Source organism: Telopea speciosissima, chromosome 8, assembly GCF_018873765.1.
Source record: "Telopea speciosissima isolate NSW1024214 ecotype Mountain lineage chromosome 8, Tspe_v1, whole genome shotgun sequence".
Lineage (NCBI taxonomy): Eukaryota > Viridiplantae > Streptophyta > Magnoliopsida > Proteales > Proteaceae > Telopea > Telopea speciosissima.
In genome coordinates, this window is record NC_057923.1 from 15,112,633 (window position 1) to 15,173,580 (window position 60,948).

The 60,948-nt window shown below is 39.4% G+C and overlaps 4 protein-coding genes across 4 annotated transcripts; 1 reads left to right on the forward strand and 3 right to left on the reverse strand.

The window, feature by feature from the left end:
- Positions 1-30,978: 30,978 nt before the first annotated feature.
- On the reverse strand, positions 30,979-39,413 carry LOC122670770 (pectinesterase 31). The gene is made up of 6 exons (XM_043867749.1): positions 39,143-39,413; positions 38,974-39,078; positions 38,736-38,813; positions 38,350-38,537; positions 37,234-37,407; positions 30,979-31,431 (listed from the first exon to the last, which is right to left on the reverse strand). Exons 1-6 carry the CDS (start codon positions 39,383-39,385, stop codon positions 31,269-31,271), a joined length of 951 nt encoding a protein of 316 aa, XP_043723684.1. The 5' UTR covers positions 39,386-39,413; the 3' UTR covers positions 30,979-31,268.
- Positions 39,414-44,629: 5,216 nt separating this feature from the next.
- On the reverse strand, positions 44,630-46,509 carry LOC122670769 (pentatricopeptide repeat-containing protein At1g74630-like). The gene has a single exon (XM_043867748.1). It carries the CDS (start codon positions 46,441-46,443, stop codon positions 44,947-44,949), a length of 1,497 nt encoding a protein of 498 aa, XP_043723683.1. The 5' UTR covers positions 46,444-46,509; the 3' UTR covers positions 44,630-44,946.
- A 272-nt stretch (positions 46,510-46,781) lies between these two features.
- Positions 46,782-48,923, forward strand: LOC122670767 (pentatricopeptide repeat-containing protein At5g61400). Its single transcript, XM_043867747.1, has one exon. The coding sequence runs from the start codon at positions 46,852-46,854 to the stop codon at positions 48,862-48,864; it is 2,013 nt and encodes a 670-aa protein (XP_043723682.1). The 5' UTR covers positions 46,782-46,851; the 3' UTR covers positions 48,865-48,923.
- A 1,415-nt stretch (positions 48,924-50,338) lies between these two features.
- Positions 50,339-55,469, reverse strand: LOC122670771 (transmembrane emp24 domain-containing protein p24delta9-like). The gene is made up of 4 exons (XM_043867750.1): positions 55,178-55,469; positions 54,828-55,037; positions 50,826-50,902; positions 50,339-50,708 (listed from the first exon to the last, which is right to left on the reverse strand). The coding sequence occupies exons 1-4, from the start codon at positions 55,376-55,378 to the stop codon at positions 50,564-50,566; spliced, it is 633 nt and encodes a 210-aa protein (XP_043723685.1). The 5' UTR covers positions 55,379-55,469; the 3' UTR covers positions 50,339-50,563.
- Positions 55,470-60,948: the final 5,479 nt, after the last annotated feature.

Genomic DNA, 60,948 nt, shown 5'->3' on the forward strand with positions numbered 1-60,948 from the left:
GTTTGACAAATGTCATCACTTATTTAATTACTTATATCCTTGCTTGGATAATCAGTTTTTCTGGTATCCTTAATAGTTGATTAATCAGTTTTTGGATGAAAACTTCTTGAAACCCAGAATGTCAAAAGGAATGGAAAACTTGTTGCGCCCCCCCCCCCCCCCACCCCACCCAATTACGATATAAATTTAACCTTTCAGCCCCAAACTTTCAGCTTCATGTGCAAGCCTTAGTTAAATATATAGAATTACATATTAGTTCAAAAAAAAAAAGATTTGACTAATTTAGTATGGTACGATTATCTAATGATTTATTTATTTATTTATACCTTGATAATAATTTTGCCCATTTATCACCCTTTTTTTTTTTTTTTTTTTTTTTTTCTCTGAGCCTTTATCCTTTGTATCTTACCTTGATTCCACTACTCGGTCGTCTATAAAAAAAAATCTTGAACCTCAACTTTTATTTTGGATTTCTTTAGCATTGCTTTTTAATAAAATAATTTCTGATTTTAGACTAATATTATTTTCTTTTTCATTTTAATAATTTTTGTAATGATAAGCTATGTTACTTATCACATTTTTAAGATAAGGGCTTTTTTGTAATAGCCCCACAACTTTTCTTCCTCTCCCCTCCTTCGCCGGCTATGGCTAGCTCCCGCTTCCTCCATTCCTCTCTCCTCAGTCCTCTCCCTATGGCCCGCTGCCCCCAACCCTGTCACTCATCTCCAGCACCCGTTCCTGCTAGCAACTCCCCGTTGCCATCCTGCCTTCCCGCTTTCCCTAAAACACATAACCCGCCCCACCAATCTACGGTTCTCTGCCCCTGTCACCGCTACACACCCTTTGCAATTCCCCTGCCCCCTAAACTGTGCATCACCCATCTCCTGTCGTGCAAGTCAATGCAACACTACATGTCACTGGAATTTCTTTTTGAAAGGTTTCATTAAAGAAGAAAGAAGGAAACTGAAAAATCAGAATATAGAAAATCGAGCTTTGAAATTGGAACAATATTTTTTTTTCTTCTTAATTTCTTCAGTAAGTTGAAGATTAAATTAACAACTTCAGAGGCTGAGAATCAAGCCAGATGATCAGTTCGTTATTCCTTCCCGCTCCCACCCCCCACTAAAATCCCCACCCTCTAGACTTACAACTCCAACCTCAACGACCCTTCTGCAACCTTTGCCCCCACTCCCTTTTCATACTCCGAATTACCTTGGAATCCTCCAGAATCACCCTAATTGAGCCGACCCCAATGTTTCCTTACAATTGAGAATTGGCATCATGTCCTACCCTCAAATCAAATCCATCCGAACCCGATTTACAATCATCTTTATATCTATGATTCCATCACACTGGAGCAAACCCTTTTCCCAATCGTCATCTCTCAAGTTGATAATGTCAGGAGTGATGACAAATACTGCTTCTTTGGCCGGAGCGATAGCAATAATTAACCCAGATCCCGCAAGACACTCAATGAGAATAGAATCTAAGCAACCCTAGGCATCAACAAGCCATATTGGAGCTTTTCCACCAAATCCAAGTGGGAGAAGCTCGAAGTTGAATCAACGCTTGTCGCGGACTAACGCCTGGTCAAGATGTAATTGCCATTGATGACCTCAACCGCTATGTAATTCTCTATTCTCGGTCAGAGGAGGGAGAAGAAAGGAAAGGTAAATTTTATTTATATTGAGAAATTACGTAATTGGACACTCTATTATTGTAACACGTCATTGCACAAGAGGTAAAAATATCCGGTTACAATTTCTGTTTGTAACCTTCTCAGACGCACCCTAAATTCATATCTTGTCTTCCTTTTTTTTGTTGTTTTTTGGTAAACATGCATTCCTACCTTGTTCTTTTTTACTTTTTGGTAAACATACATTCATACCTTGTCTTGTTAAGTTATTCTATGGTTTTAACTCATTGGATTCACTTTCATTTTAGGTTATTTAAAGTGATATTTAAAATCGTATTTATTACTAGGTTTCTAGCTAATTAACTCTCTCCTGATACCCTTATTTAAAAGTTGGATAAATTCATGCAATATTGTAGAAATTAGTGTAATTTAATATTAGTCCACACATTACTCTAACTAGTGGTTGATAAAGTTCTTAAAACATACACCCATTTTAGGTTAGTTTATTAAACCTTTTGAAGGGTTTATATATTCTAGTGAGGTGAGGAACCCTATTGTTTACTTCCATGAAAATAGGCCCTTCTTTAATCTATGTGTTAATCTATAGTTGTTTTAGCTTTGACCCGTTCTTTGTTCCAAAAGATTCCTTCAATGAACCCGTTCTTTGTTCCAAAAGACTCCTTCAATGACTCATTCTTTTCCTCAACTAGGTTTCAATTAAATCTTCGATCTCTCATTTTTCTTATGGTAGATGTAAATCCCAACCTTCTAAATTATAATTGCAGAGTTCAATGTATGCAGATAGAAGAATTTATAAAAAAATTAGAGGAGGAAAAGGAAGACGATGATGATGATGAAGAAGGAAATGAGGAGGAAAAGGAAAACGAAGACGATGATGAAGAAGAAGACAAAGACGAAGAAGGGTTAACTTCATCTTGAGTGTTAGGACTCTTCATATCCTCATCCAATGATGGTTTTTGTTTTTTTTGGTTACTAAAGTTCATTATTTGTTCTACTCATTCTGTGTTTCTAAATTTAAATAGTTAATGATACGGTGTCATGGATATGATGGAGAAGAATAATCCTTTCATTATACTTACAATATATCTTTCTTTCATTATAATTGTTTATTGAAGCTAGCTTTCTTTACACGTGCATACCCAATATAGGGTTATATATTTCTATACAATCATGCAAGAAGTAACAAGGCTTGTTCTGGGTAGGGGTGGCATGGGGTGGCCGAACCTGCCAAAGCCCTTCTAGAACAGACCGTATTTGAGTGGACCTTGGCTTGGGAACTTTGGTGTAGGCCCAAGCCCTAGAGTCAGCCTCCCCTCCTTTCTAGCATCTGTGTTTGGACATAGAATGCTACTGAGATCTCTTCTCCTAATCTCTCGTTTGGGTGGTTTTGTGTGGGATAAGAATAAGGTAATCAAATTCTTTATTTTGGGTGGTTTTGTCATTCATTATATCTGCTTCTGAGCCATAAAATTTCATGATATTATTGCAGGGCCATGATCGAAGGAATCAAGTTAGGTAAAAATTCTTTATTTTGTAGATGTATACACGACAACATATTCTTACATTTGTCCTTTGTTCTATCCCTACAAGAAATAGAGAAAAAGAATGTTGTCTGGTCGGGTAGATCCTGCACACAAACACAAGAGCACATAAAATTACCATCCCACCCTCTGTAAAACCAAAAATCTCATCTATGTTGATACCCTTTTTTTCCACTCTCATTTCCTTCCCACCCCCTACACCCCCCTCCCAAAAAAAACAAAATAAAAACTTACTTTTATGTTGGTTATTAATCAGCACTGTACGTATATCTTTTTTAATGGCTTTTCTTCTTTGCAGTTTGTGATCCCAAGAGGCTCCTTTTCTTGTACAAGATGCAACTGGACTTTAGTAGTGCACTCTTTGGGAAGGATTATCTTGTGGGTGTGGTAAATCATTTGCTGCGGAGATGTAAAGTCATATATTTATAAACAAAATTCTATTCTACAATAATTATACTTCTGTAAATTAATTAGATTTGGTGATACTACCTTGCTTCATATCTGGAATTACTAGAAAGATGAGACTGATGGGAAGTTGGATTTGAACAGATTCACAATCTCCTCTTTTAAACTTGCAGTGTTTCAAGAGCTCCATAACTACTCAATTATTGTTTTACCTCTATTACTCATGCTTATAACATGAAAGGATGTTTAGTTGTGATCCCTTTCTCAAGGCAATACATCTTTAACCCTTTTTTATTTTTTCCTTCTTGACTTGAACCTGTCTAATTCTAGTGTGATTCTAATTGGTGAAAAAATAGAATCTTAAAGGAAATAATAATTAATTATTTATTTTTTATTCAATGGTTAATTAATATAATAGCACCACATCCGTTAAATTAAATAAATAAACTAATTAATTAACAAATCCCAAAAATACTCTCACATAATTATGTACTAACCCTCCACTAATTAACATCGTCAAACTCCATTCCATAGTACATTTCCATATCAGAGCGTCTATGTATATGATCGGAATCCACAAAACGTGATCAAATATTTTTAATCAAAACATATATATAACTGTCATGTTATGTGAAAATAAGTTTTGCAAAACCATTTTCAAAACGGTACAGGATCCTAATTCTCATCCAACCATTCACAGACAACCTCTCACTTGATGTTCTCCAATCGGGTAGTGGAGACCATGTTGAGTGACTCTTTCGCTCACAAAATGTTCGCTCATTCCCAGATTACCGGCTTTGGTTCTTAGAACCTCAGTCATTGATAAACCAAAGAATGTGTTCACATTTTGCAGTGACAAGATTTTCTTAGGTACTGGATCTCAATGATACATGTCTATCTCTTACATCCAATAGTAACACATGAGGAAATCGTCATAAATAGATTCTTCGTCAATACACAACACTATGTGTACTCGCATTCGTACCTTGACATCAATATGCTTAGGTGTACCCAATGTGACAACCATATGATAAGGGTGTCCAGCCCAAATCCTAGTCATGACCTCTATTAGCAAAAACGCGTTTAAAACTCCATTTTAAACACGTTCTCGTTTTTTATTGTTTTAAACACATTTTGACGTATGTTTAGGAAACATACAGGAAAAATGGCAAATGATAAGCATTCCTATTTTAAATGCACGTTTATGCTTTTTGGCTTTTTATAAGACCTTGGACTTGTTGAACAATGACTTACTTAACTGACCATATTTCTCTCTCTCGAACTTTGATCGGTCTGATTCTTTTACAGATGTAAAGATGATTCGAAGGGCTACATTTTTCATGATATCACCTTCAACTCAAGGTCAATGCACAAACACCGAAATTAGAAGCATGTATTTCAAATAAAAATTTCTCAATTTATATGAGAATAGTGCCATTTTTTTAAAAATATAAACGTTTAAAACCCGTACCGTCTGTTTTTCATTTTTTACCGTTCTCTATTTTTTGACCGTCCATTTGTAATTTTTTGCCGTTTAAAACCCGTACTGTAAGACTCCATTTTTTTATTGTTCCCTAACTATAGTCGTGACTACCATTTCAAGTGTAAACTTAAGGGCACATAATGCTCAAAAATTTCATATCGCACGTGTTAATATTAAACTAGAATGTGATCTCTTGCTTCGACTGCAAGAGGACTTGTGGATTTGAGACATACTTAGGGGAAGAGTATCTGTCACAATAATATTGTAAGTTTCTCATTCTGTTAACATCTTTCTTTATCAATCTTTAGTTGGAAAACTTTTATTCGATTTTATCTCTTATTTCTCCTTGATAAAGTCTTACTGTCTGTGGTAATGGAGAGTTTTTCTTATATGTTGTTTTTGGATATGCTAGCAATGCTTTCTTTATTTGACGTTACACTCTTTTCTTATTGATGTCCGAGGTGAATCTAATGGTCTCTGCCTTCTAAGACTCCTTCTCTAGCACGCAAAGTCCATCGCCATGGATAACCTTGATGAAGGTGAAATCTCCTTTGGGTTTGGTGAGATATGAGGGGAATTTAGCTGAGAGGTAGAGAGGGAAGAAGGGAGAGAACGAACGCTGTAGGAGCAACAAGAAAGAGAAAACAAATTACATAACTAACCTTCTTTCGAATATAGAATGTAAATTGACTTTTGAAAGTGGTCCCAAACTTCAAGTCCAATTACAAAATTGTCCCTATCTTAAAACATTGTATTGTTTTGTGGGCAAGGGCAAAAATAAGTGGTTACAAAGTCTGTTATATATATATATAGGAAACTTAAAAGTTTTCTGCTCTGATACCAGTGAAAAATTGAATCCATTCATCCTCCCTATAGCGTTACCCCTCCTTTTTCTGATACCAGGGAGAATATCCTCCATAAAAATAAAAAGGAGGGGTAACAATATTTAGTTATTTTGATTCCAATACCAAAATAAAAATAAAATAGTTTTCACTGGTACATATATATATATATATATATTGTTAAACTCTCTAGTTTATTTTTCATAGAGTTTTTCTTTAGCCACGATCATTCATACGATCAGTATGCATAAAAAATAACGCAACAATAGAAAGATAGTATCGACCATTCATAAATAAGAGGATGGGTTTTCATTCACGAACGATCATGGAAAACTTTTTTTTTTTTTTTTAATTACATATTATCCTTTTTCCTCGGTATTTTTGCATTCTAAAAGGTTAGTTCACTTGATTCTGCATAACATAAAAGACGTCACTGTTTTATTTTTATTTTGGTATTGGAATCATTATCCCCTTTATTTTACTTTTGTCTAGCTGAATGGAAATTCACTGTTTGCTTTTGAATCGGTGTTGGAACCACATTTCCTTTATTTTACTTTTGTCTAGCTGAATGGAATTGGTATTCGAACCACATTCCCTTTATTTTACTGTTTGCTTTTGAATTGGTGTTGGAACCACATTCCCTTTATTTTACTTTTGTCTAGCTCAAGGGAAATTCACTGTTTGCTTTTGAATCCGTGTTGGAATCAGATTCCCTTATTTTTATTTTTGTAGAGTAGAATGAAAATCTTGTGGGATTTTTATCCGTTCTTAGAGGCGCTGCTATACGCATCGTGCGGCGTAGTAATGGTCATGTGTGCAAAGTGGGGCCTGTTGTGCATACATGTCCACTGCTGCGTCACCCGATGGCACAACAGTGTTGTAGTGCACAACAACGGATAAAAATCCAATATTGTGTAAGATAGGGCACAGGTAGGACGTAGGAGAGGAGTGGGATACGGTGAAAAGGTGCCTTGATATGTATGGCATAAATGTGAATAAGAGAGTTAAGCCCTTGACCTCTTAAGAGGCATGCACTTCAACTGGCAAGCCATCAACCAAACAACCAAACTACTCAATAAAAGGTTAATTCAATTAGTTATGCAGAACATAAAAAATGTAACTTTGTATCCTACCGACTACATTAATGTTTAAGAAGACAATTTTGTTTTTCCTTCTAATCCAAATAAAATCACAGATTTTTTAAAAAAATTAAAGCTTCTTAATTTAAATAATCAAACAATTATAATTAGTTGTTGGTATTTGAGGTAATAATTAATCATGATTAAAAATGTTATCTCGGTTTTTCATAAAAACATATGTCACATCATCTACAAAGTACAGAGTCCAAGAGTAATTGAGTTGTTACTTGGAGCCAATTATTGGGACAAATAATCCATTCTGAATGAGAATTAATGGAAATTTACAACAGCAATTAAATATATGTAAATAAATAACACACTCAAACAAATCAACCTAGCTAAACTATAAAAGTACATACTAATTTTTTGGATTTGAGAATTAATGGAAATTTGCAACAATAACTAAATATATGTAAAGAAATAACACACTCAAATTTTCGGATTTGGATCCTCTACGGTCTAGGGTCGAGCGGCCATCAACTCACAAGTCGCCATGTGGATTTTATGCCAATCCAATGATTGGAAGATAAGCTCAATTCAAAATTACCACTCAAAATTCAAAAATGTCAGGCCACGTCATCTACCAACCATTAGATTGGCAAAAAATCCATGTGGCGGCTTGTGAATTGAGCGCAACATAATGACCTCTCAACCTTAGACCGTAGAAGATCCAAATCCCTAATTTCCTCATCAAGACAAAACTTCTATTACACAATAAATAATGAGATTACAAAATCTTCTCTCTCGGTAATACTAGAAATTACTAGAAACTACCAAAACATCAATATCACCAAATTAACTCACCAAATAAACGTGCATTCACAAAACATAATATTTTCTCATAAAAAACTATCTTGACAAATACAAAAGGAGAAAGTTTTCATACACGATCGTGTAAATCGTGTATGTGAGAGGGTAGGAGTTTCAAGGCAATAATTAATGAGTAGGTATTTATGCATTTTCCAACTTTTTATGAGAGACTCTCTCCTTACACGATCGTGTACAAAACCTTTCCCCAATACAAAAAGCATCAATAACTTCCTTCATCTCACTAAATCTTTGTTGTATATGTTCTAAAATCTATCGTGAAAATACGAAAAACATCATACCTTCCTTTATGTCACTAAATCTTGGTTGCATATATCTAAAAGCAATCATGACAAATACGAAAAGCATCAATACCTTCCTTATCTCACTAAATCTTCGTTGTATATATTATAAAACCAATCATACATACTTCCTCCCTCACACTTTTTCCCTTTATAAAGAAACACAAAAAAGGATTGAGGCAACATGGGGTATCAAATAATGCGTACCAATTGCGAGACTTGGTTACCTTTTTCTAACACAAACCTCTAGAATTCATTCAATTGGTACACAATTGAATTTCTCAAAATTGAAGAGGGATTCATCAGTTCATGTTGTTTCCTTGTATATGTATTCCAACAATTGATATTGCAACACTCTAAGTTCTTCTTGTTTACCTCCTGCAATCTCTCTCTCTCTCTCTCTCTCTCGCTGCATTAGGAGTATGGATTTCATAAACCCAATACTAGGATGGATTTCCCCATATGTGATTGATCCTATCAGAGCAAAGTTTCGTGTCTTGCGGAACCTTAGGGGGAACATTGAAGAATTAGAAAAGTCAGCAGAGAAGCTGGATGCGAGGAGAAATGACGAACGAGAAAAAGTAGAAGAATCAAAGATCGTTCCTCCTCTCCCACCATTGCCCAAGAAACTATTATTGCTAATATCAACCATTCACATGCTGCCCGAAACCCTAACTCTAACCCTAAATTCCAACCCACATTCACTACTTGGCAGCAATATATCGGCTTTTGCCCACGAAAGCCGACGCCGGTTCAGAAACCGGTATGGCCGAGTGGTGAAACATATAACCTCCAGCAATTTGAAGTCAAAGCGAAGCATTTTGAGAAGACCCACTTGAAGAAAATTGGGAAAAAAAGGTTGTCGGCGCTGGAAATTGAAACCTTCTTTTGGAAAGCTAGTGTGGATAAACCCTTCTCGTTCGAGTATGCAGATGACATGCTTGGGTCGGCCTTTGTGCCGATTAATGGGAAGAAGTGGCGTGAAGCAGCTACTGTTGGGGAGTCTGCATAGAATATGAGAGGAGTTTCCAGGACGAAAGGCTCCTTGTTGAAGTTCATGAAGGAGGAAATACCGGGTGTGACTTCACCCATGGTTTACATAGCGATGATATTTAGTTGGTTTGCTTGGCATGTAGAGGATCACGATTTGCATAGTTTGAACTATTTACATATGGGGCGGGGAAGACATGGTATGGCGTTCCCAAGGAAGTGGCAATTGCATTCGAGGGAAGAAGGTGGATTTTCAGTTTCAGACCCTAACGATTTGGGGAAGGAGAGCAATTTGGTGACTTTACTCTTTAATTTTGGTGTGTTTTTGTAATAAGGATACTTTGATCATTAGATTTATTGAAACTAACGTCTAATGTCCCAGACTAACAGACTAACGGATTGGACGCGAATGCTAAATAATTTGGAAAATAAAAGTGTATTTGGAATTAATGAAAATTTAAAGATGCATTTATACGTATAGACAATTTGAAGGGGGCATTTGGATAAAAACCTACTTTTTTTGTGTTTTTCTAAACTTTTGTCTAGCTGAGTGGAAGTCCACTGTTTGCTTTTGAGTTGGTATTGGAGTCGTTATTATTTTTTTGGTCGAATGGAAATCTTGTGTCTATCCAACCAAAAAAATCTTGTACCTACGAAACATAAATGGCATCTCTAGTTTCGTTTATAAAGGGTTAATATTATTAGGGAGAAAGTTTTCTGTCCGGGAGTGTGGTCTATGCCAGTACTACCATGAGTCTATCTCTCTCTTTTCCATTTGAAAAGACACTTCTGCCCTTTTATTTTGAGGAGGAGAGAGATAGATACATGGGAGTGCTGGCGTAGGCCACACTCCTGGACAAAAAACTACTTCCCATATTATTATTAGGGTTTTTGTCAAATGCCCCCTTCAAAAATGCTTATTTGTCTAAATGCCCCCTTACAACTTTTCTAATTGTAAACTCCCCCTTATTTTCAACAAATTGTAGCATTTTGGTCCTGGCCGTTATTTTGAGACGTTAAATGATAGTTTTAGGGTATGTAATGATCAAAATGCCCTTGTGACAAAAATCAACAAAAATTAAAATGTAAAGTGATCTAATTGCCCTCATCTTCCCCAAATGGTTTAGGGTTTGAATTTCAAACCCTAAACCATTTGGGGAAGATGAACCCTAAAATCAAACCTCCAAAATTGAAATTGCAGTGAAGAAAGTTTCCCATGAATCAAGACAAGGGATGAGGGAATTTGTTGCTGAGATCCAGTTTCACCCGATAAGGTCGATCGGGTCTGCTCTGGGACTACAGATTTCGCAACATTGATTGGCGGCGCCACCGCTGTTCTTATTGCCATCGTTGTTGTCAGTGTTGCAGTAGAGGGAATTGAAGTTTTCGAAGAGGAAGTGAACGATGTCGGTGAGAGTTGCAGCATTATCATCATCACCATTTTTATGGGTGTTGGATTGGTTTTGATCCACGGAGAAGGAAGAGGTCTTAGGGTGTCTGCAACCTGATAAGATCCAATTTGAAGGGGTGTTTATGGTATTTGGATGGATTGGAAGCTGGGTTGGGATGGGTTTTTTGAGCTTAGAGAGGTTTTTTGCCCTCATCTCCACCTCAATTTTTGTTGTTTGATTAGGATTATGTGCCTGTGCAGGATGGAATAGTAGCAAAAGCGCGGTGGGAGGTTGAGCAGGTGGGTTTAATGTGCCCCTGAAGGCTGAAGTTGCTCTCTAGTTAGAGACAATTGCAGGAAAAAAAGAGAGCTTGGGAAGAAATTGGTCTTTTAACATTTTATCTTTGTGCTCTATATATCCTTTTGAGATTTTCTTTTTCTTTTTCTTCTTCTTCTTCTTCTTCTTTTTTGTTTGGTAAAGCATTGTATAAGATTTGATACTGAAATCGGGCTAACAAAGTAAAGAAGAAAGGGAAAAAGAAATTGAAACTCTTTTTGTGTTCTTCTGGAGATTTTTTTTGGATCTAAAGGGCACAAAAAAACAAACAAGAAGGAAAAACAAATACAGCAGCAGAAGCTTTAACTTTCTCGAGAGCAAATTGATGGGTTTTCTGAGCTTAGAGAGGTATATTTGCCGAGATTTCTGAAATTAGGATGGTTACTACATCTCTACAAACGATCTCAGCAATAAATTCCCTTGTCCCTTGTCTTGATTCATGAGAAACTTTCTTCACTGCAACCTCAATTTTGGAGGTTTGATTTTAGGGTTCATCTTCCCCAAATGGTTTAGGGTTTGGTTTTCAGTTTCAAACCCTAAACCATTTGGGGAAGATGAGGGCAATTTGGTCATTTTACATTTTAATTTTTGTTGGTTTTTGTCACAAGGGCATTTTGGTCATTACATACCCTAAAACTAACGTTTAACGTCCCAAATTAACGGACAGGACCAAAATGCTACAATATGTTGAAAATAGGGGGAGTTTACAATTAGAAAAGTTGTAAGGGGGCATTTGACAAAAAAAAAAAAAAACTTACTTTTGTGTTGGTTATTAATCAGCACTGTATATCTTTCTTAGTGGCTTTTCTTCTTTGCAGTTTGGGATCCCAAGAGGCTCCTTTTCTTGTACGAGATGCAACTGGACTTTAGTAGTGCACTCTTTGGGGAAGGATTATCCTGTGGATGTGGTAAATCACTTGCTGCGCTGCGGAGATGTAAAGTCATATATTTATAAACAAAATTCTATTCTAGAATAATTATACTTCTGTAAATTAGATTTGGTGATACGTTAGCGTAGGCGATTTTTAGGTCACTCTACAGGTGCACGTTAGCGTAGTATTGGTAGGGTTTGATGGAGGGGCCTCCCAGCTTTGGGGGGGCTCTACCGCCTGCGGTTACTCTGCCAAGGACATCCCAGGCTCCGTCTTTCGCGTCGGTGGTGTCTCGTGGTGCGCCAGAACCTCCACCAATTGCAATCAAGAAACCGGCAGTGCACAAAGGTTCGCCTGCAATTTTCTTCTCTGAAGACGAGATTACTAAGTCTGAAGAACCGTTCGCAATGGCACTGGTGGCGAAGTGCTCTTACGGCAGACCCTCCCTGTTCGAGGTGAAGCGCGCAATGCAGGTGAGGTTTCATCTGGTGGCGGATGTGAACGGGGCGTGTAAGGGTAACCCGGGTACAGGAGGGGGAGGAGGTTGATCAGAAATAAGGAGGGTGTGGTGATTGCAGCGTTTGCAAAATTTTATGGAGATTGTACAAACACCAGTGTGGAATTAAGAGCACTGGGAGACAGACTGAAACTATGTCAAGAATTAGGATACAAGGAATTCCAGGTTGAATCTGATTCAAAGACAACTGTGTTGAATATTATGAAGAAAACACATGGCAGTTGGGAATGTTGGTATTGGTTCCAGGATGTTTTGGGATTAGTAAGCTTACTCGACCCAATCATTTCTTTCACCTTCCGCAAAGGTAATAGGGTTGCAGATTACTTGGCAAAACTAGCCTGCGAAAGAAAAATGGATCTGGTGTTCCATGGAGAAGCACAATTGCCTCATGAGCTTAGGAGAATTGCGCGCGAAGATGCAACTGAAATGGCGGTGATTAGGTACTAGAGATCAGTGTACTGGGTGGGAGTGAGCTTTAATGAGCACTAGAGTGTCAGATGAGATGTATTTTGATTTGGGAAAGGGGTAAGGCGGGCATGTCCCCCCCTCTTGTATTCTGAGTTCTATTTATTTGCATTAATAAAAGTCTAAGGGCCGGCCCGGGTCCTAGAAAATATTCGGGTTAAAAAAAAAACAAAAAAAGATTTGGTGATACTACCTTGCTTCATATCTGGAATTACTAGAAAGATGAGACTGATGGGAAGTTGGATTTGAACAGATTCACATTCTCCTCTTTCAAACTTGGAGTGGTTTCCAGAGCTCCATAACTACTCAATTATTGTTTTACCTCTATTACTCATGCTTATAACATGAAAGGATGTTGAGTTGTGATCCCTTTCTCAAGGCAATACATCTTTAACCCTTTTTTCGTTTTTTCTGCTTTTGATTACAAAACTCAATTAACTGTTTGTTTCAATATTTATGTTTCAACTTTCAATGCAAGTTGTAAAGCATCATAACATTTATAATAGAATTGTAGTGCAAGGAATCCTATAAACATTTTCTGTTGAAATTTTCAAATTAATGGTGTGGGACTTTAGTCCCACATCGGTTGTGAAGAAAGATGTCATATGGGTTGTATGTGATAGTGGTCAACTATCATGTATTATATTTAGAAAAAGTCTACAAAGCACTTGCGAGAATGGTGCACCGTCCGAGCGTGTATGCATGCGTGGACTGTGAGGTGCAATCCCATATATATAGTCCGCGAAATCAGTCATTTGAAGACAACAAAAACTGTTTTCCTCTCATCATTTCAAGTAGATTTTTCTTGCAAACCAGTGATCAAATCAAGCCTGATTTATCTTGGGAGGCATATTTGTTGTAACCCGTTGTAGTAATAAGTGATCTTTATCCTCTCAATTACATTGTCTGTACTTGAAGGAGGCAAAAATGGCTATCCTACCCCCTGCCCGAACATACTGCCCGAGGTGGGGATCCACGTGGGGTCCATCTCCCTCTATTAGATGTACTTGACGTCAAGTATGGACAGTGTAATTGAGAGGATAAAAATTCAGTAATAAGGGTGCAAATCCTGTCTTAAGGACAGAACGTGCTCATTCGACTCAGACAATCTGATGCAGCAACGGCCGTAGAAGAGCAGCATGAGGCACGCCAAAGCCACCCTAAGCAGCTTCGACGCTCCAAGAGGATCCAAGAGAGGCTGGCCAAGCGTTGAATTGGAATTGAAACTCCAGCTCGGCAGCCTTGGTTTCCCATTTTAATTATCACTTAAATATTGCAAGTTATGTAGGAAGACATAATTATATCTCCATTATCTAGTTTCCCTAATTGTTATTATTATATTTCCATTATCTAGTTTTCTAATTGAGAGGGTTGTAATCCGTGGATTGAAGGCTATGTAATATGTCTATCTTGAAAGGAATGGGACATAGAATATTGATATTGAATTTGATTGACTTTGTGTCTTGGAGAATTGACTCCATTGTTGAACCTTGAAGAGTTCATTGTCGAGCCTTGAAGAGCATCCTTGTCCTTAATCAATGATTTCGAGCGTCTGCATTTTATCACACAGAGCTTCTTCACCGATGGCAAAGTTGTACAATTCATGTTTCTCAATTTGTTCATCTTCACGAAATAGACAACAATACAGGTAAAGATATTTTTCGATTGGATTCAATTTTTCAAAACTAAATAAAAGTATTAGAAATACCTCTTCTTCTATACCTTCAAGATTTGAATCTGAAAGTCGCTCCATTTCACGTACAGCATCTTTCCATTCTCCTTCAGTTTCCCGTGTTGACATTATGTCACCAACAACAATGATGGCCAATGGCAATCCACCACACTTTCTAAGAACTTCCCTGGCAAGAGGTTCTATTCCTCGTTTAGAAATAATTATAGATCTCCCTTACTTTCTCGACAAAAAGATTCCACGCGTCATCTGATGGTAGGCTGTCCACTCGAATTGTATGAAGAGAATCTCTTTTTGCAAAGCGGATACCAAACCTCGTAACCACCGATAACGATTGAGATGCCACTAAAATTTTGCAGTTGTTCTCCTTCGTTGGTGTAGAAGAGGATGAATTCTTTTCAACTTGGGGCATTATCTGGATTGGATAAGCTAGAGGAGTTCGACACTGGATTAATTAGAGGGTTAGGATTGTACGACGAGGACTTAATGGAATTGTCCCAATTGACTCACTGGACTTCTATCAATGGTATATATACAATAAGGAAAGTGAAAGTGAAGGTGGTTTCACATTGGTTGAAGCCATTAGTTAAATGCATACTTGGTCGTCGTTTAGAAATGTGGAATTGTGATATCGATGATCCTTCAGCTGTGCAGAATCTTCTATTAGACTCTACCCCAGAATTTGCTAAAGACGTAATGTTCCGATCATGTAAGGGTTTGACATGTGTCCCAACTCGTGGTTGTGTGTCACTAGTGGTAATACGTTGTCCAGATCTCAGAACATTACTGATCATAAAGGAGGAGGAGGAGGAGGAGGAGGAGGAGGAAGTCGATGATGATATTATTGCTTTTCAAAGCTTACAATATTTGGGACTTTATTGAATTAGATGGATTGGAGACAATATGTAGTGGGAGGGTTCCTCCTCCTCCTCCTCCTCCTCCTCCTCCTCCGCAGCAGCAGCAGCAGCCTGACCTTGGATCATGCTTTTCTAATTTGGAAGTTATGAAAATAGTGGGATGCCCCAATCTGAAGGTGCTTTAATTTCATGGGTAATGGTGTAACAACACTGCTACAAAAGTTGGAGCAATTATGGGTATTTCGATGTCCTCAATTGGAGAACCTTTTTATAGTATCACAATTAAGAAGATGATGATGGTGACTTGGAATCTATGATCATCAATGCATTTCCAAGTTTGAAGGAAATAGGTTTACGTGAGCTACCAGAATTGAAAGCCATATGCTGCATGCTGCAGCAGGCATCAGCATCTACTGGAATTGATGAAGTGGCCATCTCTCTCTATTGAGGAAGGAACGCATGTTTATGATTGTCCAAAGTTGAGGAGACCCCCATTTGGTGCCCAACATTCAAATATAGAATTACATGATGAAATCGACAGTGATATGGCAATAGCATATCTGGACAGAAAGAAATGGGTAAGAGTAATAAGATCAAATACCCTTTTTTTATTTGTTTTTTCTTGTTTTGGTAATATCGTTCATTTCATTTCTTCCCCTTCCTTAATTTTGAAATAGATGCTTGAAATAACCACTAATTAACTATTATAAAATTCTTTAATAAATTTTCATTTTTATAAAAGAGTTGGGAAAAGTTTTGTTTAATGCCAACTAACGAAAAAACAAAAAACCCTGCTCCCAACCGTTATTTGTTGTGCATCATAATTAATGAAGAATTTCTGGGGTAGTTTGACAAATGTCGTCACTTATTTAATTACTTATATCCTTGCTTGGATAATCAGTTTTTTTGGTATCCTTAATAGTTGATTATTCAGTTTTTGGATGAAAACTTCTTGAAAACCAGATTGTCAAAAGGAATGGAAAACTTGTTGGGCTACCCCCCCCCCCCCCTCCCCCCCTTAATTAGGATATAAATTTAACCTTTCTGCCCCAAACTTTCAGCTTCATCTGCAAAAAAAAAAGATTTGACTAATTTAGTATGGCACGATTATCTTATTTTTCATTTATTTATTTATTTATTTATTTATACCTTGATAATAACTTTGCCCATTTATCACCCTCTCTTTTTTCTTTTTTTTTTCTAAGTCTTTATCCTTTGTATCTCACCTTGATTCCACTACTCGGTCGTCTATAATATGTCTATAGACTCAGTTTGTCTCAATAAGGGGGAGAAAAAAAAATCTTGAATCTCAACTTTTATTTATAAGTTTTATTTTGGATTTCTTTAGCATTTGCCATAATTTAGCATTGCTTTTTAATAAAATAATTTCTGATTTTAGACTTATATAATTTATTTTTGTATTTCAGTAATTCTTGTAAAATATTATCTATTGAAATGTTTGATAACAAGATCCTTTTATTAGTATACATTCATACCTTGTCTCGTTAAGTTATTCTGTTATTTAGTAAACTAACCTAAAATATACACCCATTTTAGGTTAGTTTATTAAACCTCTTGTGTTAATTTATAGTTGTTTTAGCCTTGACCGGTTCTTTGCTCCAAAAGACTCCTTCAATGGCTCATGTCTTTCCTCAACTAGGTTTCAAAACCTTTCATCTCTCTGTCTCTCTCATTTTTCTTATGGTATATGTAAATCCCAACATTCTAATGAATGCAGTTCGAAGAAGTTATGACCAGAGAAGCGGAGGAGGAGGAGGAAAAGGAAGCCGATGATGAAGAAGACCAAAAAGAAGAAGAAGAAGAAGAAGGGTTAATTTCATCTTGAGTGTTAGAACTAGGTATGACACTTCATATCCTCCAATGATGTGTTTTTTTTGGTTACTAAAGTTCATTGTTTGTTCAATTCATTCTTCATGGTTCTAAATTTAAATAGTTAATGATATGGTGTCATGGAGATATATCTATCGAACATTTCAATAGATATTATTTTTACTTCGTCATGTTTCCAGTTTTATTGTGAGCTGTGTGGGCTTGCCCATATCCTTGGTTATGTTTTCATCGGCTCCGATACCCCAGTCACAGTTCTACTCGGCACGTATGGGGATCATTATATTGGCACGTATGTGCATGTGCTTAAACTCGGCTATGTTTACAACATGTTTACTAGGGAATCGGTCATGAACCAACCCTTAGCCTAGATGACCCTGTCAATGGCATGTGAGACCAGGTCAGTTTCCACTCCTTGGTTCTGGATTTCATATATTCAAACCTCGCGTTTATCATGTTATCTATCTATGTTATGTATTCTGTTTTCCTTTGTTTGACGTTGGACGCGCATGAATGAATAGCCTTTTTTCTACCCTTAAAAAAAAATGGAGATGATAGGGAAGAATATTAATCCTTTCATATTACTTGCAATATATCTTTTTTTTGCTCATAATTTTTATTGAAGCTTTCTTTACACGTGCATATACCCAATATAGGGTTATAAATTTCTATACATCCATTGAATTATCTCTTTCATGCCTGAAGTAATTAACAAGGTTTGTTAATCTCAGTAGGGGTGGCATCGGATGGCCCAGCTTGCCAAAGCCCTTCTAGAACAGACCGTGTTTGAGTTGACCTGGGCTTGGAAACTTTGGTGTAGGCCCAAGACCTAGAGTCAGCCTTCCCTCCTTTCTAACACTCTGTGTTAAGGACATAGAACACGACTGAGATCTCTTCTCCTAATCACTCGTTTGGGTGGTTTTCTGTGGGCTAAGAATAAGGCAATCAAATCTTTGTCATTCATTAGATCTGCTGCTCATATGCCATAAAATTTTGAATAATTATCATCTTCAATTCGCGGGACCTCCAATTCCTCCCATTCCTCTAATAGGGGGAGTGGATCCCACCTTGGGCAGTGTTTTTGGATAGGGGGTAGGGTGGTCATTTCCGACCCCATGTGAGGAATTGGAGGGGGCCGCAAATTGGAGGGGATAACGATTCTAAAATTTCATGATATTATTGCAGTGCCATGAAGGAATCAAGTATGGTTTTCCAATTTCCACATTTTATAATTAGGTAAAACTTCTTTATGGGAAAATTTTCTCTGTGTTGGGGTGCCCAGACTCATGGGGGTGGGCAAAATGACACCCAGCCCCCTTGAATGGCGAAAATACCGAAACAGCCTGCATTGCGGCAAAGAGAACATCGACTCATTCTTTATTTTGTAAATGTAGACACCCACAACATATTCTTACATTCGTACGTCCTTTGAGTGGGTGAAAATGTCAAAAACAAAAAATAGTAAAAATAGTAAATTGTTCATTGTTATGTGATATATCTGAAATTTGATCTATGAAACTCACTGAATTATGTATCCCTACAAGAATGAAAGAAAAAGAACGCTGTCTGGTCGAGTAGATCCTACGCAAACACAAAAGCGCTTGAAATTACCATCTCACCCTCTGTAAAACCGAAAATCTCGTCTATGTTGATACCCTTGTTCACACTCTCATTGGCCCTGCCATTGATGCAGGAGCTACACAACCAGGCAGCGATCTCTTCCCCCTACACCAAAAAAAAAAACTTATGGCCCGTTACTTTTACGTTGGTTATTAATTACCATTGTGTATCTTTCTTTGTGGTTTTTCTTCTTTGTAGTTGGTGATCCCAAGTGGCTCCTTTTCTTGTACGAGATGCAACTGGACTTTAGTAGCGCACTCATTGGGGAAGGATTATCTTGTGGTTGTGGTAAATCATTTGCTGCGGAAATGTAAAGTCATATATATATTTATGAACTAAATTCTATTCTAGAATGATTTTACTTCTGTAAATTAAATTTGGTGATACTTCCTTGCTTCTTATTTGGAATTTGGAATCAAGAAGTGATCTTTGTGAACAAATTTCCCGAACCCACCTATGAATATGATTGATGATTTTAGTGAGATGACAGGGATGGGAAGTTGGATTTGAACAAATTCACAATCTCCTCTTTTAAACTTGCAGTGGTTTCCAGAGCTCCATAACTACTCAATTATTGTTTTACTTCTTTTACTCATACTTATGACATGAAAGAATGTTGAGTTGTGATCCGTTCTCAAGGCAATACATTTTTAACCCTGTGATGGGAAGCATCCCAGTTCACAACTTTTCAATTTACCTTTGGCCTGCAGCAACTATAGAGGTGATGGAGAGATGGATTCGAAATTTCATCTGGTCAGGGGAAGCGAATCGTTCCATGGCTATCATGGTGCGATGGGATTGTTTGTGTAAGCCTAAAACAGAGGGGGGACTTGGAAGGATGTTTATAGGAAGAATGACGAGAAGCTTGAAGTAAATCAAGAATAAATAGTAGTTGGTATTGTCCAACTCTGGAGGGAAAGTTTCATATAATGTGCCCAGTCCAAGTAGTTGGTATTGTCCAACTCAACAATGGAAATCTAGGTATTTGGATTGTCAAACGCCTGCTCACCACAGAGCAGTGTTTCTTCTTTTGCTAATGTTCTAGGAATAGCACCGAGGATCTACCACAGATCGTCGTTTCTATTCTTCAGATCTGCAGCAGAGTGAAAGAGGAGAACTTATCTCCAACTACTTGTATGGTAAAAGCATTTTTCGAACGCATCATCAACAGCATAGACTCATCTTCTACCCCGGACATGAACCCTAGAGTATTGTCATTGTTGAATGGGGACTCGTCGGACGGTTAGTTTTCCAAAGCTACTGTACACAGGTCCTCGATCAATTACCCATGATGATCCGCACCATGATTGCTCACGCCACTTCTAATTGGCGATTCTCCGGTGGACTCAAATTTCTTCTAGCCATATCAAATTTGGGACCTCCAACCGGCCTCCTGCTACACATTCCAGGAACCTACGGTCATCATAGATGAAGATGAAGCTGCTACCATCGCCAATCACTTCATCCATGCAGACTAGCTCTTTAAGCAATCTCTCATGGCTCTACACAAAGAAGCCCATACCAAATTGCCAATCACTCAAATTTAAGAAAACTACTACAAAAACTGCAATTATTACAAAAGAGATAGAGCAGAGGGGGAGAGCAGAGCGCCGATGTCTTTCCGAAGATGTCTCCAATGAAGAGCGTAGCTTCCCTTAAATAAGGAAATCTGGATTTGAAAATAAAGTATGAAATCCGAATAGCAAAGGTAGGCACGTAGCGCTGGCACTGTTCATGAATAGTGTTTTTTGTCGGTTGTGTGCTGACGTGGGTGGTGAAGTAAGGAAAAGTCAATCGGATCCGTTGTTAGGTTCATCCGAATCCATTTGAAAGTCCGAAGCTGTGAGTGATGGTGCAGTTGCTTCGTCAGCTGCTGCCAAAGCTTCAAGTTCAGCGAGAGCCTCCTCGACTTCATAGAGAAGGGCAACCGGAACGTCCAATAGAGTGAGTCTCTGTAGGTTAAGGACCAAGTCTTGGGATGCAGCTGTAATTTCATCAGGGATTTCATAATCCATAGGAAATTGGGTGATGAATATACGTCTGCCGTCAGCTACAATATATCGAAAAGCAGGTAGACCATTTTGTGCAGTGAGAGTAAGGGCTTCTTTATGTAGAGCCATGAGAGACTGCTTAAAGAGCTGGTCTGCATAGATGAAGTGATTGGCGATGGTAGCAGCTTCATCTTCGTCTGTGATGACCGTAGGTTCCTGGAATGTGTAGCAGGAGGCCGGTCGGAGGTGCCAAATTTGATATGGTTGGAAGAAGTGTTCTCTCTGTCGCCATCCCAACTACTGGTAATGGTGAATTCGAGTCCACCGTAGAATCGCCAATTAGAAGTGGCGTGAGTAACCATGGTGCGGATCATCATGGGTAATTGATCGAGGACCTGTGTACAGTCGCTTTGGAAAACTAACTGTCCGACGAGTCCCCATTCAACAGCGGCAATACTCCAGGGTTCATGTCCGGGGTAGAAGATGAGTCTATGCTGTTGATGATGCGTTCAAAAAATGCTTTTATTATACTCAAGCATAAATGTTTTGTAGAGAAAATATTGTTCTTCGTCACATTGATGTTGTATCAATGGGAAGATTTCGCGGGGAAGGGTATCCCGTGCTTTTTCATATAAACATATTTTTCTAATTTTGTGAAAGAGGGGATCTTTTAGATTATTATCAACAAAATCAGAAATACGGAGAAAGGTGTGTACTTTCTCAGGAGAAATAGTATCGTCCCAATCAATTTGTTTAATTAAGTCGAGAACAATGTTTTGAAAATCTAGGTGTTTTTGGTAGAAAGCTCCTAGAGATTTAGAAAACTGAGTTAGAATCGTCCTGAAAGGTTTCTTTTGCTCGGACAAATGTGCATGCCAGAGATTATTGATTAGTTCGTACCACTTGGTAGGTACACCTTCATGTCTGTGGAAATCAGTCGTTTGTGTAACAAACCGAGAAAAAGAAGATGGAATATTAGTCATTGCTGGCAATTGTTGTACTGCCTGTGAATAACTGACTGGGGTTGTATTCCATAAATAATAAGGATCCTGACTGCCGTGTTCTTGACTATTTCCTGGGTAGAAATAGGGACTATAAGGTTGAAACACAGATGGAGTGAATTCTGCTAGGGTGGCAGGAATTCGAACAAAATCAGTCCTTGGGGTAGGACAGTATGCTCCAAAAGCAGTCCTTAGGGTAGGAACTGCAACTGCTGACTGGGGATCTCAGATGAGTATTCTGCCAAGACGAGAGGGGAAGGTAAGTAATCCTTTGGAAGATTTCTTCTTGTTACTTCCATAGGGTAGTTTACCTTTGCCTTTGTCTGGAGGGCGAGGATTCATCTCTGCTAAGATAATCAGCCAAAAAGTTGTCAGTACCTTTAATATGTACAATTTCAAATGTATATTGATTAATGATGTTGTACCAATTAATCCGTCGAGAATTTTCTTCCCCTTTTTTAGATTTTAGAAAGTCTCTTACAGCCTGATTGTCAGTGCGTATAAGAAAATTTTCAGGAATAAGGTAAATCTTAAACCGTTTCAAAGCATTAACGATTGCAAGAATTTCCTTTTCATAAATAAGATAATTAATTTGAGCAGGAGTGAATGTTTCGGAATTGTATCCGCATACTTGCTCATCAGAGGGGTTTTTAAGAGGTCGTGCCTTTAAGACACATCCCCAATGTTCGTTGCTAGCATCCGTTTCTAGGATTAGTAAATCGCCAGCAAGGGAAAAGTAAACAGAAGGGCAAGATTGTTGTGTCTCATCCTTAATGGACTGAACAATTTGAGAATCTTTGGTGGTCCAAGTACACTCAACATCTTTTTTCAATTTTAATAAAAGTTTCTTTTCTTTGGTAGAAAGATCTTTGATATATGTTCGTCCGTAATTGAGAATTCCAAGAAACTGTTGTAAGTGTTTTTTATCAATCAGTTCGGTAGGAAAATCTGTGATTTTAACCAAAATATGATCTTGGAGCTGGAGACCTTGATTAGATAAAATTAAACCGAGGAATTTGATTTTAGTTTGTTCTAATTCAATTTTGTTGGGTGACAATATTATTCCATGTTGTAGGAACAAGTCAGCAATAATTTTAAGATGGTTCTTATGTTCTTCTCATGATTTAGAAAAGACGAGAATGTCATCAATATAGGCAACACAAAAGGGAGATTACCAAAAATGGAATCAATCCATCGTTGGAAAATCTGTGGGGCCGTGCATAGTCCAAAGGGCATAACGGTCCATTGGTAGTGCCTATTAAAAGGGATGCTAAAAGTCGTAAGCGGCTTAGATTCAGTAGTAGCCTTAAGTTGCCAGAAGTCAGATTGGCAGTCAAATTTGCTGTAAATAATCGCTTCTTTAGCACGATGGATTAACACATCTTTGCATAGAATGGAGTATCCATCAAAGATAATATTCTGGTTTAACCTTTTGTAGTTAATGACCAGACGAACCTTACCTCGCTTAATTTCGGCATGGTTGCGTGCCATAAATGCCGGATAGGTGTGAGGACTAATTGAAGGTTCAATTAATCCGTATTTAAGCAGTTCGGGAATTTGTTTGTCAAATTCCTCAATATCGGACTTAAAATAGAGAATTGGTTTTACTCGGATAATCTTTAGTGGATGATCCAGTTTTATAGAGCAAAATCTGGGGCTTTTATCCCAAAGTAACAAGGGATTGTCACTAAAATTGGGTTTGAGCATATCATAGATCCAATGGGTTGGTTCTATAATAGAGATTGTGATAGGTTCCTGTGTGAATCCTTTATCACAAACATAAGAATGAGAAGAAAATAAGTTGAGATCAACAGTGCCTGTAGGATGTTGTATCCAGAAGACACATGGTAAGATGGTAATATGCATATAATTAAAAAGAAAATTAGTGCCTAATATAAAATCACCATGCATAGAGGGAAAGCATGTAATTTTAGGAATAATAAATTCTTTTCCTCCAAGGGTAATAGGGATATTTAGAGCTTTGTACTCTAGAGTGATAGAAGGTCCAGAAACTCCGCTGACAAAAACAAGTTTGTCCATCTTTGTCCATAAGTGGTTAGGTATTGCATTATGTTTGCAAATACAACCAGTGGCTCCGGTATCCATAAGGACATCAAGGGTATAGGATTTGAATCCAGGGAAAGTAAAGTGTCCTTTGATATAAGTATAATTTTTCGGGCTTTGATGAGTCAAAAAAATTATATCAGAACCTTCAGCGATGTAATGATTAAAAATGGTGATAACTCCAAATTCTTCAGTTGGCTCATCCTGCTGTTGATTACTTTTTTATAATCTAGCGGGCAGATAAGGTGGAGGATAAGCAGGGGGATGAGGTGGTAAAGGTTGTTTGCCTTTACGAAAAGAAGAGGAATTCTAGCCTAAAAAGGCAGATGTAGTTGAAGAAGAAGAGGGACCAAAAATGGAATTTCGCCGTTTAATGTAGAGATTATTTCCAGAGGATTGTAATTCAAAGGTTGGATTTTGTTCTAGCCTAAGACGCTGGGGGGTGTCAAGGATATCGTTAATTAACCGTTTCTTGGGTAATTTAATATCCCTCCAGTTGAGAATACGAGGTTGAATTTCTGATTCAAATGGTCGAGGTTCAAAAAGCTCCACGAATTTTTTTTCGGGAGGAGGAAGAAGCTTAGTAGAGGTGACATTCGTCAACTCATGTAAGCATTTCCAGCTAACTACAAGATTGTGGCAATCAGCCTTCATGCCGGCCCATCCGGTCTTAATTTTTAAAACCATGGAATCGCAAAGATTCGGGTCATGGATGGAGATAAAGAAATTTGGTTTGAGTTTAAACCAAACCGAACCATGAACCATATCTGATTCGATTCCGCCAATTAGAGCATTGAGTGGCTCTTTGAGGAATCTTTTGTCAAATATAGCCGCCACGATAGGTGTGTCTATACCTTGGAGGAACAGGGCTATGAGCTCAACCTGTATGAGACCGATATGAATATATCTTAATTTGGAATGTTTCTTGATTAACCGCTTGATTTGTTCAGGGTTAAAGAGATTAAGCTCAAGACTGGCTTTGTCTGTGGATTGAGCTGTGGTATTTCCACTAGCTTGATCAAAGAAACGATTGCTCCAGAGGTTCAGCTTGGATAGCTTGTAAACCTCACTATGGGTGATCTCTTTAATTTTGTCAAAGAGATTTAGGTCAAAAGAAACGTCTTCCCTAACTAGATCGTTTAGAGAGACGGAAGCTGTTTCTGCATCAGAAATTTTGGTAATTTCAATGGCAAGGGAAGAAGTAGACTCGTTAGTCATAAACACGAAATCTTCTTCAGTATCAGAATCAATTTCAGATTCGGAAATTAATTCATAGAGAAGTTTATCTGGGTCAGTAACCTCAGAAAAGTTAAGGACTTCATAATCAAATTCATCTAGAAATTTAATCATTTTTCTGGCATTTTTATTTTTGTTTGGACATTCATTTGCAAAATGCCCTTTTTCATTACACAAGTAGCAAGTACAGTTGGACTTATTTTTTTTAGTGTAAGGGATTTTCTTCTTACTGATAAACCGTTTTTTGGTAAACATTTTATCTTTCTTTTGTGATGAAAAATCTTTTGGGGTAAAGGGTTTCCATCGGTATCGCTTATTAGAAAACTGTTTAGTCTTCTGCTTAATTTTCTTTTGATAATTTGGTTTGGTACCAAATTCAAATTCATTTTTAAGCATATCTTTACACAAACCTGGTGAGATCTTGTGCTTGATAGCCTTAGCTGCCCTAGCTTTAAGACAGTGGTCTAGAATATGTCGGAAAACAAAGTTTATCCGATATCTCAATGTATCACTACTTTTGGTAGTATTGATAAATTCAGGGTAGGTAGAATAACAAAGTTCGTCCCAAGGCGGGGGTAACTTAGGGAAGAACTAATCGCGCCAGTACTCGGACTTGGCTGAATCAAGTACCTGGTAGAGGCTCATATATTTTTTGGAAAAAGCCTCAAACTCATCTAGATTGTTTATCTTAATTTTGGTTAAATTAAATGTGACATCTTCGATAAGTTTATCAGGGGCATGAAAACCACAAAATTCTATTTTTATGATTTTCGTAAATTCGACTAAAATTTTTTCAAAATTAGTTTGTAAAACAATAAGGTTAGTTTTGGCGAGTTGGCCTTCCTCAGTTTGGTCAAACTTTCTGATGAATTGCAAAACGTCTCCCTGTAGGGAACCACTGAGGTATTCAATGAATTTCTCTGCCTTCCAAGTATCCTTATTGTTGGCTATGAGATTGGCAAAGGTATGTGCCCATTCATTAATAGCCTTATTAAAATCCTTGAAAGGGATATGGGTCAAGTCGAGGTATGTGCCTCCAGAAGCTAACCCAGATTTGTGTAAGTCATCTTTTCTGGTGTAAAATCCCTCTGTTTCTGTACTAAAAACAGAATCACCAAAAGATGTACGCACACCCTCTTGTGGACGGAAGTCCGAATCATCATCAAGATGATCATGACTATCCACCTTGCGTTTTGAGGTTGTGGAACTAGTTCCTGTTGGGTAACCTAGAGGGGGGTGAATAGGTTACCACTAGTGGATTTTGCCTCTTTTTCGATTGGTTGCACACTTATATTAAATACAAAAAGCAGAAGTAAATGAGGCACAAGATTTATAGTGGTTCGGCTAACTTAGCCTACATCCACTCCTCTCAACCTTGAGAGAATTCCACTAGTATTTCCCTTTCAATACAATAGGTGGGGAAATGACACCTTTACAACTCTTTTTAACAGGATAAGAGGATCCTTACAATCTTAGTTTCAGGACAAGAGTATCCTTTCAATCTCTTAAGGATGAGAGGGTCCTTGTACTAATCTAAGTACAGTCTAGATTAATACAACAATGCTTTATCAAATCAAAAGCATAAACAAGTAAATACAATAGAAGTTTGGTATAAATACCTATCAAAGAGTAGTGACACTTTTACCCTTTGAGTGATGGTGCTCAATGATATGAATGAGAGTGATGCACCTTGAGTCTCCTAGATGACTCTCCTTGATGGCATGAGTTGGAGAGAGTGGAGAGTTAAGAGCTTGGTAATATCTCTTTGAAGAGCTTGAATTGAATAATTTAGCTCAATGACAAATTCTCACTTTTGTACCTTCTCAAATGTACAATGCACTTTTTCTATCAAAAGATGTGTTTTGATCCTTGTTTGGATGTGTTTTATAAAGCCAAAAGTTGGAGTTTGTTTGTTCTCCAACGGATATAAAGCTGTCATATTTTTAGGGCTGGTCGACCTATAAAAGTTGTCGGTCGACCATCAAAAAATCTAGCCGTTGAAAACTAGCCGTTGAGCCCAAGTTTGGGGCTGTAGGTCGATTGTCGGTCGACCTATGGATCGACCTACAGGTGTCGGTCGACCGATAGATCTGTCGGTTGCAACCGACAGGCTACTGGAAACAGGCCTGTATTTTTTATATTCTGTAGGTCGACCGACAGAGTCTGTAGGTCGACCGACAGATAGTTATCCTAGTTTTTGATTGTCTGTCAAGGGGATTTTTGGTCCAGCTTGCTTGGGGACTTCATAGGTTTTTGTCTAACACTTTAATGGCCATGTTTCTTGAGTCTAGGGCATGGGAATGAGTTCCTCCTAGGGTCTCTTGCATGTGAATGCAATGTGTGTGTAATGTGATATGTACATGTAATGAAATGTGTTCTAATGCACTTGAATCTTCTTGGAGAGTCTTTGTCTTGGCTTCCTTTAGAAGATGTTCCTCAATCTTCAAATTTCTTCTTTTCCTTAACTCTTCTGTTGTGAGCTCCGTTGATCAAGTCTTTCCTGGATGCTTGATGCTCCCAACGTCTGACTATGAAGTTTGCTTAAAGATTGGAATATTAGTATTAATCTTAATGTTTGTTATCATCAAAATTAGTTTATGGAGAAATGTGTTTTCCAACAGTTCCTTCCTCATGGACTCTAGGGGGAGGGTCTGCCTCAATTTCTGAATCTGTGGTGTCAGAATCAGAAGAGGAATCGGATGCCGCATAGATGGTTTCGTCATCATCATCCGAAAACAAAATAAAATGATGTGCTTCAAAACTCGGCTGGTGGTCAGCATAGAGTTGTTGCATCATTCCCAAAATTTGGGTTTGGTCATCAGGATTGGTACTATTTTTGTAACGATCCTTCCAATGATCCATAATTTCCTTAAGATAAAGAAAATCATCATCAGGGGCAGGGTCTTCAATGAGGGTACTTATACATAAGAACGTGGCCCGTGGGGGAATATCTGGGACTGGTTGCGTGTCAACCATCTCCGATAGTAATTGTTCTATGTTATCTAATTTTTTTGTAATTTTTTCATTTTGTAAAATAGTTAAATCGACAAGAAAATTTAATGTCCTGCTTAGAGTAGTATTAGAAGATGCATGTGCACTATGTAAATACGGATGGTCCTGTTCTGCATAACAAGGGGGTTTGTATGGATTCATAATTACTTTAAAATTCAATTAAAACAAAGGATGATTTCCTGGGGGCTAAACCCGTTCTATAGTATAGGCCGACAATGGTCCAAACACCTCCATGGCACTCTAGCCTTGGTGTCGACAAGACATCAAACCACTATAGAATATATGGTCGTGGAAACCACAAATGAGATAAACTGAACAAAGAAGCAAATATGAAAACGTATTTCACACCTCATTAGCGATAGAACTGTCCTTGAGGAAACAGTACAAAAACTAAAATAAAGCTGCAGAAAAGAAAGATTTCATTATCTTACCATACAAGTAGTCGGAGATAAGTTCTCCTCTTTCACTCTGCTGCAGATCTGAAGAATAGAATCGACGATCTGTGGTAGATCCTCGGTGCTATTCCTAGAACATTTGCAAAAGAAGAAACACTGCTCTGCGGTGAGCAGTCCAGTGAGCATACTAAGGCTCTGATACCTCTATAGTGTCACTGCTTCTAACCCTGACGAAGAAATATACTCACAAAGTAGAGTTAACAACCAAAGTTAAACGGGGAGTCACTGCTCAACCCAAAAAAGCCTTTCAAATACTGGTAATCACAGTCCAGCAAACAAACTAGGCAAATAATTCCACCATATGCTTCAATAATATGAAAGGAATTACATATACTTCCCTAGGGAGGTAAAAGATAAAAAAGAAAAGTTACAATATAAGGCACGTGATAACAAACTAGTTCCTAAAGTACCCTTATTGCATAAACTCTAATATATGTTGAAACCTTGGATTTAAACTGACTCTTTGTACAAGTAAGATATAATTTGTGAAATGAATTGTGTTTTTCTTTTACATTTTTTTATGTATCTGAATAACTAAGAAAGTAAAACAAGAAATTAGGTTGGTGGTAAAAGTAGGATTAGGATCGTCTCCAGGAAGCAGGGAATGCCCAGGGCGCTTCCAGCCATTGGGCTGTGCCGCATACATCCCTAGACGTGCGCCAAGATGTGTGCGGCACAGCTCAACCGCTGGATGCCCCTTGGCAGCACCCTGGGTGCATGCCTCCCTGGAGACAATCTAAATTGGTAAAAGTATCAGACTGTTTTAAGGGAATCGATCATGGGCTGAAGACCATATGCAAAATTTATGTGCAATTTTACAGATTTCACGCCTCTCCCCCCCCCCCCGGCCCCACCCACACACACACACACACGACCCAAAAATCAGGTCTGTTGTGTAGTAGGGTTGGGTTGAGCTTGATAAAGATGCCTTGGGTTTGCAGGGTTTGTCACCTTGGTTCGGGCCAGGATTTACTCCAACCTGAGGCAACCATCCACTCATAGCTCAGGGTTCTTGACAGATTTATCATTGTTGCATTTTACATTGCTTTGAATTCCTGCTTAGATTCTTACTTAAAAAAAAAAAAATTTCCTGCTTAGATAATATTTTAGGTCAACGAGAACAAAGGGTACTCCTTTAAGTCGTAATGAATATTTTAGTTTGACAGAGCAGTGCTGGGAAAGGGTACTCCTTTTCCTTTTTGCCCTTTTTGGTAAAATTCCTACTCCAGCTTTCGACAAAGTTAAGTAATCCTCTTGTTGAGGTTTTGCGATTAACCCTTCACTGTTATTGGAAGATGCTTGACTTCCCATTTGATGTGTAACCCAAGCTTTTCCAAAAGGACCCATTCTGTTGAACAGTCTCAATTGGCTGCATCATTGCTTGTCGTTTGTCTCTTTCCCCATCCCTCTCTCCCCATCTTTTTTGCCCTTTTTCAGAACTCAGAATTCAGAACTTATTTTTCTTTTTTTTTACTTTGTTCTGTTTGGATCATGTAACCAACCCCATTAAGTTGGGATAAGGCTGAATTTGTTCATTTTGTATATTCTCCACATCATCTATACTGAATGCAATAAAATTTGGTTTGGAAACTGGTACGGATTGGTGTTCCTACCTCCCTGCTTCCCTTACTGGGTCTTGATGTGTAGGGAAATATGTTTATCAATAAACTAAGGTGTTTGAAACATTTATCCTATCACAAATAACTTACAGGTTGAGGTGAACTTCACTCAATTTCAAGATGCCATGTCTATAATTTCTGAGGAGTAAACAGAAGGCTTCCATGAGGGAGATCCCATCAGAATTTTATTGGATTTATAGTAGTAGTTGATGGTGCTTTAAAAGACATGGCATAGCAGGATTGGGAATGGTTTTGAGGCTATTTGATGGCTTTTCCCAAGCAGCAAAGTCAAAATCTTGCATGCATCTTCTGATATGCAACAGAAGCAGTAGCTATATATAAAACAGGGGTCCTCGCCTGAAGTCTTAAGTTAGAACCAAATTCAGATAATTATCTCAGGTGTTCATGCTGTTATTCACTCCTATGAAGAAATGAAATTTGTTAACAAGTGACGACTGAATATATTTAAACCTTACTGCCTTACCAGTTACTTACTAGTATATATGTGAAGTTTTAGCCTAAATGCATTCTATGACATCAAATGTGAAGTCAAGCATCTTCCAAAGAGAGAAGGGTTAATTGCAAAATCTCAACAGGAGGATTACTTAACTTTGTTAAAAGCTGGAGTAGAAATTTTAAATAAAAAGCGAAAAAAGGAAAAGGAACCTCTGATGCATAAAATTTCTTAGAGATGAAAGATAGCAAAGACATGCAGAGGTTTCCTCAGGCAGATGGTGATTGGCCCTCTTCCTGAGTGTAGTCTAATTTCCACTAAACTTTTCAAAATTATGTAATTGTGTCTATTGGATCCAATGAAGTCACAACAACCAAGTCCGAATTATCCAACACAACCCAAACATGTTACTGACAGAAGCTGTTTCAAATAGTTCACTACTGCTGAGGTACATCAGGGAACATATACATAACTTCCTAAGATCTTATCATGAAGAGTGTCCTTTCATCTATTGCCTACTACCCTGATTCATCTACTGGAAAGGCCAATTACATCTCCTGCATCTTTTAAGTCAAGCTAGTTTACCTTATTCATCTTCCATATGAGCATCTATCTGGGTTAGATCTCGGATCACCAGCTTGGGTATCTGCAAATGCAGCTACCTCCAATAATCTCTATGCAGAGTATGGTATCTTCAGGGCCATTCTTTGGGCTAGCCAAGGCCTTTCAGAATCTGGGTCAATGAAAAAGTGTTGAAGGAACTGGTCAGCTTCTTCATCCACAAGTTCCCTACACCACGTCACTCTTTTTGAGGGGCAACTACCTGGCCCAAAACACCTGCAGTTTGTTCAAGAGGAAACCATAAATAAACTTCTTAGAAACTTGGCAAGTCAGTATGGTTTCATCAGATAAAAATGGATAACTCAGTAAAATATTGACCATATTGGCTTATTTCTAGAACTTGATGCCTACATATGCAATACTCCATGATCACAATCAAGATAGAAGCTAAATCCAAAGGGTGTAAAACATAATTTTGATTGCATAAAATGATCCATCATCATGATCCAGATGAATGTGACATTTAAATTGGTTACGATCATCTAATAGGCTCAATTTTGGTTCAGAATTCCAGAGAGGGAAAATGATGTAAATCGACTGTCCAAAACCAGCCACTCCCTACACCAGCAGGAGGGTAGGTGTAATCCCTACACCAGCATAAATCATGGGATTAGGGTTAGGGATTTATTTTGCTGAAGTTGTAGTCCTAATTGGGATTCCTAATTTAGTTTTTGAATCCTAGTTAAGAATCCTAATTCTACTTTGAGTCCTAGTTTGAGTTTGATTTTTAGTTTCTTTGTTCAGCCATTGAGGCTATAAATATATTTGTAATTGCTCAATTGAGCCCATGATTGAATGAATAAAAGTTTGTTTAAAGCATTGTTGAATCCTGAGATAGTATAGATGAGAAGCCCAGGGTGAGATACCCATTCTAATCCTACCCTCTCTATCGATTTCTTCAACAAGACCAAGTTCTGCCCTAGCCGAGCTCTAAAGAAATTGATCAAAGCTGCTGGATTTTTCTCTGCAAGGTTCAAGCACTCCTTCATCCGACCAGTAGAGCAAAACCCATGGAGTCACGACTTCTTGCCTTTACCTCATCGAGAGTTCCTTACTACCAGCAAGGAAACGGGGCTGATATTAGCTTTGGTCACGAAGGAAGTGTTGACAGTAACTAGTATTACTCATCCCAAGACCATAAGGGATCTACTTGATGACTTTTCAGACCTAATACCAAACAATCTTCCTGATGAGCTGCCCCCTCTGAGACATATTCAGCGCCATTGACCTAGTGCCAGGGTCGGTACTACTAAATCTGCTCACTTATCGTCTCAGCCCTGCTGAGCACGCCGCGCTCAAGAGACAAGTACATGATCTGCTTCACAAAGGATTTATTGTTGAGAGCATGAGTCCGTGTGTTGTTCCCACACTACTCACACCAAAGAAAGATGGCATGTAGCGTATGTGTATATTGATGGTACAGCAATCAACAAAATCACTGTCATGTACAGGTTCCCTATTCCACGCCTTGACGATATGTTAGATATGCTAACTGGTGCTGCAATCTTTTCAAAGATTGACTTGAAGAGCGGATATCATTAGATTAATATCCATCCAGGAGATGAGTGGAAGACAGCATTCAAGACGAAGGATGGATTATATGAATGGAAAGTTATATCCTTTGGCCTTACAAATGCACCAAGTACTTTCATGTGTGTGATGACATAGGTACTCTGTCCATTCATTGGCAAGTTTTTGGTGGTTTACTTTGATGACATACTTTTCTACAATCACACCACCGAGGAACATCTTGATCATTTGAGGCATGTAATGAGTGTGTTGTGTGTGGGGAAACTCTTCATCAACCTCAAAAAGTGTTCCTTTATGCTGCCTAAGGTTATCTTCCTTGGGTTTATAATATCTTCAGAAGGAGTTGAAGCCGATCCGGCAAAGGTACAAAGCATAGTTGATTGGCCAGCACCACAAACCTTGACAGAGGTCAGGAGTTTCCACGGCCTAGCTTCATTCTATCAACGTTTCATTCGGAATTTCAACAGTATCATGGCACCCATTACTGAGTGCATGAAGGAAGGAAAAGGGAAATTCCATTGGACACACTGGCTGCTACCAAAGCTTTTGCCTTCATAATGCAAAAGATGACAGAGGCAGCAGTTCTATGGCTACCCAACTTTGATATTATATTTGAGGTGGCCACGGATGCATCCCATGTCGGGATTGGAGTTCTTATGCAATCAAATCATCCCATTGCTTTCTACAGTGAGAAACTTATTGATGCCAAGCCGCGCTATTCTACTTATGACTTGGAACTATATGCAGTGATCTAGATCCTAAAGCATTGGAGACACTACCTTGTAGGCAAGGAATTTATTCTATACTCGGATCATGAAGCCCTCAAAGTATCTCCATTCTCAATGATCCATATGCAACCAGGATGCTAAATGGATTGCCTATCTCCAGGAGTTCCATTTTGCTCCGAAGTACAAAGCAAGCAAAGAGAATCAGGTAGCTGATGCGTTAAGTCATAAAGTACTCACCATGTCCATCTCCACCACTCACAATGCAAGCATCGAGCATATAGAGATGAGTACACATCTGATTCTGATTTTTCGACTATTTATGCTACGTTACAGCAAGACGGAATTGATGCGAACTACTCATTACATGATAGATACCTCTTCCTGGGGACACGCCTATATATTCCTAACACTTCCCTTCAACAGCATCTCAATAGGGAACTACATGGTTGCGGTATGGGAGGACATTTTGGGGGGTCAGCAAAACGTACGCAACAGTTACTAACTTATACTTTTGGCCACATTTGCAGCGTGATGTACAGCAGGTGATACAACGTTGTTGTGCTTGTCAACTTGCTAAAGGAGATAAGCAAAACACAGACCTATATACATCTCTACCAGTGCCACATGCACCTCAGCTGCATATCAGTATGGACTTTGTCCTTGATTTACCATCTACACTGGAGCAACATGATTCTATATTTGTAGTGGTGGATAAATTTTCAAAGATGACGCACTTTATTCCATGCCGGAAGACATTTGATGCGATTCATATAGCCAAACTCTTCTTAAAAAAGGTGGTACGTATACATGGGCTGCCAGAGTCTATTGTTTCTGATTAGAGATGTGAAATTCACCAGTTATTTCCGGAAGACCCTGTGGATGAAGACGAATACAAAGCTGAAATTCTCCACAGCCTTTCATCCTCAGACCGATGGTCAGACTGAAGTGGTTAACCGCAGCCTAGGCAACCTACTCAGATGCCTTGTTCATGATCATGAGAGGGACTGGCCTTCTATCCTTGATGTTGCAGAATTTGCATATAACGGCTCCGTTAACCGTACCACTAACCATACACTTTTTGAGATCGGTTTGGGTTTGCAACCTAAACAACCTATGGACTTGATTCCCCTCCCTCCTCATGTTCTGGTTAGTGTGGAAGCTAACGAGTTTCTGAGACACATCACGAAAGTATATGCAGATGTTCGTCGCCACATTGCCATTAGCAATGATGGGTAAAAGGCAGCAGCTGATCGCCATTGTCGATATGTGGAATTCTAACCAGGTGATTTGGTGATGGTTCGAATTTCTCCTGAGCGACTTTCTTTTGGAGCCAATCACAAGCTCCATCCTCACAAAATGGATCCTTTCAAAGTGCTGCACCGCATAGGAACCAATGTCTACATGCTAGAGCTTCCTCCATCCATGAATATTAGCAATGTTTTCAATGTCACTAATCTCACACTCTATGTAGGCCACCATTCTGACGAGAGTGACACTGAGCATATTCTCCGGCTCCCACAGTTTACCACTCCTACGAATGATGTTATTGAGAATATGCTTGACAACAAGTTCACCACTATGCGAGGTGGTCGAGGTTATTACTCTTTCCTTGTCAAATGTAAGAATCGACCTAACAGTTATAGTACCTGGATTCACACCAACTTCTGGAGCGGAATGTTGGGCAGTTAGGAAGAGTAATATAGATAAGATGAGTGTAGCAGAGATGAGGATGTTGAGGAGGATGTGTGGCAAGACCAGGAGAGATAGAGTAAGGAATGATTGTATTAGAAACAAATTGGGATTTGCACCAATCCAGGACAGGCTTCGTGAGAGCCGCTTGAGGTGGTATGGTCATGTCCAACAGAGACCTATGGATGCACCGGTAAGGAAGAGTGACCAGATTCAGTTTGACGGAGCTAAAAGAGGTAGGGGCAGGCCTAAGATACTATTGGAGAAGTGGTAAGAAAGGATATGCATGCGGTAGGGCTCAATCCTAGTATGACCGTAAATAGAGTTGTTTGGAGGACTAGGACCCGTGTAACCGACCCCTCGTAGGGGAATGTTCCTGGGATGCTGTTTTGACCTTTTTTTTCCTTTACATATTTTCTATTCTTCTCTCTTTTACTTCTTGTACTTCTTTTTACTTCTCTTATTTCTTTTACTATCATAGCCTCTTCGGATCCATGTAGCCAACCCCATTTAGTTGGGATAAGGTTATGTTTGTTGTTGTATTCACACCAACTTCAAGAGCCTTGATCCGGACCTCTATGAGCACTACATGTCTTTCATCCATTTGTCAAAGACGAATGCTTTTAAGAGGGGGGGAGTTGATGTAAATCGGGTGTCCATAACCAGCCGCAGGTGTAGGGATTCTTCCCTACACCAACAGTAAGGTAGGTGTAGGGATTCCCCCTAAACCAGCATAAATCGTAGGATTAAGGTTAGGGATTTATTTAGACTTTGTTTGCTGAAGTTGTAGTCCTAATTGGGATTCCTAGTTTAGTTTTGAATCCTAGATCTACTTTGAGTCCTAGTTTGAGTGTGATTTTTCGTTTCTTTGTTCAGCCATTGAGGCTATAAATATATTTGTAATTGCTCAATTGAGCCCACGATTGAATGAATAAAAGTTTGTTTAAAGCATTGTTGAATCCTGAGATAGTATAGGTGAGAAGCCTAGGCCTGAGATACCCATTCTAATCCTACCCCCTTTCTAACGATTTCTTCAACAAGACCAAGTTCTACCCTAGCCGAGCTCTAAAGGAATTGATCAAAGCTGCTGGATTTTTCTCCGCAAGGTTCAAGCACTCCTTCATCAGACTTGGTATCATGTTTTAGCTCTTCAAGAAGGTTGCTCGATATCTGTTGAAGAAGATTCAGAACACAAAATTGATTAGGTTCTGTTTTCTCCCACTGAAGCTCGAGTTGACTGTTCTTCAAGCTTTGTGATTGCTGCAACTTCTGATCTCCATCTTCAAGTAATCAGATTGCGTTGTTCTCAGCTACATCAGTAAGCCATCATCTTCTTAATCTGATTAAAGTTGATGATTGATTGGTGACTGGTTTGTCTGAAACCCTAAACTTCTAATTTCATCCTACCTTCTAATTCTGTGATCTAGCATAACTTTACATCAGGCCATCAGAACCAGCCTAATTTGGGGGATTACTTCACAACGTTGAGACCTCCACTCAATCTAGGTTACACGCCCATCAGTTGGTTAATTTCTGATTTTGAATCCTTTTTATATTTTGGTTTATAAACCCTAATTTGGCCTACCGTTATTGGTTGGCTTGTTGCCTGGGCATTCCTATTACTAGAGTTAGCTATTTTCTAGTTGGCTCTACATTAGAAAATTAGCCTCCCATTCCAAAAGCAAAAAAAACATGGCCATGGGTCTTACCTCTAAGTGCCTAAGATTTTACTTGAAAGTGTCCATGTAAGGAAAATCAAGCTAATAAATGTTAAATCAATTCAATTGCAAATTGGAACTGTTTTAAACCAACCTTTAAAAAACTCTCAACAGAGTTCAAGCTAGCCATAACAATGAAAACTAGCAAATTATTCATCCAAGAAAAAAAAAAAAGGTCACTAAATTAAGTAACTCCAACAATGAAATGGACGCAATCAACAAGAGTAACTGGGAAAATCTAGTCCATCAACCAAGTTCCAGAATGGATGAGCTTTTGAATAACAATCGTGCACCCTGTGAACATCGTCTAGTTTTCAAACAATCTATGCAGATAACTGAGGAAATATGGATACCTGTATTCATAAAAGCAAGCACTTCTCTCATTTTCAGTTTTGTCCCAGTTGTGCCATCCAATAGGTTTAATACAAGCATCTATCCAAGTGTATGCAAAGACCACCCTTCCAAATGGCCCCCATGGCCTCCCAAGATGTGAATATGCAGTTGCACCGTTGCCAGTGATCACACACCTACATTGATTAATTTACACACCTTAGATTAGTCATCAAAGGAAAACAGAAGCAATTGTTCCCAAGTCCTGAGATGCTACAAGACAAGTAGAAAGAGGATCAAAACAAAGAAGAAACTATTCGACCTGGACATGAACTCACTTTGGGTTCAAAGTTAAGAATAGGACAAATAATTCATAAAAGCATTATGTACAAGGATTCAGAATACTGGATCTGAGATCAAATCAGTCCCTACTGATCGGATCGGAATTGGCCGGCATCAGTCCCAAAAAACCTTAGAATAAGCCCTCAGATCTTAAAACTCAGCGATTCTAGGGTTTTGGACCAAGAATCAGCTGGAATCAGGATCAATCATGGCCGATTCTGATCCGATTCAGCTGATTCGATCGGTCTGATTCCGATTTTTGAAACGGTGATTATGTTCTAACTCTAAGTTTTTGCAACACGCTCTTAGGTGAAGAATCATTTCACATTTAGTACAGCGGCCAAAAAAATAGCTCGTTCTATTCAATATCTATATGGGGCAAAGAAGAAAGTGATTCGTGTATCTACTCCAATAATACTATTGTTCTGTACCATGATAGAAAAAGATCTGGGTAAGATATGCACTTTTTTCCAAAGAAAATATTTTAAGCATAAAAAGGTGTGCATGTATCCTCAAAGTGCTTCCCATCTAGATTGCAGGAAACAGATGAATTAAAGACAGAATGACAAGAGCATCACATTGTATAGAACTTTATAAGCCGTTGTATTTTATTCCATCCATCTAGAGAATAGATTATGCTTGTGCAGTTTTGGGGGGTGGAGGAAAGAGAGATCAACGGCATCAGATTGCATTGGAATTTGACTTCCTATAACAACAATGGTAAAGAGATTCATACACTTAAGTCATTGAACCCACATGGTTAAATCAAGCAAACAGAAAAACTGGAGAGCACAAACCTCAGGAACACATAACCAGTCGACTCCTGGGAAGATTTCCTACTTTGAGCGGTTATGAATCCTGGTGACTTGCAGTGGATATGGCAATGTTCCAACAGAGCAGTGCTATTCCCAAAGATGAAGTCCACACTTCCTTCAATGTAGCAATCTTTCAAATATTGTTTTCCATAATGTAGATACAGGGTATCCTGCAGGAATATGATAAATGAAAAATTGTTACCCATGAGTTACATAAAAGTTTATAAAAAATAGCATTTCTGCAAGAAAGCCCACTCATCTTTCCTCTAGGCAAACAAATGTAAGACCATATGTTTAAAAATCAACCAAGATATTGTTAGCGGTTGGTAGTCAGTGACCTTCGGACCAAACTAAAAAGGTGGGCTTACCTGCCACCCAAGAAACCTGCAATTATAGAATGCACATCGATCAGCTGTTACTCTGAGTGCCACAGCTTGGCCTGATCCCTGTAGGAGAAAAATGGGGGAGTTTCAATTGAGGCAGATCTATGAATGTATCCATCATGAGGTAATAGATACAAATTAAACACCTGGGCTGTGATTTAAAAAAAAAAAAAAAAAAAAAAAGGGGGAAACCAAAAGGGATTGGGAGTAGAGAAAGAGTAACCTCCGGAGCAGAGTTCTCAAATGTGATATTCTCGGCAATGAAATCCTCTCCTTCGACTATGGTACTTGCACATCCAAAGGTCCCAGTTCCAATGACTCGAGACGCCTGAAATTGCCGCAATCAAGTCATTGAAGATCCAGATAGAAGGGCTTTAGGGGGGAATTGGTACCTGGTGATGGTCGATCTTGGTGGCGGTGTTGTTCCATGTGAGGATAGTGTCTTCAGGGCGCAACCCAGCAAGGGTGATGAAATTCTTGGTCTTCGGCACGTAGAGAGGCTGTTTGTAGACACCCGGTGACACCCTTATCACCGTCCGGCAATTGTTCCCCAGTGGGACCGTGTCTATCGCTTCCTGAACCGTCCGATAATCCCCGCTTCCATCCTGCGCCACCCTCACCACCCGACTCGCCATTCCTTCTTCTTCTCCTCACTGCCTTTTGCTGTCGATCTCTATGGACAACTGCGTGAATGATAAGCTGATTGGAGTATCCCAGTTGTTTTTGCTTCTTCGTTTTCTCTTTTTTGTTGATGAGATGCCCGTTTATATTGCGACAGAAAAACCGAACAGGATCTCTGGTGTGCCGATTCTTTTTCAGATCGTCTCACCCTCAAATTGTCGCCGCGTGTGTCCATGATTTCAAGAATCGGGATAAGAATTGGCCGATTCACCGATCCCGATTTCCACCAGTCGGTCCAATCCTAATCATTAATGTTTAATCGGAATTGATTGGCGATTCACATATCTTTATATTTCAAATTCATGAGCTGTTTTGGTATGATTTCTATTTCCATTCCATAGGGTCATGAATTGAAATTATAGTGTTTGGTAAGATTTTTTCACATTATTTATGTTAACTTAAAATCAAATTCATGAGCATGTGTTAATAATAAGGGTAAATGTGTCATTTGACATATTTAAAAAGAAATCACTCTATTTCACAACCACTGGACCACCCCCTTCCCAATCCCGCCACCACCACCTCCTCCTCTTTCCTGTCTCCATCCCACCACCAGCACCACCCTCTCTTAAAGAAATATAGAGAATTTATTCTTAGAAATTGAATTACCAAATAGATTTCTTATTCTTGAAATATTTCAAATTAATGCAATCAAAACAATTTCAATTTCTTGGCAAAAAATCTATTTATTGACTATTTCATGAAATCAATTTGAAATGAAATCGAAATCATACCAAATCAACCCTAAATTGGACAAATTCTTGAGTCGATTCTTGATTCCAAAGTCAATCCCATTTTCACTTCCAAATAACTTAGAATCGATAGGATTGTACTAATAACCCTGATCCCGTTTTTTAAAACCTTGTGTGTGATAAGCGTGAGCATGGATATGTTCACTCTTCATTTCATTTTGCCTTCCTCCCCACCCTAGCAACGTGGGAAACTCTGTCCCTCAAAAAATTTAGTTTGTCTTTTGTTTAATTCCTTTGAAGTCTATTCCCTTAAAAAATTGGACTAAATTTCCTTCCACCCGGTGAATGAAAAGCCATCATCGGTTCACAAACCCCTCTTAGGTTTTAAAATGTTCTTCAAAATATCCCCTTGCACACATTTGAACCCCCGCCTCGGTGAATGGGAATCCATTCATTGTGTCTAAAGGAAAACTTGATCATCAAAAATTTAATTGAAACATGAAATGTAAACAAGGGATTTTGAAGTCTAAAGTTTAACCCCATCTGACCTGGCATATGGCTAAAAATGTGTGCTCATGCAATTTTTCCTTCATAGTTGTGCCCCCTCACCCCCTTCTGGTTAGCTAGATACGTAGTTGGGCACGTTGAAAGAAGCTCAACAAGGGAAGAGTTAGAGGTACTAGCCAGTAGTACCAATAAAATTTGTTGTTTTCTTTTTTTTCTGGGTTTTTTACAATTACCCCAAAAACTTTCATATTTACTATTATTCCTCCAAAAACTTTGAAACAACTGTTACCCTCCCCTGTTGCATACTAATAACTAACTGGCCCCCACCGTTACAGATCCGTAACGGAAGGGGTTAATCGTGAGAGTGTGCCGTTGTCACAGATTTTTTAGGACCAAAATACCCTTTTGGGGTGGTAGTTATAAAAAACTTCCATCACAGATTTTTTAGGACCAAAATACCCTTTTGGGGTGGTAGTTGTAAAAAACTTCCACCCCATCATCGTCCCTTCTTCTTCATCTTCTTCTTCGTTTTCTGCTTCCTACTCACATTAACTGTACGAACCTCCAAGTCATCTATTGGAAACTCCCCCTACGACCTCCATTGAACACATAAGGGACTGGAGACAAGGAAGAAGTATCCCCATTACTCCAAGTAAGCCCGGTGAACGCATCAGATTCTTTTTCTGCCTTTATTCATGAAATTACTTCAAATAAAACTTAAGCCTTCCAAGTCTCAGTTGCAGAATAGCAAGAATACGATGATCTGAACAGAGATTTGGAGAAACAAAAAAATATATATATTTTAAGTATTGTTGTAAGAAGAAGAAAGGATTAGGAATTCGTGCAAATTTGCAGAAATAGAGAGGTTAGATTTGGGGATCTTCGATGGAAAGGCCTAGGTGGAATAGAAATTTCTTGAGATTAGAGATCAGTCCGAATCTTGGGAAAAGGAAGCAACAAAAACTGAAACCCATACAGTACTTTCCCAGAATACCATCAAGAGAATTGAACCCATTCATTAATAGGATCGGAGAACTACGACTCAGGGCAAGTAACATAATACGATCTAAGAACGTCAACAAAGAGAATTCACAACAGAAACAACACACCAATCAGATTCTGTAGCAGAGGAGTTCAAAGAAGTCCCGTTTACATAGAAAAGCATGAAATAACGGAATCAAGTAGATGGAAAAAACTTTTAGATTAACAAACCTTTGCCTTCCGGATTGCAAGTGACTCCCATGTTCATCAGATCTCCAAAACTACCTTTCTCTTTCAAATACTGGCTCAGCAGACTACAAGTCTGCGAGAAGTTGGGTTTCTTCGACAATCTCAACATCTTCCGGCCAGAAAAGCTTCCAGTTTCTGAATGATCAGACAAACTCGACATCTTTCACGGCGTAAAAAATTGAACAATAAAACAAGAAATTCTTGGAACTTTGACGAAGAATTAGATCATAATCGAGCCTTGTATCCTTTGATTGATTATGAGAACGAGCGAGCGAGCGACCTTTGAGCAGGAAGAAGGAGAAGGGATGGTGATGGGGTGGGAGTTTTTTACAATTACCACCCCAAAAGGGCATTTTGGTCTTAAAAAATCCGTGACAACGGCACACTCTCACGACTAGCCCCCACCGACCCCCTTTGTTACGGGTCTGTAACGGTGAGGGCCAATTAGTTATTAGTATGCAACAGGGAGGGTAACAGTTGTTTCAAAGTTTTGGGGGGATAATAGTAAATATGAAAGATTTTGGGATGGTAATTGTTAAAAACCCTTTTTTTTTTGGGTAGAATAAAGTTTGTTGTTTGACACACCACAAACCTGCGATCAAATCTCTCTTTTCGTTTACCCTCCATCAAATAAAACTTTCATAAAGGGGGAGAGAGAGTTTAATACATGGTGAATCATATGATTGATGTGGGATCCTAATTTCACCGCTAATCCATAGGGATGTTCTCTTATCCAATGGCTATATTGGAAAGATCAACTCTCCACATGGCATAAGATCATTTACTATGAAAACATTGGCTGGAAAAATGATCTCAATATTTCCTGTGGAGGAAAGGAAGATATCAATACTTGTCATTACATACATGCACAGCAAAGGTAAATTTTACTTACCAAAAATCCTTGTACGAAGAACTCCCTTGAAATGGTGGAAACAATTTTGATCCCTGGCAATGACATACCTATCAAAATCTTTAAAACGAATTTGGAAATGGAATGACAATCTTAAGTCTTAACAGGTCCGGAGGTTTTCACAATCCGAATAGCCGTCCATGTATCTGGATGTCGAGGAACCTAAAAGCCATTGCCAATTTCTCACTGTGAAGGAGAAACTGCTCCCTCTCCTTCTTTGTCCAACAGCACCTCTAATGTGTTTGGCACATGGCCTTCCAATTTAGCCAGCATTCTGATCCCCTCAACCATCTTGTAGATGGAATCCACGTGCTTGTGGTTCCGGCCACCTGCAACAAAGTCATGGATGACTCCGTGCACTTGGATCCAACTGTGGCTGAAGGCTCTCTCAAACCTACCATCTTGTCTCTCCTTAGAAACATCAGATATCTTTTGGCTGCTGCCCACACATTTGACAAGAGCACAAGATAGCGTGCAGCTTGGTCTGGTTCAAGCCATACCAACAACTGTTTTTTAATTTGGGTTGCAAGCTCCACATCCTTTGAATCCTGCAACCACTGAGGAGAGCACCTCATATAGCATTATCTAGTTTCATTGGAATGATCTTGATAAGCTTATGTATTTAATCCAATTGCCCTGCATGGCTCAACAGATCAACCAAGCAGCCAAAGAGCTCAATCCTTGGCTCGATGTTGACTGGTACTAATGCACTGGAAATAATGGGTCCCCTTGTCAACCCACCCTCTGGCTGCAGGCACAGGGCAACCTAATGAATGTTATCTCATCAGGTCTTATTCCTTCTACTTCCATACTTCGCATCCACAGGAAGACAGTAATTGCTTCCTCCCCAAAGCCCTGATTTGTGAAACCAGAGACCATGATTGTCCAAGAGATGGTGTTTTTATCTGGCATCTCTTTGAATACTCAGTAAGCTTCTTCAATAACTCCGTAACTTGCATACATATGAATGAATGTGGTCTTTGAATGCATGAAGCCTGGTTAAGGTATAATGTATCCACCTTCTTGTTTCTAAGCCTCCTAGTTCAGTACAAGCTAAAATGCTGCTAACAAAGCCACCTGATCCATTTCCACTTGAGTTCACTTCGTCTCGTAGAACAATGCCAGTGCCCGCTTGCATCTCCTGGTATTAGCATAGCCTGCAATCATGATTGTCCATGATACGACATTCCTTTCTGGCATCTTATCAAATATCCCCCACGCTGTCTCAACATCTCCATATCTAAAATAACCAGAAAGCAAGTAATTCCATCTCCTCAGATTCCGTTGGATCATCCTTATAAATAAAAAAAAAACCGATTCCGTTGGATCTGATAGAGACACGTCATCTCAGGTAGCTAGGGTTGTAACAAACTGTACCAACCCATGTGCACAGTTAGAGTCACGGTTAGAGTCATCACGTGGCTAGCTGGAAAGCTATCTCTTGTAATATAAATTGTAATTTGTTACATATCTAATTAATGAAATCAGGAATTCTTCAGGATCATCTTATCAAACACCTTTCCTGCTTTCACACGACCTGTGACCCTTCGGCAATAACATATGTGTTGACTAAATTCAATGCGCAAAAACATTTGAGGACAGTCCACTCGACAGAATTCTCCAATGTAGCAGCTCCCCTTCTTTCAAATAGGATGTTCTTGGACAAGCATTGAGAAGGAACAAGAAGATGAAACCATTAGATTTGGCTTCTTAACCACTAATTTGATTGTAGAGCTGGAGGGAATTCTGTGGAGTTTCACTCGACACAAAGCCTCTGATAATCTGGTTCCAGAGAATTGTGCTCCTATTCATGATTTGTTCAAAAGTCTCATGGACATGTACAAGTTGAGCAGAGAGGTGAGCAGAAAGATCAAAGCTTGGCAAGAATGTAATTTTGTTGAGAGAATCCATTTACCACTATCTGGGTTAGCTCCTTGCTGCTTTTGCAGTGCTGCAACAAAGATAACACGTGCGGTTTCTTAGCTGTAGAATTCCGACTGATCAGATTCACTTCAGCCAAGACTACGAGTAGCAAAGCAGCAACAATCTACATCAAAAGGGTTTGTCTCGGAAAGAGCTTAGTTTCACTCATCCACTGGTTGCCGCAATGAAAACAAAACCAACAGATAAGGATGTTTACTTCATAAATACAAATGGTACCTTGAGCAATGAAGAATTACGTTCCCAATCCAACCCAACTACAGCCCGGAGTCTTCTTTGCTCCCATGGCCTTCATGTTGCGCCTCAGCTCAACAGCTTCTGCACGACGACCCATGGCCACATAGATATCACAGAGGAGAATGTAGTATCCTCCTTCGTCAGGTTTCAGTTCCAATAACTTCTTCACAACTCTTTCTGCCATGTTTACATCACCATAGATCCTACAAGCACCGAGCAATGCACCCCATACAACATCATTGCTCGGTATTGGCATATCTGTGATAAGCTTGTATGCCTCTTCTAATCTCCCAGCCCGGCCTAACATATCGACCATGCATCCGTAGTGCTCTATACCAGCTTTAATCCCATAGTCACTGCACATGCTATTGAACAATCTACATCCCTCGTCAACCCAGCCCTTGTGGGTGTAGGCAATCAAGAGTGCAAGGAATGTAACGCCGTCAGGCCACACACTGGAACTTAGCATCTCACGGAACAGCACAACTGCTTCTTCGACATTCCCATGGTTTGCACAAGCAGAGACCATTGAATTCCAAGTGATCAAGCTCTTCCTCTCCATCTTGTTAAAAACCTGACGCGCACCTTCCATGCACCCACATTTAGCATACATGTCAATCAGCGCATTGCAGAGTGAAACCATCCATCCGAAACCATTCTTGTCGATGTAGCGGTGAACACCAATCCCTGCCTCCAAGTCTCCCAAATGAGTGCAGGATGAGATCACGCTCACCATGGTGACCTCATCTGGTCTCACTCCAGCATCCCTCATTTGGCCAAACAATTCTAGTGCCTCCATCGACCGCTTCGATTGGGTATAACCAGAAATCATCATAGTCCAAGAAACCACATCTCGCTTCGGCATTTGATCGAAAAGGAGGCGTGCAGCATCCAGTTCACGGGCTTTAACATTCGCAACCACCAAGCCTGACCACGACACAACATCTGGATCCAATGTCTCATCAAACACCCGACGAGCTGCATCAGGAACACCCCTCGCAGCGTAAAGATGAATCAATGCATTTTGGACGAACAAATGCGAAGAGAATCCAAACTTCAATACTAACCCATGGAGCTCGTCTGATGCCTTAATCAAAGAAAAATTCATCCTTGATCGCGCCTTGAGTAGAAAAGTAAAGGTAAACCCATCTGGGTCGACGGAATTACGTCTCATCTGGATGAAAAAGGACATAGAGTGAGAAGGGGAATGACTCTTACAGTAACCTCGAATGAGAGTGTTGTAAAAGAAGGTGTTTGGTTGGTGCATGTGAGAGAAGAGGCGGTGAGCGTAGTGTAAGTCGCCTGAAGGCGAGACGGCAGCGAACCTCAACATCTTAGCAAGGATAACAGAGTGGAGGTGGAGACCTGTCCGAATTGTGCGACCGTGGATTCGCTTGAGGTCTCGCATGGTGGTACAGCTCTCGGCCATGGAAACCAGAGCAGCTGCTAAGCCCAGGCTGGAGCTTGTTCTCCATTGCTGCGTGGACGCGTGCATTGGTTTCAGTCAACTGAAGCCATGAAACTCCCAATGTGGTGTGATGCTCCAACATAGTTTCACAGTCCCACCAATTTGGTCTTCTCCCAAATGTAATAATCAGGTCATCCATCAAAGTTATCAGATTATATGTATCAGAAGAGAGCCCACTTGTATGGATATGAAAGATTCCAATCCGACTGCTGGCTGGAGAGAGACAGTTCTTCATATTGATCCAAGATAAGAAGATTCCAATCTTGACGATTTTTGCGTTTGGGTCTAGAGTCCTGTTCTACACAATCGCGTTCCATCTTCAGTTCGACTAGCGAAGAAGAAAATGGGGGTGAATAAACTTGAGAGTAGTTTTTTGAAAATCCGTTAAAGGATGCAAGTTAACAGATAGGATAGAGTAAGTCTTTCCGTCAGGCGATGTTGAAACTTCTATCATCAAATAACGCGATCCTCTGCACCAAAAGATTCTCCAATGTCTCACTGAGAAACTTCTCTTCATCGTCATCGTCGTCGTCATCGCAGTTGCCCCCTTCGGAGCTCATAAACACATTAGTCAACTGTGAGAGGGTTTCTCAGGCTTTGGAATTTTTTGAATGTGTCTCCAAACGAGTGGATTTATCCAAAAACCCTAAACTCTATTCAGCCATTATACATGTGTCAACGGGTGCTGGATTTTACAAGAAGGCCAGGTGCTTGACAAAAGACCTCATCGAAACTGTCCAAAAGTCAAGAAAATCTCGCCTCATTGGCTCCTTGGTTTTTAACATTCTGAACCGATTTGAAAGCTCCAAATCCACTCCTGCTGTGTTTTGTGTACTAATTATGGCCTTCTCTCAAATGGGTCTTGTTGATGAAGCATCCTGGGTCTACAACAGGATTGGGGCCTTGCCGGCTATCCAAGCTTGCAACTCTCTCTTAGATGCACTGCATAAGGTGGGAAGATTTGATTCAATGTGGGAACTTTACAAGGAAATGGTATCACGTGGGTTTGTCCCTAACGTTGTCACATATAGCATTTTCATCAATGCTTACTGCAACCAAGGTGACATTACAGGAGCGCGTCAACTATTTACTGAAATGACGAAGAAGAGGATTGCTCCAACTGTTGTGCCCTACACCACCCTTATCAGTGGTTTATGCAAGGAGGGCTTGGTCTCGGAAGCCATTGACATATTTAGGGTGATGCAGCAGTCTAATGTGTTCCCAAATCTCCACACCTACAACATACTGATAGATGGGTACTGCAAATTGGCTGAGACGGGACAAGCACTTGATCTTTTCAGGGAGATGCTAGGAGTTGGCTTGCGGCCAAATGTTGTAACATTTGGTATCTTGATTGACGGGCTTTGCAAGGTGCATGGTTCTGATAAGGCCAGACTGTTTTTTGTCTTTTTGGCCAAATACGGTATTTCTCCAAATGTGTTCATCTATAATTCTTTGCTCGACAGCTACTGTAAGGCAGGCAAATTGCCTGAAGCCTTGGATCTTTGTTCGGAAATGACAAAGATAAGGATTGTCCCTGATGTCTTCACTTACAGCACACTTATAAAGGGGCTATTTGATGCCAAAAGGTTGAATGAAGGGGCTGACCTGTTCAAGAAAATGTTGCAAGAGGGGATTCCTGCAAATTCTGTTGCATACAATACATTGATCGATGGATACTGTAAAGATGGGGATATGAAGAAGGCACTGGAGGTGTGCACACAAATGACAGAAATGGGTATAGAGCTGAATTTAGTCACCTTCTCTTCCTTGATAAACGGGTATTGCAAGGAGGGGAACTTGGAGGCTGCTATGGGGCTATACACAGAAATGCTGATAAAAGGTTTCTCACCTGATGTGGTTGCTTACACAGTTTTGATTGATGGGCATTCGAAAAATGGCTGCTTGAAAGAGGCATTCCGGCTGCACAAAGTGATGATAGAGGCTGGCGTCAACCCAAACGTTTTCACCCTGAGTTGTCTGATTGATGGATTGTGCAAGGATGGGAAGAGTCGTGATGCAATCAAACTTTTATTGGACAATATCGAAACTGATTCTGGTCAAAGTGACAGAAAGCAGATAAAGAGTGAATGTTGTTCCCCAAATCATGTGACCTATACAGCGTTAATACAGGGTCTGTGTAGGGATGGGCAGATTTTGAAGGCCACTAAGTTTTTCAGAGACATGAGAGCTTGCAGTCTGATGCTAAATAGTCTGAGTTACACAATCATTATAAATGGGCTTTTCCAAGCCAAGCATATGCTTTGTGCTATGATGTTGCATGCTGATATGCTGAAGATGGGTATCAGACCCGATGCTTTAATATATGATGTTTTGGCTAAAGGTTATCGGGACAATGGAGATCATAAATCTGCGGTTAGAATTTCAAAAGAGGCGGACAGCCTTGAAATGGACTTTGGGGCTTCTATTTCTCTCCCTTGGAAGTAACCTTGTGAAACATTGGAATTGACTGCAGATTCCTACATAACATTGTCAATTTCCTTCTCATGACTTGTGAACTGAGAAAGCTACTACACCTGGTTTCCAAGTGGGCAGACATGTTGGTAGCTATATTAACATTGATTGGAGGACCCAAATATTTTGATCAGGTTAACTGAGTTTTTGGGGGCCCTACTGCCACCTTTATCTTTTTTGAGGATGTTTGTGGACCAGAGCACATTTTGCTAATAACGGTGTGGTCATGGAGCCATCTCACCAGTGGGTCGCAGGTGAGATGAAGACCAGTTCCACCCATAAGACTCCCTAAAGGCACTTCTTCCATCGATAGTTTCTCCTTCCTCATTCTTAAGGCATGTACTAGGAAGTCCCATGTCAGAGAAGGAAAACAGATCCATGCTATCATCATAAACCTGTTGAATCAGTCATTTTGCTTGTATTTGGCAATGAAAAATCTTGATGATGCACACCGCCTATTTGAAGAAATTCTCTACAAAATTGTTGGCTGCTGGACTGCCTTGATTTCACCTTGTGTCAATAACGAGAAGCCTAAGAAGGCTCTCAAGCTCTTCAGACAAATGCATATGGAGAGGTTACTGTCACAGTTGCCCCCCTCTACATGGGCAGATCTTGGAGTGCTGGACATTGGAGAGTGGATCCATACTCATCCATGCCTATGTTTGCCGTAAGCAAGGGATTGAAGTAGACCCATGCCTTGATAATGCTCTCATTAACATGTAAGCGAATTTTGGGGACATAAGATAAGCCAGGAGATTGTATGATTAAGGTAAGGCAAAAAGATGTCACTACTGAACATCAACGATTGTCAGCCATGCTTTGCATGGGCAAACAGAAGTTGCTCTGCAACTTTTGGCAAAATGGAAGAAATTGATGTTAGTTTCCCCAATAAAGTCACGCTCGTAGGAGTTTTAATAGCTTGTAGACATACAGGGCTGGTGGGAAAAGGGGCGCAGAATTTGAGAAGCATGAAGGGAAACTATGGTTTGGCGTGCTCCAGATTTCTCACCATGCTCACCATGGCAGCATAGTGGTTATCTTACGCCGAGCTAGGCTCCTGGAAGATACCTATGTCTTTATCATCGACATGCCAATCCGGCCGACGGCAGTAGTGTGGCATTCCTTGCCCAGTGCTTGCAGCCTCCACAGCAACACTGACCTTGCAGTAAATATCCATCACCGGCTGCGTGAGTTAGAGGGCCAAACTGGTGATGATACTACCACGTCCAACACCTATGCCACTGCCAAAATGTGGGCCGATAAGTCGGTGGTGAGAGATCAGATGATGCAGCGGCAGGCTCCAAGTTGCAGCTCTATTGAAGAGGGAAGTGAAGTCCATCAGTTTGTGGCAGCTGATTGAAATCATCTTTTCTTTTAGGAATCATCTTTTAAGAAGGAAGATCTATGACATTCTTGAGGGTGTGAATAAACATTAAGACTTCTGGCAACACATCACACCGGATATCTCAGGGTAGGGTTTTCAACCCCAACCCACCCAAATTCCAGAAAATTTGAATTTCCTTGGGAAAGATTGTTGTACACAGAATATATTTGATAAACTAAATTAATAAGTTACTACTGCCTGCTTTCTCTAGCCCATTCATTTAATTTTTCCCAAGTTCGTTATTGCCGAGGAAAAAAATTACAAAAGCAAAAGAAAAATGTCTAAGCACTACAGGAGCTTCTTCCTCTCAAAAAAGGTCTTCAAATGCCACAGCTGCAAGCCTGCCACAGACAAGCATACTAAGAGTGAAAGAAAGCTCAACCAGGCCATTCTGGAATTGGTTACTCTATTCAGGTGCTGCATTTCTTCCTCCCTGAGACAGACAAAAATAAATACTTGTTTAAAATCAGCATTTTCCTTAGATATCTAAACAGCCCTAAGAGAGAGAGAGGCTTTATAGATGAAAAAGGAACTTGTCCTCATTGTTTACCTCTCCCGGAGATAAAACATCTCTTCATGAATGGATGTTACAGTATCAAACAACTTCTTCAGCTCTAGTTCCATTCCCTGTAATTACAATATACACATAGTAGGGAAAAAATACTCAAATTTAGATTTCAATGGCTACCTCCAAATAACTGCATGTCCCCTACAATTAAAAAACTCTCTTCTATAGCACATAGTGAAAACTATTAAAAAAGAAATGTCCACAAAGATGATGTTAATAGGGCAAGTGTTTCCAACATTTGAAATGCATTCAGAATCAACACTAACCAAAAAAATTTTAAATAAAAAATAAAAATCAGTGACTGGATCAAGTCATCATATTCGGTCACCCCCCCCCCCGGTCAGCTCATATTCGGTCATTTTATGCAAACAAATATCATTCAACAATCAAAATAAGTTGATTGAAAAGTTAGACTCCTTTCCACAGAAATAAGAAATCTTAAAGGCAATGGAACCTAAAAGTGATTATCTTTTACTGTATATTTGAATTGTAAAATCATGTATCCTTTTAATTCAAGCCTACTCATACATTTCGCTGTTATAGGTCAGCCCAGCAGCTTGGATCAAGCCACTCATCAATGCAAAATAACAAAATAAAATTTGAATTTTAGTCAATTTCTCAAGTCAAGCTGGTAGGGGTCCAATTTAACAGTACTCTGTTTACACTTGCCTAGCTCCAAGACCAAAGAATCATTGAGAAGTTGTTTGAGATTCATTCACCTTAAGATTCTCTAAGCATGCATACTCCACCTTGAACCAGACTGTGAAATACTTTATCCACTCAATTTCTCAAGTCAAGCTGGTAGGGGTCCAATTTAACAGTACTCTGTTTACACTTGCCTAGCTCCAAGACCAAAGAATCATTGAGAAGTTGTTTGAGATTCATTCACCTTAAGATTCTGTAAGCATGCATACTCCACCTTGAACCAGACTGAAATACTTTATCCATTTTCCTCTCTCTGAAATCCGCAAAGAGTACCAAAAATAGTGTTACGAGATTTTTTTTTAAGTTACTTTTAATCTTTTCCATTTTAACTACTAAAGATATAAAAAAAAAAAAAAGACAAGGTTCCAGAAACTATGAACTGCTTGTCAACTACCATATTTCCTGCTTCTATTCTAAATCTTCCATTCTCTTCATCTTCTTCTTTTTTTCCCGCAGCATAATCTCCAAAAAACTTTAAGGCTCAAGAAAATCTCTGGACATTCTTCAATAAGAATGCCACAGTGCCTAAGATGCCTCCCCAAGTCTCAATTCCAATTTTACACTCCTTTTCTTTCCATTCCAATATGCACTTGTATAGTCGTTAAAGTGAAATGTGTTCATAGAAACCGTTGGCACTCAATTCAATGGATGGGTTTCAAATAATTCAAAGAGGCTAATTTCCATCATCTCTTGACAAGTTACCATATAGAACCAGGTCATAAATAGTCTAAGACGGACTGAAAAGCCAAGTCAAGAATAGTCTGCTCCAGCAAGGCATCATCCCCACCAAAACATTATAAAAGCTTTCGTCAACTTCTGGCATACAGGCAAGTAAAACCTTTAAAGTGTCCAATCATGACCTTCAAATTAGCACTGAGAAGATCGCTTTTTCAGCTCAGGTTTCTGGTCCCCAGTAAACATTTAGGATTTTTTTTTTTGGGGGGGGGGGGGGTAAATATTGATTTATTGATCAGTCCGTGAAGAACACGTGGAAGAAGAACTACAAGATTCCACAAACCACGGAATGGATAACGGCCAAACTGTCATACACGGAATGAACTAGGCCTTCCTGGCTAAGAGAGTCAGCTAAGCCATTAGCTTCTCTAGGAATAAGGGAGAACGTACAAGATTTAAAGAACTGAGACAGGTAAACTATATCTACTACTATGGGCTCACAGGTGGAAGGGACTGCCCGGGAAGTCTCTTGTAGATATGAAATCACCACTGCACAGTCCGATAACACAAATCTCCTCAAAGAAAAGCGAAATGGCTTCATGAAGTCCACTGCAGATTGCTAGTGTTTCACCCGCATCGATGAGTTGAAAGAGATGAGCTTCAGATTTTGCAAACAGCGGATGCCCATTGTGATCGCATATCACTATGCCCAGGCCATCTTTCTGATGTCTCTTAGATAAACAAGCATCACAATTCATCTTCACATCTGGGGGGCATGGAGGAACCCAATAGACCTTGTTGGGGTATAGAGAGAGGTTGTTTTGAATTGGACAATCTGCTTGGCTTCAACAAATTCGGCATGAGCACGATGGGCAGCAAAGATTACTTCCTCCGGTGTCCAGTTTTTTTGATTAAACAGAAGATCATATCGGGCTCTCCATAACGTCCACATGATAAAACTGGAAAGCCCCCATTGTCTCCTTCCGCTCCTTCTTACTCAGATTCTGATCCTTATCACATTTACATTAACCATTGGTAAAACTGAAAAGCAAAAGCATGAAGCCCATACTCTAATCCAGTCACTACACTCCCTCATCTGATCTCATTCTCTACAGTACGCAGATTCGAAATTCCAACAAAATGACAAGAAACACTTCTAGGGAAAAGTTGATCCCAAGACCTTAGCAAACAAATATTGCTCTTGATACCTTTATCCTGGGGTCTAGAAGTTCATGTAATACAAAATCTCCATCTACGATTTCTTCATGTCATGAAAATGAAAATGAAAATTGAGGTTAATAGTTCAAGTACTCTAAACCTCAAAGAAAAGAGTTTGATATAATTTCAGAGACTTCCAACAAACATAATGGTTCAAAATCATTAAAGAAAATCAACATACCCGTCTCTGGAGCAACGATAAGGGATGCAAAACTGATTAAAGAGGTTGAAACTCATATGTCACATGAGACATTTCAATGAAATTTAGACACAAGATGGTGATGCAGCTAAAAGAATAGGTATTTTGTACCCTTTATACTTTCGGGTTGGGAGGGGGGAGCTAATCTAATTGTTAAAAGTATAAACCTAACTCTGTATAACCATATATAACTCAACTAATCCTTGTTCCAACTAGTTGGCACATCATTCGGCAATCACATAGCAAGGTCAATGCAACTGATAATTGCAGGGGGCATTCAACATTTAGTGATCACTGATCAGTTGGTTAACCTCAAAGGCTCACATACTAAAGGTCCATGACGGTTTCCCACTTCATAGGTGATAATCTGATATCCAATCCCTAGGAACATTTTGATTCCACTGGAGGCCACTGTCAATTAACTCCACGACGGATGAGCTTTGCCAAATGTGGGGAAGGAGAAAACTCTCTACGTAGTCTGCACCCCCATAGCCTAATGGCGGTCACTTTTGCATCATCCCTTTCTCTTTCTTCCCCCTTCTTCCCATCTTATTTTAGTCTTGATGTACTTTGTTTTTTCCCTCTTTTCTATAAAGATTAATTATATATCAACAGAAAGAAGGAGAAGATGTTGAGGAAGGAAGATTTTAGCAAATAACATGTATCAAAATAACAAAGAGGAAGAAGATACTTTAGTCAATAACGTGCATTAAGTTACATAGGATTACAGGGAAGGAAGTGAACCCCGTCCTATTTATACACTCCTGCCTAAACCTCTCTCTCACACACAGATAGGTTTGATATAGAATTAAAACCCTACTTATGATTTCTGAAGCAGCGATATTTTAGACAAGGCTAAACCTCTTCTAAGAGGCCTATGAGATCAGCACTAACAACACAAAGGGACCACCTGCAATTTCAAAGATTTATTCTTAACATCAGATGATCACAAGTTTTATTTCCTTTCTTTCACAATAACTTTTTCTCTTCAAGTAATTGGTTCTTGCTTCCGCATCTTGAATTTTAATCTCCAAATCAAAATTTTGTATTTCCCACACTCTAGTTCCACCAAGCATACAGTATTGTGAATATGATGAATCAATAAATTAATTACCAAGAGAGTAGAACGAATCAAATCCAGGAAAAAGCAGTTTAGAATAAAATGGACATAAGATACAGTTACTTACATCTATATGCCCTTTCTTAGCAACGTTGGACCAATCCTTCGCTGCAACACCAGTCCTCCAATCGAAATCAACCGTCACCGTGATAGGTATCTTATGGTCAGGAACCGAGAAACAAGTCATGTAATCACCAGACTCAGCGGCAGTGAAAGCAAATTGTCCAGACTCCACGTGATCTCCGTAGTGATAATTGTTGCCGTAAGAGGAAGTAACCTGATAACTCCATCACCACAATCACTCTTAATAAAAACCAAAGAGAGAAAACTTCACAATTGGAGACAAATCACAAAAATCCAAAACGAAACTTTAGATAAGGGATTTGGGGCATTGCAATTTAATCCTTAAATTCTTACCCTCGCAGTGATCTTATGCGAATCAAGCAACGGGTGCCCCTCGTTCAAATTAACAATATTGTATTTCCCGATTGTCATGGCGTTGCTCTTGATATCTTCCGCGATGCATTTGGTGTGACCAGATTGAATATCGAAACGAAGAGATTGAACGACAGAGGATAGAAGCCCTAGAGTTACAATAAAAATTCCAAATTCGCTCATCGTGTCCAAAAAGAGATTTGTTAAGCTCCGACGGCAAGATCTTAGCTTTAAGAGAGGATTCGATAAGTAAATTAAGTTGGAAGTGGTCGATCTTCGATGCCTCTGCGATTCCGTATGTTCTATTTCGCTCGTTGATGGTCCGAATACGAAGAACACCCTTGGGCGCTAATGCCCAATTCCTAATTTATCGAGAAGTATTATCATCTTTTACTCGCTTACATGTGACATGTTTGGTGTGACAACCGTGATCCGACCATTAGCCATGGCTGACTGCGGAGCCCTGAACGATTTCCGACATAGAGTTCTGTTGTGCCGGTTTCTGTACCAGCAGAATCCGGAACTCATCTGGCCATTGTGCCAGTTCGACGATATCGATCAGATTGTTCAGCAACGCTTTTACATCATAGGGGCAATTTGATCATAATCCTCTCTATGTCTGAAATTCTCTGAAGTCTGAAACATCGAATTATGTGTTTATACTATAAGCATAATTTATAAAAAAACTTTGATATCAAAAATTGAATTAAGTTTTTCATGTCATTGTTTAGGTGCTTATTTCAAATCATTCAAAGATTTAATTAATTTATATACTTTATATTCTTATAAATAGAACAATTTCATAGTTAATCAAATCTAAACAGTAGACTTGGATACTAACAATGAACCGAATTGTTGTAGAGCAATGAGTCATCTTTTCAACACAACTTAAAACACGTCAATTCAAGTCTGTATGAAATTAAAGACATTTCGTATTGTCGTGCAAAATGGCTCAAGATGGTATGTGCAGTTGGAGATGATGTGGCATAGTGACTGGTAACAAAGTGGTATTAAAAATTAATTTAAAAATGCCACATGGAGCCAAAGCAACAGGTTGCATGATAGCCACACTAGCCAGTAGGAGCCATGCAACCACAACACTGCATGTGTGCTTGGCACATATGGCACGGTAAATCATGTGGCCACACACCCAGCAAGCAAACCATGGCATGGTGCACAACAAGCACGAGAGTCTGCCTTGGTCGCAACATGGCATAGCCCTGCACACGCAACAACATGCTGGCAGAGGCCCCTACGCGGGGGAGCCCAGCCAAGTAGGCCTCATGGTTCGATGAAGGGAGAAATCAAGGCACTGGAGACCTTCAAGCTGTTCAGTGAATTGCCCGAATGAAAAACTGTTATGTCCCAAAAAACGTATGCTCTCATCAAGTACCCCTCTATATACACGTTTTTGTAATATTTTATTTGGTTCCAAAATGATTGGGACCATTGGATGGGGATCCAAGACTTTGGATTCCAATCGCAAGACTTGGAATAGGTCGGACGATAGGGATTTGGGTGCAACATCTCCCACTGGCTGTGTGGATGAAGCGTTATATATACGTTTTTGTAATATTTTATTTGATTCCAAAATGATTGGGACCGTTGGATGGGGATCCAAGAGTTTGAATTCCAATCGCAAGGCTTGGAATAGGTCGGAGGATAAGGATTCAGGTGCAATATTTCCCACTGGCTGTGTGGATGAAGCGCTATATATACGTTTTTGTAATATTTTATTTGGTTCCAAAATGATTGGAACCATTGGATGGGGATCCAAGAGTTTGGATTCCAATCGCGAGGCTTGGATTAGGTAGGACAATAAGGATTAGGGTGCAACATCGATCTCCCACTGGCTGTGTGGATGAACCGCTATAGAAAGCTGCTACATATAGGCTGCTATTTAATTCCGTGTAGCACAAACATATGGAACGCGTGCCAAAGATTCGGTCATCATAGCACCGGTTGGTTGCGTAAAAAAGCCACCCTAAACGATGATGCACTGAATCATAAAGCCGCAAAACTCAGTTGTTTTATGTGGTTGTTATGCAGAGTATTATCTACCATGCATAAGATGCCATTTTATTGGCTATGAACAACCCCGTTGCCGCTTGACGGAACCATGTTGATGTAATGCCCTAGGATGCACGTGCCTATTTGATTTAAGATCAGATTGTCGAAATTCGACCCGTCCGAACTAGAGACGTGCTGATCTCTCATGCTGCCACTCGTTACATGTTGTATGTCACGAAAAAAATGTAAAACGATAATTATACCCAGAGATCTTGTTTTGGCCATAACTTGGCCATTTTAACTCCAAATTGGGACATTCAAGTTGTGTGCTCACAAGAATGAGAAAATGACTATGGGAGTGCTACAGAGGCCTCAAGACATTTCCTAAAGTCCTAAAATTCAAGAGGAAGCGTGCATTAGATATTGGGAACATTGGGATTACTCCATATTGATTTGGGAGAATGTTTTGAGCTTGTTAGGAGTGTAGAAGGAGGAATTGAGGCTGAATTGGTGGAGTTCTACAAGTGGTTAAGTCACTTTGGTAAACCATAATCCTTAATTGACTAGGTATTGTTGAATTGTGTTCTAATACCTACCTATGACTTGTAAGTGGAGGATTACATTTTTATATCATTTTATCATTGTAAGGGACCTTGGAGTTGGGGCTTATAAGGTGTTAGATAATTTGTCAAGTAGAGAACTTGACAATAGTTGTAGTTGTGAGTGTTGGGAGTTGTAGCTCCTTGACTTTGTATGATCAAGGACAGAAGATGGAAGAGTCCTAGTTGTAGTTGCAGTTGAAACTTGGAGTGTATTGAGCAAGTATGAAACCACAAGGGGTATTGCTATGTGGATGTAGACAATTTGCCAAACTACATAAAATTTATGTGTTGTGGTTGTTGTTGGTTTGCATAGAATTGTATTTCGTTTTTTCATGATGGCATGCCTCTCCTAGTAGGCTTGGCCATTTTGGGTTGAAGGCAAGAGTGTATGTGAACTGTAGCTGACAAAATTGGACAGTTCCAGCCAGTGGTGTTTATAGTACAGTGCTTCAAGTCTAGTTAGTGTGATACAGCTTGAGTGTTAGACTTGCACAATGACAATGTTGGAAAGGGGATACAACTTGGGGATAAAATTTTAAAAATACTAATTCACCCCTCTCATGCTCTGTTTGTTTCACGGGGATCTTGGCGTGGGGTTATTGTGGGGATGGGACCTATAGGGTGATAGGGGTAAAGGACAGGAACGGACATATGAGGGAAAACTGAAGAAAATTCACTTTACCATTCCAAAAGGTCGTTTGGTTGTTCCGTGTGAGGGAAAGTTCCAAAGAGTGAGGTTGGAGGGGAAAGACATATACGGGCTCGAGGAAGAAAACGATGGCGATGTTTCATTCTTGTAGGAGCCAGCATGGTGGAACAAAGCTGGAGGTCCTGTGGCCAAGAAGGTGAGAGAGAGAGAGAGAGAGAGAGAGATCCATACCGGAAGAACTGGGCAAATTTCACATCAGCATTATCTTCTTCTTCTTTGATCTTTTTTTTTTAAGCTTGCCACTCAGGCGGTAGCCAGTAAGGGACCTGTAGGTAGTGATCTCAGTTGGGGAGGGCTTGGTTATAGGTGAGCTACTTGTTGTTGGTGACTTTGGTTTCAGGCAAGATGGTGGTTGCTCTAATGCATCGACAACAGATCGTGATGGAGAAAGAATTACAGGGAGGGCGATTGCAGAGAAGGGTTTCAGATGGAGGTTGGGTGGAAGTTCAGACAAGGGTGGATGCAATGGTGAGGGTGCAGCGGTTAGGTAGGGGTGGGTGCAATTGTAGGGTGTAGCGGTTGGGCAAGGGATTCCAATTGTAATAAACAAGTACGCGTTTTTTAGAAGATAAGGCCGCAATGAATTTGTTGATAGTCACAAACCAATCATGAACACACGAACCAGTATTTGTGGTTGAGTCACACCAATGAAGACGCTCTCCTTAAGGTCTGAACCATCCCCTGTATTAATGCACTCGGGGTACTTCACGTTTTACCTCTAAGATAAAGCAACCACCAAACCTTAGTCTTATGCACAAAGACTTCGGTTACAAAGGAGAGTAAGACTAGGCTCACTAGAAGTTTTCAAAAACTATAGTATGTAGTAATGAAAAAAGAAAAACAAAACCAGAATTCTAAAGTTCTGTTTCTGTGAAGAAGAAGAACCAGAGAGAAACGAGAAGAGAAAAAACACAAAAATGGAATGATTTGGGCTGTCTATTTCACCTCTATTTATAGTGGTGGATGTATCCCTTCAAGGCACCTCATGGAATGGGTGTGTCTATTGACTTGAGTGGATAGGATTATAAGATTCCAGTCCAAGCGCTTATATGTAAGTGTCCCTTGAAGATACCCCATGGTGTATAGGTGTCTCTTGGTTCAATGGATTAGATTAAAAGATTCGAACCCAAATGCTATGAATGCACCTATACAAATGGATATGTTTCTTTAAAGATACATTTCCCTTTGCCAAAAAACCAGGCCAACTTTGAACCAAAGAATGACCTAAAACCAAGCCAACTTTGAACCGTCCAACTTTAGACCGACTAACCTTGAACCAAAATTAAATACACCACATTACACTACCACGACTCGGCTCGATGCGTGCTCGCATATGCCTCTATCAATTCTCTTTCACTTCCAATATGATACTTAAAACTTTACACAAGCTTTAGCTTCCTTCTTCATTACAAAACAAGAAACCAAAATGCAAGGGGTTGTTTTGAAACTTTCTTTAAAAAAATAAAACAAAATACAACACCGCTGGGGATGCGATGGATGGGCTGTGGTGGGGGTGATGGTGAGTGCAGCAGCTGAGCACACCGATTATCGGTGGCAGAGATAGGGTGTTCTCACGCCATCTCCAACCACTTTTCCTTGGATTTTCAGCAAAGTCCCACCAAATCGATGGAATTTTGAGGGGGTGTGGGGGGAGAAGGGCAATGCCACATTGGCCAACAAGAAGAATACAATGTTCAGTGGCTGTCAACCCAGAATCCCACCCTTGATTACCAAACAACCTCAAATCTCAAGGGATGGAATAGTTTGAGCAACTATGACATCTCTTAGCATGCATCATCATGTAAGTCCATGCATTAATTTAATCTTTAATTGCTCCCTGCCAAAGCCCTACAATTTCAAAGTTATGTTTTTTTGTCACATGACAGCTGTGATAATGTTGAAACTTAAAATATGAGCAAGGATCTAGGGTGTCAAACGGCTAGTTAGGTCTTATTTTGATCAGGTTATATATATATATATATATATATATATATATATATATATATATATATATATATATATATATATTTATAAAAGGGACATTTACATTTACTACCCCTAGGGTTTTAAACAATTACATCTATCACCATTAGAATTTCATAAATTATTTGCGTACCCCTGAGTACTAACTCTTTTAGTTTTGGAAGTAATGACAATTTTGCCCAATAAAAGAAAAGAAAATATCGACTTCTTTTGCTCCACCACTCTCCCCATGGGTCTCGACTGTCAGCGACAGAGCCACCTCCGACACCACCAATCTCAGCACCTGCGTCTACAACACCGACTTGGGCATCTTCATTTTCACTTGATGTCGTAAGGTCATTTGCACCTGTTCATGTTCAGGCTTCTCCATTTCTCCCCTTTTCTCACCTTCTATACCTCTCTTTTCTGGTTCTCACTATTTTCCTCTACCCCTTTCTCCCTCTGTCACT

Excerpts from the sequence above, each read along its gene's own strand:
- LOC122670770 (XM_043867749.1), bottom strand. The coding sequence starts at position 39,385 with ATGGCGAGTCGGGTGGTGAGGGTGGCGCAGGATGGAAGCGGGGATTAT. Across the intron at positions 39,079-39,142 it reads CCAAGATCGACCATCACCAG|GCGTCTCGAGTCATTGGAAC; the intron begins GTACCAATTCCC and ends CGGCAATTTCAG. Across the intron at positions 37,408-38,349 it reads ACTGGTTATGTGTTCCTGAG|GTGTGTGATCACTGGCAACG; the intron begins GTTTGTGCTCTC and ends TAATCAATGTAG.
- LOC122670769 (XM_043867748.1), bottom strand. The coding sequence starts at position 46,443 with ATGCACGCGTCCACGCAGCAATGGAGAACAAGCTCCAGCCTGGGCTTA.
- LOC122670767 (XM_043867747.1), top strand. The coding sequence starts at position 46,852 with ATGTTGAAACTTCTATCATCAAATAACGCGATCCTCTGCACCAAAAGA.
- LOC122670771 (XM_043867750.1), bottom strand. The coding sequence starts at position 55,378 with ATGAGCGAATTTGGAATTTTTATTGTAACTCTAGGGCTTCTATCCTCT. Across the intron at positions 50,903-54,827 it reads CTAAGAAAGGGCATATAGAT|GGAATGGAACTAGAGCTGAA; the intron begins GTAAGTAACTGT and ends TTGTAATTACAG. Across the intron at positions 50,709-50,825 it reads ATGTTTTATCTCCGGGAGAG|GGAGGAAGAAATGCAGCACC; the intron begins GTAAACAATGAG and ends TGTCTGTCTCAG.